The sequence below is a fragment of the Rutidosis leptorrhynchoides genome, chromosome 3, assembly GCF_046630445.1.
Source record: "Rutidosis leptorrhynchoides isolate AG116_Rl617_1_P2 chromosome 3, CSIRO_AGI_Rlap_v1, whole genome shotgun sequence".
NCBI lineage: Eukaryota > Viridiplantae > Streptophyta > Magnoliopsida > Asterales > Asteraceae > Rutidosis > Rutidosis leptorrhynchoides.
The window spans coordinates 685513966-685586054 of NC_092335.1; the positions used below are offsets into that span (position 1 = coordinate 685513966).

The 72089-nt window shown below is 31.2% G+C and overlaps 2 protein-coding genes across 3 annotated transcripts; both read left to right on the forward strand.

Moving 5' to 3' along the window:
• Positions 1-18384: 18384 nt before the first annotated feature.
• LOC139899463 (probable galacturonosyltransferase 7) lies at positions 18385-23823 on the forward strand. 2 transcript variants are annotated; one of them, XM_071882289.1, is made up of 9 exons: positions 18385-18579; positions 19245-19315; positions 19467-19526; positions 20493-20538; positions 20660-20706; positions 20795-21087; positions 21494-21848; positions 22104-22625; positions 23112-23823. In XM_071882289.1, the coding sequence occupies exons 1-9, from the start codon at positions 18420-18422 to the stop codon at positions 23373-23375; spliced, it is 1818 nt and encodes a 605-aa protein (XP_071738390.1). In that variant the 5' UTR covers positions 18385-18419; the 3' UTR covers positions 23376-23823. The 2 variants fall into 2 exon arrangements, with proteins under 2 accessions (XP_071738390.1, XP_071738391.1); XM_071882290.1 differs by lacking the exon at positions 18385-18579 and having other exon boundaries at positions 19294-19315; positions 19467-19549.
• Positions 23824-32379: 8556 nt separating this feature from the next.
• Positions 32380-36952, forward strand: LOC139899465 (ethanolamine-phosphate cytidylyltransferase-like). Its single transcript, XM_071882291.1, has 9 exons — positions 32380-32784; positions 33515-33750; positions 34307-34488; positions 34578-34649; positions 34732-34799; positions 35520-35640; positions 35859-35924; positions 36026-36148; positions 36592-36952. Exons 1-9 carry the CDS (start codon positions 32462-32464, stop codon positions 36661-36663), a joined length of 1263 nt encoding a protein of 420 aa, XP_071738392.1. The 5' UTR covers positions 32380-32461; the 3' UTR covers positions 36664-36952.
• Positions 36953-72089: the final 35137 nt, after the last annotated feature.

Below are 72089 nucleotides of genomic sequence, written 5' to 3' on the forward strand. Positions count from 1 at the left end.
ATCGTATGTGTAAATTGGATTCCCGAGTCAAGAAATGCATTTCATGAACTTGAAACATTGATTTGAACGTTTAACGATCATTCGACGAGGTTTTTGTTGTGAAAAATGATGAACTCGATTGATGATATGTGTTTAGTTGCATTGCTTGTCAAAATACCTTTCCGATGATATAAGATACATGTTTTAATTGTTTACGGATCATAAATTGTGAATGTTTGATGTTTGGTTCGTGCACTTGTGTGTTTTCAGCAGAACAGGGTCTGTGTACCAATCTGGACGCCGTCCAGACCTTCACAGCTGGACGCCGTCCAGACCTTCTGGACGCCGTCCAATTTCCCTGTCAGATTCTGTTTTGCTTGGTCGTTTTACTAAAAATGTTTGCTATGCTATGGACCTCCGATTCACATGTAACTTGTTCTAACATACTTATATATGATTATATAACTTAGAAAAATTGTCGGATACCCGACCCGACTCCGTTGACTTTGACCGAGTTTGACTTTTAGTCAAACTTAACCAAACGTTTATGCAATCGTTCTAACGTGCTTTTATACTTGATTCTTGCATGAAACTTGACAACGTGATTCACATGCTATACTATTCGAGTCATAACGAGCCATAGGACTAATTGAACACATTTCGTCCGACCTTGTATCGTAACCGGTTAATTGATACAACTTACTTGTTTAGGTCAAGGCTAAGAAACTTTCATGCACACGTTTACTTTGTGAATTACATTTATACTCGTGCACTCGAGGTGAGATCATAGTCCCACCTTTTCAACAACTTTATACTTTTAAATCGTGGGCTGAGAAACATATACTTTGTTATATCTTGTACTACTTACTTTTATGTTTTGAACACAAGTCCGATGAGACAAACATTCTACAGCGAGTTTAGAACAAAATCCTCAATTCGATTATCATTAGTTACACTTGCCGGGTGTAAGCGAGAACTTATGTTGTATGGATCCATATGGGTTTGACAAACCCTCATTCAAATGGTTCGCTACCGTTTACGAATAAAATATATTTTCGAGAAACAATGTATGTTCTAACACTATTGTGATGAGGTTCTATGGAAGGAATGTTAAGCATTGATAATTGGGTGCTCGCGAACCTATTTTTGGAATGTAACTTTTGGATGATCAATTTTATAGAAATACTAAATCTTGTGATTCAAAAATAACGATTATTACTACATCTATGATTTCACCAACGTTTTTCGTTGACAGTTTTTTATATGTTTCTCAGGTTCATACTTGGCTACTTGATACATGCTTCCGCACACTTTGATTACTTGCTTAGGGTCAAGCATACATGCATACGCTAGGGATAGCGCTTTTGGATTCAAACTTAAAGCATACATACTTTCGCTATTTATAGCAAACCGTGATTTTTAAACTAATTATGTCGCAAGTTGTTTCATTTACACTTCATAACTTTTGTAAACTTAAACTTGTTGTCGATCCGTTTGGTAAACTAAACTTTGTAAGTCTTTTACTTTTCAAATGAATGCGACATAATTTTGGTCAAACGAGTCTCATATAGGGACTACGACCACGTTACGGGACCTAAGTTAGCGGCGCCGTCAATGACGATTTTGACAGTTCGTTACAGATGGTATCAGAGCGTTGGTTGTAGGGAACTAGGATATGCATTAGTGTATCTGACAGAGTCGTTAGGACGCATTAGTGAATCTAGACTACAACCGGATAGTTAGCCATTGCATTCTGACATACATTTGCTATAGATAGCACTTACTTGACTACTTGTGCAATATACTTGAATCATTCTTAGGCAAACTTCTTAATGGTACCAAGTTTTCATCATACAAACTCGTATTCTGTAACTTTCTGGTAACACACGTAAATTCAAGATTCATACTCGTAAGGATGACGACGAATTCATTACTCACACTTGTTCGGGAACTCTGTCTCCCAGATTGTAATTCGCCACCGTTTCAACTTACTATCGGTGTCACACCGGTGTTCCGTACTATCTACCACTTCTTGTTACTACCATCACTACTCTAGGTTAGTATCGTCATCACTATTTATCACTACGGTTGCGTACTATTCATTATCATGATTCGTTACACTTCTCGTACCGGAATACATTATTGTTTGACTTGAACCGCATTAACGTGAACAATCATTCATACACTTCCCTCGGGAAACGCTTCTTTAGAGTTGCACTAATTCTTTCGATTAAATACGAGTCACGTTGGTGATGTCGCTATGCTTTGTTCATTTTAAAACTTCACGATTACACGAACTTGAAACTATGAAGTGATGTGGGAATGGAGGTAAGAGATTGCGTAATATAATGACACTCGGTCAACGTGGTTATATTACGGTAAGTCATGCCAAAGTTCTAATGACTCGTGATGGTGATTGGGCTCGATCAACCTAATCACCACCATGTGCCATGTACATGACTTCATTTTTCTTGTTTGAACATCCGAAAACTCCGAGAATACTGATAACAACCACACCTGGGACACATCGTCGATTATTGTCGAACCATATTTATGCTTCCGAATGAATGACAAATTCTTTCGACTTCAAACATATGATACACGTGTATACTATCACGTCTTCGCGCAGTTTTATAGACGAACTACAAAATGTTTGGTATTCTCACATCGAGGCGGAAACTTCTCTCGCATTACACTCGTACTTCCGTTTAAGGAAACCTTTTATCTAAATTCTCAATGGAGAGAGAGACTCTTCACATTATACTAGTATTCGCCACGAGGGGGAATATTCCTAACGAACGTTTTCGGAAACCGATAAATCTTTCGCGGCGCGAACTTCTTGAGAAACTTGTTCTAACTAACGTTTTCAAGTCCTAACGAACTTGTTCAATATACCTTAAAGAGATGTACCTCGTTTCGGATCGAGATCCTCGTTTCACTTCTAGATTTTGGAGTGCCTCACAAAAAGTCTCGGGACCACGTTTAGACATGAGTACCGCACATCAACCACAACCCGACGGACCGAGCAAACATATGATTCAAACCTTGGAAACCATAATACGAACTTGCGTTATCAACTTCAAATTTACTTGAGAAAAGTAGTTGCCTTTAGCCGAATTCTCTTACTACAATAATTTTCATTCGAGTATTAACGCCACACTTTTCGAGGACCTGTATAGTCGCAATTATCGTTTTCTTAAATTGTTGAACCGAAGTAGGTGACAAGCAAACCACCGGACCCGAACTCATTCATGAAACAACCGAAAAATTATTCAAATCCAATAAAGGCTCAAGACGGCCCGTAGTCGCCAAAAGTGCTACACCGATGTTAGACGAAAACATTTCAAATTTCAAGTGGGTAACCGCGTAACATTAAAAGTCGCACCTTGGGAAGGCGCAATCCGTTTCGGGAAACGTAGGAAGCTAAATTGGCGATATACAAAACCTTTTAAAATCCTGGGGCGTTTTGGACCCGTTACTAGCCGTTTAGATTTTTCAACTCATTCGAGTCTCCGTTCATCCTACATTCTACGTATCAATCTTAAAGACATGTCTTGCCAAACAAGAACTTGTTATCCTCTTTTAAGAACCTACTATCGATGACAAACTTTCCTTCCTAGGAGAACCGGTTGAAATTTTGAATCATGAAACCAAACTCTGAAACAACGTAAAATCCCGACTGTCAAAGTTCGTTGAAATGCCCGAGGAAATACCTTCACTTATTCGTAGAATTACGCGAGGTTTCGAAGAAGAAACAACGACTACTACTTCCAACTAAACTTCGGGACGAAATTTCTTTTAAGGTGTAGGTAATGTAACATCCCGCATTTTTCCGTTAAATTATTTTAACGCCCTTCTTTTTTTAGATAATATCTTCGGTTATCTAAATTCGTACTTTTCATTGACTAACGTTCTAATATTTTCGTTATTTAATTATGTCACACCCCCCAAAATGGACCAGGGGTAATTGTGACCAATCATATCATAACACAGTTGTATAAACGAGAACGACTCTATATGAGACTTTTTAAATAAAACCTTTGTTAATAAAACAGCGGAAGCAGTAATACATGTTTACATTGTTATTAAAACGTAAAATAAATGTTTATGAACTAAAATATAATATGCGATGTGGACTCCATGCAAGCATCAAATCTATCATCACAAAGTTGCAAACAGCTAGCTCAATCATCACCTGAGACAAAACATGCTTAAAGTGTCAACCAAAAAGGTTGAGTGAAATTCACAGGTTTATAAATAATATCCAAAGTTTTAGACCGCAAGATTTAGTTTAAAGTTGATTGATATAGAAATATCAATCTAAAAGTGTTGCTGCATTTTGTAATATCGCTACTAAACAAGTTTACCCTATGACACCTTGTACTGTCAGTGTCGTGGAATCATTATTATATAACCAAAGACCAACGGTCGAATGGTTAGAGACGTTACTCTCAATAGGCCTACTCACAATAATTAAGTTTGCATTTAAACGTAGCAATTGACAATATTACGGTAGGGATTTAGCATGAATCAAAGTATGACAGCATAGTTAACAATTTAGTACTTGTGTCTAAGTGTAAAACAGTTATAAAGCAAGCATGTGTCTCACCCCAAAAGTTATAAATAGTTAAGTAAACAGTAAAAGTGGGGCTATGAAAATCACCTTAAATAGCAGTTGAAGATAATCCACAAAGAAAAGAAATGACGGAAGTAAGTAACGGAGATCTCAACCTAGAGATAGAACGTATAATCAGACATTGCCTAACAGACAATAGTATATAGTACTATATTGATAGTAATGGTTCACTAAAGAATTTCCATTTTCGGAAGGTTACTATTTATGGAAAGTTTCCACTTATAGTAATTTTCCAATTTTAGAAAGTTCGGGTTAATCTTTAGCAAGACGTTGTATAACTTTACTCAAACTTCATTGCTATCAAATAAGTCAGGAATGACCAGATGTAACCGGGGGCCCAGGACTCTTGACCAGAATCTAAGTCATGGCATTCGAGATCCACAAGCTTACCCATAAATGGCAACCTAGACATCATTCACTTACGACCGTGAGTAGCGATGAAGTTCACATGAATTGTACATTATCTTTGATTAACCTTCACTTTAGGTTTATATGTTATTATATATGTTATATTATATTTATTAATGTATTAACAATTTGATTATCTTATATTATATACTATAAGTTATTATTAATAAATTAGTATAGTTATAAAATAAGTGTTTATTAATAATGTATTGTTATTAACTTACATTATAAGCATTATACTTTTTTATATAGTATACTTAGTTATTAACCGTAAGTTATAATAATAATATTAATTTAGTATATGTAATATATTTATGTTAATCAAAAATCATACTAATATATGTTAATTCGAATATTAATTCATTAAATATTATATTTATAATTTTTATAAACTTAGTTAATTATACAATTCAGTAGGATATTTTATAAAAATAATTTTATCAAGTTTTTGTATTTATTTCCCACTTTTCTTTATATATATACTCGGTTTATATTAATCAAATTTAATTAGGTAATAAATATTAAATCGACCTAAATAAATAATTTTATATATTTTACAGGTTCTATATTATGTAAAAATGTTATAAAAATTATTAAATCAAATTTTATATCAAAATATTATTTATTTAATGTTTTCTAATTATTTAACCATTGTAATCAGCCTAAAATTAAACAAATAGGAAAAATAATTTAAAAATAATTTTGATATTTTTTTTTAAAGTATCTAGTGCTGCTACTAATCATATAAAAATTTTATAAAAATATTTAATACACTTTTGTATTTATTTTATATTTTCTTTATTATTTCTCTCGGTTTAGAATAATAAAAAAGTAAATTCTTTTTAAATACTAATCATCCCATTTATTTAACTTTTATAATTTTTGCTTGTTTATAAAAGTATAATAATCTCAAAAAAAATTATAATTATTTTTATTATTGTTTAATATTTTATTACGAATTTTATATTATTTTTATGTTTAAATACTACATAATTCATATTTAATTATAAATAATATTCCATAAATTATCAAAATTATTTTTATACATCCTAATACTTATAATACTAATTATAACATGTAAAAATAATTTATATATATTAAATTTGAATTTTTAAAGAATATACAAAAAATAAAAGCAATTCGATAAAAAATATAGAAAATGCCTCAAATACTTTCCCAAGTTTGTGAGAGCGTTTTTCCAAAGATTTGATACAAGTTTTTATGAAATGGAAGTGGGTATTTATAGGGAAAAAATGGTTGGTGAAAAGAAAAAATATAAATAAAATAAAGGTGCCAATTTTGACAAAAAATAAAAACATGTTAAAAATGTTTTTAATAAGTTTTTCTTTTTGAAAATATTTAGTCAAAATTCATGGGCTCATTATTTAATTTATAAAAAAAATCTCTTTTTTTATAAGCTAAAAATATATATATAATGATTAAAATAACTTATCATTTAATTAATAATTATGTTTCATATAGTTTTAAATATAATACGCATTAATATTAATATTAACTAAAGTTATTTTATATAATTAGTGTAAACTTTAGTTAACAAAAAGTGTTGACTAAAAATAAATATTTGATCAATGTCAAATTTAATTATATATTACGTATGGATAACAACCCTATAGTCAAATTAGTCAATTCAGGTATAGAAATATGAGGGTTGTTATAGTACCTACCCGTTAAAAGAAATTTCGTCCCGAAATTTAGTTGTTGCCATTAATCGGTGTTGTTCGTACATAGACGAGGATATTTACGTTTTATTTGGTTTTCACGTTCCCAGGTATGCTCGGGGCCTTGCGTGAATTCCAACGGATAGAATATTGTTCTGTTTCAAGAATTAAAATCATACAAACCATAATTTCTACAAGTTCTTCTACGAAGTGCATTTTATTATTAATGCGGAGATCATTCAAAATGATGATGTTATACAAGTCATTTCAGTAAATTGGATATATAAAACGTGTTACGAATAATATCGAGCTCATTTAAACCTTGAGCGTTTATGCCACCACGCTAGGGTAGACAAAATAGAGAGGAGTTCATGAAAATCATAGTCGTGAAATTTGATAGAGATTGTCATTCTTTACAACAAGAATGATGAATATGAGTTGAAAATATTGTTTATCAACATTGGGTAATATGGATAAAACGATTCGATTATAGGAAGAGTATAAATGAAGTTATCTTAAAAGTTTGAAATAAGGAAATATCAGTTTGCCTTAACTTTTGACATAATTAAAGGTGATTTCCGGAATTCAAGGGATTTAAAGGAAATCTTTATAATCTGTATAAGATTTGATTCTCCTGTAATTAAGGAAATTAAAATTGCCTTGATTGTTGTGTCTAGAGTTTTGCTATAAATTAGCTTCTTCTGTTTCATTATCTTCACCACTTCTATACTTTCTTTCTCGATTCATACTTCCAAAGATTGTGAAAATGTTCCATCCAGTTCTTATCCTGAATATTTTTTTGACTATCGTTTCTGTCATTCTTCTTTTTCATTTACCCCCAGAGGAATCTGTTTACTTCTACAATTACCTTGGGGTTATAGTGTTTTTAATTCTCCCGTGTCTTTATGTTGCTATACGCATTGATATACACGGTTTGTAATTTCCGTGTTGTTATCGGGCTTTATATTTTCCCTTATATGTCGGAGCTCTATGCTCTTGTTTTTCCTTCTCGACTTCAAGTCAAGCGAATAATGGTCTAGAATTCGTAGGTATGGAGTTTCGAATGATCATAATATACAAAGCAGAAGGAAATGTAATAGCACGATTTGATTTGTCAAATTACTAGAATTACTAAGGATAGAACTATCAAGAGTATATGTTCTTGATATGTTCAGAGGTTAAGTAGAATGTAAAAGTCATGTAACATGGCAAATGATGATTATAAAATCTATGAATCATCATCTTCCATTAAAAATTTAGCATGACTTACTGTAAAATAATCACGTTGGCCTGACGTCATTATATTATACTAACTCATGCTTCAATTCCCAATACTACCTCAAATCATTCAAAAATTAAACTTGTATGTTATAGAAATATAGAAACTAAAACAGTTTCCTTTATTATGTAACACAGATAGTGCGAAGTGATAAATAATTTCGGACAAGAATAGTTATGAAGGTATCTTCAGAAATATAGAGGATATTTATAACGAAAGATACGATGATATCTTAGAATTTTCTAAGATCCAATGATAATGAGGAAAATTCTTCTGTAAGGATTTAGAATGCGTAAGGAGATCTTTTGTGATTTTCATCAGAATTCGAATCATCTAGATTCTTTGATTACAGGTTTAGTCCTTGTGATTTGTCCATGGTCTCCTTCATGGTTAGCTCAATCCGTTTTTCAGTTCTAAATCTGAGCTTTTTCAATATGTCATTCTTTATCATCAAACTTTTGGCCATTAAGACCACCTATAGCTTTTGCTGCTTCGTCAGCATTCTCAAGGTTAACGAATCTGAATCATTGATTATCAATCTGAGGTGTTTTCAAGAATTTTGAATTTGAAGTGTTTAAGCGTAGGATGTAACCATCAATGGTTCTAATTTTGGTGGTTTGACGTGATAATTCATCACAAAATACGAATGAATATATATATGAATTTAGTAATCTTAGGAAGATAACACCTGCTAAAGCTTTACTTAGATTCTGATATGTCAAAATTAGAATTTGTAATTGAATTTGTACGAAAATGGTTGTTCTTTAGTGAACGGATACATATATCTTGTGAACGTAAGTAGTATAGTTACTGATTATTGAATCAGAATTGAAGAATGTACAATGCAACATATTAATATGAGATATAAATATTTCTCGGGTATTACCTACCCGTTAAAATATTTTCACAATTAACAGTTTGTACAAAAGAACTTTAATTACAATCTTTATGGAGATATACGTTCATATATGTATTCTTCAAATATAATATAGATTCAATGAGTTAATATAATATTAAAATCATTTGATTTGCGGTTGGAACAAGAATAAATAATCTTCAAAACTTGAGAGATTACATAATCGTTGCGGAATATTTCTTTAATGGAGTTATGAATCAATACTTCATCATTCATTGTTATTGATATACCTCGGTATATGATGTTGGTGCTCGTGGAATTCTTGTGAAATTCACAAGACACGAATAATGTTTTCTAAAAAGTTTCGAGTACATCGAAAATGGAAGTGTAAAATCAGACATGTATTTGAATAATACACTTGATTTATTATGAAATGGAGTTTATTGTGCTGAAGCAGTGATTAACGATCATTAAGTCATTAACGAAGGATGTACATTATAGCATATTAGTGATATGAATTAACCAAGTAGTACATACTAGTTAAGATTTACACGTAATAGCTTAGTACGAAAAGATTTATTATTGTTTCAAACCATATATATATAAAGTATACATATATAATTCTTCATGAAGAATGAGTCAATACATCTTAACTCATTATTACTAATATTCCTTGGTATCTATGTGGCGTATGATGTTGATGTTCGAGGTACTGAGTGTGATGTTGAGGCGTGGGATGCAGATGTTGTTGTTGGTGAAACTGATGCTGTTGGTGGTAATGCTGATGGTACTGGTTATGCTGCTGGTGCTGCTGCTGGTGTTCGTAGGTTTCGCACCATATTCTCCAGAGCCACCACTCGAGCGCGAAGCTCATTGACTTCTTCTATTATTCCGGGATGATTAGCGGTTCGGACAAGTGGATGAATAAGATTTAGAATTTTAGATATTATATATTCGTGACTGGATATCCTAGAAATGAGGGTGAAAATAGTGTTCCGAACGGGTTCGCCGGTAAGTGCTTCAGGTTCTTCACCAAGAGGTGAATTCAGTTGGTGGAAGGGATTACGTTCTTCCTGTCTCCATTGATTAAGTTTACTACGAACCCATCCCCAATTCATCCAAAATAGATGAAGACTGATTGGTTCGTTTGTTCCGGTTACGCTGCCATTAGAGCTCGAGGAATCGGTTGAGAAATCCATATTATGTGATTTGAATTAGGGTTTGATATGAGATTAGTGTTGAATACTGGATGATATATTCATCTCCTTGAATGTGTATATGTAGCAAAAAGATTTTCGTAATTTACGGAGGAAATTTAGGAAAAGTGTTAGACAAATATTATTGGGATAGATACGATAAGATATAATAAGATATGATGTGTCTATACTCTAATAATGGTAGTATGACGTGTCTAGATGATAAGTATGTAATCTGATAATCTTTTGATTAAAGATTTTCAATTTGTAATGTCCTATTCAGGTCCAGGGGCTTGAGCTATAGGATCCTTTAAATCAGTAATCCAAACTCTTTCTATTCTATAGTTTCGTAGACGTCATCCCTCAGGAAAATTCAATGATCAAAACAACAAGAAAGTAAAGAAAGTAATGAATATGAATAGTGATGACATTATAATGTCTTTGAGATTCTCGATAACTCAATAACATTTTCTGGTTCGCAAACTGATGCATAAAGGCATAAGGCATATAGGTACGTGATATAACAGGGAGTTATATACGTTTGAGTATGAATAGTAACAAATATAGGAGTTTCAAAATTCATGGATAATATTTTATGTAATACATATATAATACACAAACCATGATAGATGACTTAGGAATGTCAAGAATTTCAGAAATCGTAGTGTCGCATTTAAACGCGGTGGCGTAATTGGATAGTACTTAGAAAAGTGAACAGAGTTCTTAGATTGACTTGGCATTCTAAGATAAGTAAAGTTTCTAAAGTATAGTGTAGCATTTAACAATTAAAGGCACTATAGTCAAGGAAAGTTGTAGTCCTACATTGCTAAGGTACCTAATTGTATAAGGCACACTTAAAATGCAATCCTGGTTCTCTACAACAGCACTGCTCTGATACCAATCTGTCACACCCCCCAAAATGGACCAGGGGTAATTGTGACCAATCATATCATAACACAGTTGTATAAACGAGAACGACTCTATATGAGACTTTTTAAATAAAACCTTTGTTAATAAAACAGCGGAAACAGTAATACATGTTTACATTATTATTAAAACGTAAAATAAATGTTTATGAACTAAAATATAATATGCGATGTGGACTCCATGCAAGCATCAAATCTATCATCACAAAGTTGTAAACAGCTAGCTCAATCATCACCTGAGACAAAACATGCTTAAAGTGTCAACCAAAAAGGTTGAGTAAAATTCACAGGTTTATAAATAATATCCAAAGTTTTAGACCGCAAGATTTAGTTTAAAGTTGATTGATATAGAAATATCAATCTAAAAGTGTTGCTGCATTTTGTAATATCGCTACTAAACAAGTTTACCCTATGACACTTTGTACTGTCAGTGTCGTGGAATCATTATTATGTAACCAAAGACCAACGGTCGAATGGTTAGAGACGTTACTCTCAATAGGCCTACTCACAATAATTAAGTTTGCATTTAAATGTAGCAATTGACGATATTACGGTAGGGATTTAGCATGAATCAAAGCATGACATCATAGTTAACAATTTAGTACTTGTGTCTAAGTGTAAAACAGTTATAAAGCAAGCATGTGTCTCACCCCAAAAGTTATAAATAGTTAAGTAAACAGTAAAAGTGGGGCTATGAAAATCACCTTAAATAGCAGTTGAAGATAATCTACAAAGAAAAGAAATGACGGAAGTAAGTAACGGAGATCTCAACCTAGAGATAGAACGTATGATCAGACATTGCCTAACAGACAATAGTATATAGTACTATATTGATAGTAATGGTTCACTAAAGAATTTCCATTTTCGGAAGGTTACTATTTATGGAAAGTTTCCACTTATAGTAATTTTCCAATTTTAGAAAGTTCGGGTTAATCTTTAGCAAGACGTTGTATAACTTTACTCAAACTTCATTGCTATCAAATAAGTCAGGAATGACCAGATGTAACCGGGGCCCAGGACACTTGACCAGAATCTAAGTCATGGCATTCGAGATCCACAAGCTTACCCATAAATGGCAACCTAGACATCATTCACTTACGACCTTGAGTAGCGATGAAGTTCACATGAATTATACATTATCTTTGATTAACCTTCACTTTAGGTTTATATGTTATTATATATGTTATATTATATTTATTAATGTATTAACAATTTGATTATCTTATATTATATACTATAAGTTATTATTATTAAATTAGTATAGTTATAAAATAAGTGTTTATTAATAATGTATTGTTATTAACTTACATTATAAGCATTATACTTTATTATATAGTATACTTAGTTATTAACCGTAAGTTATAATAATAATATTAATTTAGTATATGTAATATACTTATGTTAATCGAAAATTATACTAATATATGTTAATTCGAATATTAATTCATTAAATATTATATTTATTATTTTTATAAACTTAGTTAATTATACAATTCAGTAGGATATTTTATAAAAATAATTTTATCAAGTTTTTGTATTTATTTCCCACTTTTCTTTATATATACTCGGTTTATATTAATCAAATTTAATTAGGTAATAAATATTAAATTGACCTAAATAAATAATTATATATTTTTTACAGGTTCTGTGTTATGTAAAAATGTTATAAAAATTATTAAATCAAATTTTATTTCAAAATATTATTTATTTAATGTTTTCTAATTATTTAACCATTGTAATCAGCCTAAAATTAAATAAATAGGAAAAATAATTTAAAATTAAGTTTTATATTTTTTTTAAAGTATCTAGTGATGCTACTAATCATATAAAAATTTTATAAAAATATTTAATACACTTTTGTATTTATTTTGTATTTTATTTATTATTTCTCTCGGTTTAGAATAATGCAAAAGTAAATTCTTTTTAAATACTAATTGTCCCATTTATTTAATTTTTATAATTTTTGCTTATTTATAAAAGTATAATAATCTCAAAAAAAAAATTATAATTATTTTTATTATTGTTTAATATTTTATTACGAATTTTATATTGTTTTTATGTTTAAATACTACATAATTCGTATTTAATTATAAATAATATTCCATAAATTATCAAAATTATTTTTATACATCATAATACTTATAATACTAATTATAACATGTAAAAATAATTTATATATATTAAATTCGAATTTTTAAAGAATATACAAAAAAATAAAAGCAATTCGATAAAAATATAGAAAATGCCTCAAATACTTTCCCAAGTTTGTGAGAGCGTTTTTCCAAAGATTTGATACAAGTTTTTATGAAATGGAAGTGGGTATTTATAGGGAAAAAATGGTTGGTGAAAAGAAAAAATATAAATAAAATAAAGGTGTCAATTTTGACAAAAAATAAAAATATGTTAAAAATGTTTTTAATAAGTTTTTATTTTTGAAAATATTTAGTCAAAATTCATGGGCTCATTATTTAATTTATAAAAAAAAATCTCTTTTTTATAAGCTAAAAATATATATATAATGATTAAAATAACTTATCATTTAATTAATAATTATGTTTCATATAGTTTTAAATATAATACGCATTAATATTAATATTAACTAAAGTTATTTTATATAATTAGTGTAAACTTTAGTTAACAAAAAGTGTTGACTAAAAATAAATATTTGATCAATGTCAAATTTAATTATATATTACGTATGGATGACAACCCTATAGTCAAATTAGTCAATTTAGGTATGGAAATATGAGGGTTGTTATAAATTATAACACCACTCGTTTACTCGAGCGTTTTTAAAATATTCGTTTGGTAAAATCCCACACCCGCTTTTAAACTCGAAGGACCGAAGTTGCCAAGTGGGCAAACTAGTTGACTAGGTCAACTAGTCAACCCACTTTCTACCATTCATTCATTTTCATCATCTCCCTCATCTCTTTTTCTCTCCATCTCAAGAACACACAGAAACACCCAATTCAATCATTCATCATCTAAATTCGATCTAGGAGGCCAACATCAAAACAAATTACATATTTGGAATCCTCTCTTCATCCTCTACAATTTGATACCAACTTCATCTCGTTTGGGTAACATTTTTAAAACTCCAGATTTTCTCAAATTCGTGTTTTTGACTTGAAATGGTGTTAGTTAGTGTCTATGGCTCGTGTGTAACATGAATATATGTTTTGTTTGCTCGATTTGTTGTTTTGAGTAACTAACATGAACACTTGAAATGGGTGTGCTTAATCCTTGATTTTGGTTGATTAAATTTTGTTAAATGCTAAAGTTCATGTATTAAAAGTGTTACTAGCATCGTTAGCTTCAATTTGATGTGTAGGTTGATTTGGAAAACATCACTAACATGATTATTGATTTTGTGAGTTTTGGTTAGGGTTTGATAGCTTTTAAAATAAACTTTTGATACTTTGAATGCCATGAAATATTATTAGTAAGTGTTTATTTGTAATGTATGTTTCATTACCTTCAAAACGGCGTATCATATGTGTAAATTAGATTCCCGAGTCAAGAAATGCATTTCATGAACTTGAAACATTGATTTGAACGTTTAACGATCATTCGACGAGGTTTTTGTTGTGGTAAATGATGAACTCGATTGATGATATGTGTTTAGTTGCATTCCTTGTCAAAATACCTTTCCGATGATATAAGATACATGTTTTAATTGTTTGCGGATCATAAATTGTGAATGTTTGATGTTTGGTTCGTGCACTTGTGTGTTTTCAGCAGAACAGGGTCTGTGTACCAATCTGGACACCGTCCAGACTCTTGGATGCCGTCCAGACCTTCACAGCTGGATGCCGTCCAGACCTTCTGGCCGCCGTCCAATTTTCCTGTCAGATTTTGTTTTGCTTGGTCATTTTACTAAAAATGTTTGCTATGCTATGGACCTCCGATTCACATGTAACTTGTTCTAACATGCTTATATATGATTATATAACTTAGAAAAATTGTCGGATACCCGATCCGACCCCGTTGACTTTGACCGAGTTTGACTTTTAGTCAAACTTAACCAAACGTTTATGCAATCGTTCTAACGTGCTTTTATACTTGATTCTTGCATAAAACTTGACAACGTGATTCACATGCTATACTATTCGAGTCATAACGAGCCATAGGACTAATTGAACACATTTCGCCTGACCTTGTGTCGTAACCGGTTAATTGATACAACTTACTTGTTTAGGTCAAGGCTAAGCAACTTTCATGCACACGTTTACTTTGTGAAGTACATTTATACTCGTGCACTCGAGGTGAGATCATAGTCCCACCTTTTCAACAACTTTATACTTTTAAATCATGGGCTGAGAAACATATACTTTGTTATATCTTGTACTACTTACTTTTATGTTTTGAACACAAGTCCAATGAAACAAACATTCTACAGCGAGTTTAGAACAAAATCCTCAATTCGATTATCATTAGTTACACTTGCCTGGTGTAAGCGAGAACTTATGTTGTATGGATCCATATGGGTTTGACAAACCCTCATTCAAACGGTTCGCTACCGTTTACGAATAAAATATATTTTCGAGAAACAGTGTATGTTCTAACACTATTGTGATGGGGTTCTATGGAAGGAATATTAAGCATTGATAATTGGGTGCTCGCGAACCTATTTTTGGAATGTAACTTTTGGATGATCAATTTTATGGAAATACTAAATCTTGTGATTCAAAAATAACGTTTATTACTACATCTATGATTTCACCAACGTTTTTCGTTGACAGTTTTCTATATGTTTCTCAGGTTCATACTTGGCTACTTGATACATGCTTCCGCACACTTTGATTACTTGCTTGGGGTCAAGCATATATGCATACGCTAGGGATAGCGCTTTTGGATTCAAACTTAAAGCATACATACTTTCGCTATTTATAGCAAACCGTGATTTTTAAACTAATTATGTCGCAAGTTGTTTCATTTACACTTCATAACTTTTGTAAACTTAAACTTGTTTTCGATCCGTTTGGTAAACTAAACTTTGTAAGTCTTGTACTTTTTAAATGAATGCGACATAATTTTGGTCAGACGAGTCTCATATAGGGACTACGACCATGTTACGGGACCTAAGTTAGCGGCGCCGTCAATGACGATTTTGACGGGTCGTTACAAGCGGTTTTTTTTATATCAAACTCTTGAAACCAAATTAAAATTAACGGACTTTCAAACTCTCGAAGCCAATTAAATTTGTTATTGTACGAATGTTTTTTTACGTTTATTCATTTTTATTTCTAGTAATTATTTGAAAGAAAAAAAAAACTCAACTTCGTTGTATTTTTATTAAACGATATCATTCTCATAAATTTAATGGTAGTTAAGACTATCATTAATTAAAATAAGGGAAAATTGTTTGAAAATATATTGAACTTTCACTATATATTCCTATTGTATTCATTCAACTTTCAGATCTCATATTATATGCATTCAACTTTCTAAATTGTTCTATTGTATGTACTAAGCAACTTGCTGAAAAGGTAACATGTTAATATGTATTAAAAATTATGTGATTGGTCCTTCATGTTTCTCAATATTGCACAACCACTAATGTTTATTTTGACACGGAGAGTCTTAACATTCACCATCAATCTCTTTCACTCAAATCTTCATCTTCATCACAAAAAAAATCACCAAAAAAATAAGAAACCTAATTGTAAAAACCCAAACAAACACTATAACGCAATTATTGTTTCTTGACTACAAAAATCAATAATTAAAAGTTGAAAAAAGTATATTACGCAAGAACGAATCACAAAGATTATTGCATAAATATACTAGTTACATTTAAATCATTTCAATTTTCATATCTAATGTAGAATAAATGATGAACATCCAATTTTTTAGCCACGAAATTCAACAATCCAAAGCTCCAAAATTCAGCAATCCAATTCTTAGATATTATACTTATCTTAAATCTAATTCAAAAACAACCCGTTTAACTGAATCAATTTCTTTGTTCATGTTATAAATCGTTTCAGTGGTGACCAGATCTAACCGGTTGTTGCCGGATTCGAATCGATCTGACTGGTTGTTGCCGGAATCGATCATATTCGACTACTTATTCTGACACCCGCCACCACCTGCAAATCCGGCGCCACCCACCACCGCATGCTTATCCGACCAGATCTGACTGGTTAGGCTCTGTATGAGATTTAATGTAAATATGTTTGGGTGTTATTCAATTTGTAGAGAACTTATTCTTTTGATAATGAAGATGTATTGTTTTGTGGTTTAACGTGATGCATAACCAAAAATATGGAGTCGAAGTTTGATTAATCACCATATAAATTAGAATTTGAAAATAATATAAAAATTATTTCTTAGGATTTGAAAAATAAGCAGCAGCCATCCACATCTCATTGTTTGTAAATTTTGTTTTGTGGCATAATAATCTCTTCTTTGTAAACGGGCAGTGTGTTCGATTCATATGTTTTTAAGGGGGCTTGCTATAGAAGATATCTACTGATGACTTCATCACCCTCTCATATTTTGAAAGGAGAACAGTTGTAGCACAGGGAATGTTAATATAATTTACTTCAAATATGAATGATTAATACGCAATATCTTACAAACATGAGGGACTGATGATGTAATTTTGTTATTAAGGTGACCTGAAGTTTACCTGTTATAACAGGTTAAATGCATACAATAGAATAATTTTGAAAGTTGAATACATACAATTAAAGATTTGAAAGTTAGATGCATACAATTAGAATATGGTGAAAGTTTAATGCATTTTCAACCAATTTTTTCTTAAAATAAAACTTAAAAATGTTAATACTCGGTTCTTTATCATTCTTATTATTTTTAATTTGCTAATGAAAATTTTTAAGACTATGGTTACAGTACATTCTTGTAACCGCCACCACTAACTTAATAAATAACTGTTACGTACAACTGTTTAAGCTCGTTAACAACAGCCTTAACGTTAGCAAAATTCTTATTACTTATTACATAATTAGTTATTACTGTAATTAATTATCACAATTCAAATAGTAGGAGTAACTGATATTCTTTAAAACAATTGAACACCAATAATGGTGGTATATATTGACCCTATAGGGAGGTTTTACCGGATTCGTTCACGGACCTCTACCTAGGAACACTGCCCGAATGGATGTGTTTCTGGGTACCGTCAAACGGGTTCGGTTTTCCGTCCAAACTTATATTATACGTGCAAATAAAGAGAGTCGTTGAAATAAATGATGTACTGATGCTAAAAAATCGCCGTTAAAAAAAATATTTTGTAAGAGAAATTCTCATAGTTAAATAACAGGAGTTCCGAGTAATTTCACAAAGAAGAGCGGGTGAAAATGCAATTAAACATTTTTATATGTCCATATTTGTAACTTCTGCTTGATAGTACTCCGTATCATCTACGGAGTAAAAAAAAAAAACACAATAAATAAACTGAAGTATAGGTTTAAGATGTGTGATGATAGGGGATGAAGAAGACCGGTACAATTTCATCACACAATAACAACACCACCACTATGCAGTCAGGCAAAAAACGATGGAGTTGGCTTGTAATTGCAGTTTTAGGTCTCGTATTACTTTCGATGCTCGTTCCTCTTGCATTCTTACTCGGTCTCCATCGCTCCGTCGGTAACTAGTTCAATTCATCATTCTAACATAGATTAGTTGTATAGTTCGTTAGATCTGTTTTGACCTAATGTTCGTTTTACTTAATTTGTAATGCTGTTTGTTTAATTGATCTGAATTCGTTTGTTTTTGTCTCGTAATTACTGTTAATTAGGTTATAGTTTTAGTGATTTAGTGCTAGGTGATATAGATCAAGTGTTGTGATTGATTTATTTTGATGATGTAACTTATGTAAGTATTGTATATTGATATATACTGCGCATTTGTTACTTAGATCTAAACTGTTATTGCTTGCACATATATGTACAGTGATAGATTTAAGTTGATGCAGTAAACACTGTGTGTAGATTTTTAACTTATATAAAGTGCTATTGTTCACACACACAATAATTATTATACTGTGATCAATATGAATTGATGCTGTGAATACTCTGTATCACCATACAGGGTGTGTTATAGGCTATCTGTTACTTAGATCTAAAACTGGTATGCATTATTATGTATATCAGTATATGTATATGTATGAATGTATGTGCTGGTTAAATGAGATTTTAGAATCCAGATCTGTGATGTAATTAGTGTGGGCATCACATTTGATGTTTATTGTAAAGTTATATTGGACAGTGAGTATGAAGTTATGGAGTTAAGTTTGGATGCGGTTTTTGCAGGGTATCCTACTGAGCAAAGGAGTTCTGCTTCGAAAAGAAAGGAGGCAACTTTTGATACAGCTTTAAATGAAGTAATGTTTTTGTTCTTGCATCCGTTATCCTGTTATAGCAACATTAGAATCATTTTTTGATTATGTATGCATATTTACATGTTGTTGATTAAACGAAGCACCACTCATGTGATCATCTTTCTATATTTACCTAATATATATGATTATGCAGGGAGGGCTATCATCACGTGTAGATGGACTTTTGAAAAATCTCGGACCAACTCTTCCAAAGGTTCATTGCATACTGCTTTGATGGTTAAGACTCAACTTTTGTACTATTAGTATTATTCTGTTGGCAGTACACGACTGCCTGTCTCGTAGATAGTAAAGTATTAGCTTTGTTGAAGTTTAGTTATTTTGGAACCCATCTAGGAAAGAACAACGATGTTTTACATTGCAAATAAAAAAAATATATAAAATGAGTTATTTATAAAAGTTCTTTGATTAAGGGGTTGTATGCCTGTATGTCTTGCTAGCCGTGATTTATGTAAGATTTGATACCCAATAGCAAGACTATGTAGTTTAGCATATGAACTCTAAAATATGATTTCTCATTCTATCCTATACTTAATAACTGAAAAATATTTACATTGGAGAAAGTTTAGAATTACTGTTTTTCATAGGGTTGTTTTAGATGCTTGCGGGTTAATATGTCTAAGGAAAGAGTGACCAAAAATGATTCTTATGCAACTAGAACAATTTACTTGTGTTGTTCATTAGCTCTCAAGTTTACTTCTGCCTCTTACTAATCTGCATACTAACTACCTCTGATCATGTTTTCTTATTCTCCATGTGAAGTGATGTTTACATCAATTAGGATAACAATGAATAGCAAAAGTTGTGAATAGCTTTAAGAACGTTGGAGATTAAGTCAGTAATTAGCATATATATCACCTTACATCTTGAAGATATTTTAATACTCCTATTGTGTGACTTTAGAATACATACTTTTAGGGGTTGTAGTCTATCTCATTGCTCTCACAATGAAGAATTCTCAACCCTTTTGTTACTTGTATATTTGTATGTTTACATTCTAACCTTTTGTAAAATTGACCTTTAAACCTAAACTATCTAAATACTTATTCCAGTTTGCTTACTTTCAATGCCATTGTAGAAGCTTAGCTTTTCAGACACATATATACTTGTGCCACGTTTGCCCATTGTGTGTTTATCTCACTGTCATGCATGTTATGAACAGGATTTTGTAAGGAACTCTGTCAAGAAATCTGGGAACAAAACCACTGGTAGGCAGTTGTTATTAAAATGTTTTTTTCTAATCAAAAAAGACACTTAATTAATTAATTACAATTCTTGAAGGATTTGCAGTCACCGTAGACAGTTTTTTATACATCTTATTATTTACAGGTTTTGCTGCGCCTAAACAAGTGATAAAGCCACCTCAAAAAACACATGTAAGCATACCTTTGTAACGATTCTTTAATGCTATCTAAATATAGACTGTGTGTAAAGGGTTTAACCATCAAGTGTTCCTATTGATAGAATGGAGGTTCATCACTTGAAGAAACTAATACAGTTCAAGCTATTGGTGAGAATGAAAAAACATGTGAATTAAAATTTGGGAGCTATTGCTTATGGCGTCAGAAACACAGGGAAAAAATGAAAGATTTTATAGTTAAGAAAATGAAGGACCAACTTTATGTGGCCCGAGCTTATTATCCCAGTATTGCAAAGATTCCAGCCCTTGACCAATTCTCACAAGAAATGAAGCAAAATATTCAAGAATTCGAACGCATTCTCAGTGAAAGTTCCTATGATACAGATCTTCCACCACAGTAAGTTTTTAAGACTAATTATTATTTTCTTTTTAGCCTACTCTTTCTTTTGTTCCCACTATTGTATATATATATGTGTGTGTGTATATATTTATGGGGATTGGTTCAAATAAGAAGACAATGCCAATTTTTTTTAAAAAAAAATGAAAATTGTATCAACTTTTTTCTCAAAAAATGTGATCTGTATCAACTTTTCTCATGAAGGTGAGAATCTTATCAAGTTAGTATTATTATTATTATTTATATGTTTTATGAGTTAAAATTGTATGAATAAATGGTTATATCTCATTTTTAGTCTTCTAACAATAATTGTTTTTACAATAACGACCTAACTTTATATATAGATACACATATATCCATATTAGAATTTCATAGACATTACATAAGATTTCTTTTGTGTTGGTAGGGTTGAGATTAAGTTGCAGAAGATGGAAACGGTAATTACGAAAGCTAAATCAGCTACTGTGGACTGTAACAACGTTGACAAAAAGTTAAGACAATTAGTAGATTTAACAGAAGATGAAGCCAATTTTCATATGAAGCAGAGTGCTTTTCTTTACCAAGTAGCTGTCCAAACAACACCAAAAAGTCTCCATTGTTTGTCAATGCGATTAACTGTGGAATATTTCAAAACTTCTCCTGTTGATGCTAATAATCAGTCTGAAGATTTATTGAACCCGGAGCTGCATCACTTTGTTATGTTTTCTAACAATGTGCTTGCATCATCTGTTGTAATTAATTCAACTGTTATGAACTCAAAAGTATGTTCTCGCATCTACTTTATTTTTTTTTACTTTTATATGCTTATTAGAGGTAGCTATTGGCTGGCTGGATGGTTTAGTAACTGCTCTAACTGGTATTTTATTGGCCCAAAAATCTGAGTTTTCTACCAACTGTAAGTGTCAAATATGATTACATTACCCGAATCAACATGTTCATAGGTAATGGGTCGAAAGAACCACCCTTAGATGTATGATCATCATTCTTTATCAGGGGACTCATCAATATATTTTCAGGCCAGTGGGAAGCAGGTGTTTCATGTGTTGACAGATAAACAGAGTTACTTTTCAATGAAAATGTGGTTTTTTGTTAATACATACAAGGATGCTACAGTTCAAGTGTTAAACATTGAAGATCTCAACCCACAAAGTCCTCTGTTTTCTCATTTCTTAATGCCACAAGAATTACGTCTCTCATTCTCTTCTGCTTCCGAAAGTAAAACCGAATATATTTCAGTGTTTTCACATATGCACTATGCCCTTCCAAAGATTTTTCCAACTTTGAAGAAAATAATAGTTCTCGATGATGATATCGTTGTCCAGCGTGATTTATCAGCCTTGTGGAATCTTGAAATGGATGGGAAAGTTATTGGTGCATCTCGGTTTTGCTCAGTGAAATTGGGTGCACTTAAAGGGTATTTAGGGAAGGGAAATTATGATGCTAACTCTTGTACATGGATGTCGGGGTTAAACGTAATTGATTTGGTGCAGTGGAGAAAACGAGACGTTACTAAAATGTATCAAAGTTTTGTGCAACAGGTGTGCTTCTCTTCTTATTTGTTTTTACATTTACTCTTGCCACTTTATATAAGTTAGCCTATTTGTCACTGTTGTAAAAGACCCGATTACTCCTTCCTTTTAAGAAAAGACCGGTCTGATCCTTCAAAATTTATTTGATTAATTGGTCAACGTCGGTTAATGGGTCAATCGTAGTCAACGTCAAAATTGGTCTAACATTTTAATATGAATTCTATACAAATGAACGATTATATTTATGTTTTTAACCAATTATGTTAGAGTTTGTGTTTATAATTTCTTCTATATGTACACATATAATATAATTTTGATATTTAGTGTTTAAATGTATAAAATTGCCAATCCGATTAATCCCCGAGTTGCTGATTACTCCCTTTAAAGTTGACCGAGTACTCCTCGAGCAGCAAGTTTTGCAACCTTGCTATTTGTAGTAATATATTATGTGCCAAAGACGTTGACCGACAAACTTTTTTTTTTCTTTGTGAACAGCGATTGAGTGAAGCAACTACACTAGGAGCAACAATGTTGACTTTTCAAGGGTTACTTGTTGCACTTGATGACACATGGGTATTATCTGGACTAGGTCATAACTATGGTATTGCTAATGAATCTATTAAAAAAGCAGCTGTGTTACATTTCAACGGTAACATGAAACCTTGGCTTGAACTCGGCATTTCAACCTATAAAGTCCACTGGAGAAAATTCTTAAACAAGGATAATCATTTCTTGACTGACTGCAATGTGAACCCATAATTTTGATTTATTGTGGTTCCAAATGTCATGTAATTCTTTATTCAGAAGAAAAAAGCGGTTAAATCTGGATTATCGATAATCGAGGGATGAAGATCAGCAAGTGATGATCTCTGTGTATTTTTAGTAATTTGGACTACAATTTGTCCAGTTTTTTTTCTTCTGTCCATAATCAAGAGGAGATTGCAGTTGGGATTAATGGGAATATGAAGAACTGCTTTCTGGTTTTTCGTTTCGTTTTAATGCAGGTAGGCAAGTGATTACCCTGATTTTTTTCATTGTATCGTTTATGTTATTTTACGATTGTTACAGTATAATATATTTACTTGGGTAGACTCTGTGTATTCATGACATTAGGAGTGTTTGATAATCAAGGATAGCAAATAATTTAATTATTATAGAAGAGACCCCTTTTAGGTATTAAGACCTCTACTTGTAATAGTACACTAAAGCGTAAGTCACTGTAATTCTACTTGGATCTTAATGTTTTTTCTTCTTATTTTTGAAGTGCAAAAACAGTTGCATTGCAATCTGCAAACAAGATGATTTTTTCGAGTCTTTTCAGAGGAGTATCTTAGTAAATGGATTTTCTATAATTGGATCATGCAAGAAACCTTAAGATGTGAAAAAATGAAACCTTTGAAGGGTGAATAGGCTTGTTATTGAACCCTAAATTTGAAAGAATGGATTGATTATAGCTAAACCGGTTTGGGACCTATTAACCCTGCAATGGGTTGAAGACTATAGGATGATTGATAAAAACTAAATCGGTTTGTGCTAGTATAGTATAACTGAGTTACTCCTATGTAATCAAACTCGAGCATGACTTCAAATGTCAGAAGCTTCAAATTTGACTTTTTTGGAAAGATCTACTTTGAAACTCAGAAACTTGAAATTTGACTAAAAGCTCTGATTTTCAATCTTCAAGCTTGATTTAATTGTTTGTATCAAAGATTTAAAAAAAAATATAGATATATATTTTTCAAATTTTCAATCATCACAAACTATCTATAGTGGTTGACGCCATAAAAGTCTCGTAAAATGTCTCATATTTAAATCTCATTAGCAACACATCTTAAATTAGGAAGAGAGTTAGAAATAGTCACATAATAATTCGGTCACACTAAACAATCCAAGTAAACACACTCAATCTTATATCTATTGTTCCCTAACATATTTATATGTTGTAACTGTTCAATCTCATCCCAATCTTACTTTATATTTACCGAAACAAATATAGTTCTTAAGAAAGCAGATGATTTCATCTAAAGAATTGCACATCTGATGTACTCAAATGACTTCTATCTACAGGTTGTTAATAAGATGAACATCATTTTTCCAGCCTTCAATGTCAATCAGTCATGATAATATAGACTACCAGATAATTTGATGGAACACTTTTACTTGTTATGATAATCCTTGAAAACTTTCTTCGTACTTACATTCTTCTACACTAACTCATTCGTCAAAAATCAATGTCGCGGTTCATTCATTGAAAGTGAGTTGATTGTAACCAGTGGCGAAAGTGTTAAGGGGCAGGGGGCGGCCGCCCCCAGTGGATTTTTTTTTTCAGGGTAAAATTTTTGGGTTTTTCGACTTTGACCCCGGTGGATTTTTTTTTTTTGCCCCAAAACCTTCAAATTTTGCCCCAAATTCTCCAAATTTTGCTCCAAAATTTTCAACTTTTGCCCCAAAATCTCCAACTTTTGTCCCAAAATCTTCAAATTTTGTCCAAAAAAATTGCTACGGTTTAATTTTTTTTTTTTTTGCCCCCGGTGAAAAAAATCATAGTTTCGCCACTGATTGTAACAATATCTCTTACGTTAATATGTTATCGAACTAGGCATAATAATCCCAACTTTTCACCCTCATCACCTCATGAACAAACAATTTTTTTTAGCGAATGAATACGAACAAGAACACACAAATTGGATAACAAAACATGTTCATCTGTTTATTTAGATTCATATGTTTGTTCAATAAATGTCTAATTTTTTATTTTTTTTTGAACGACGATTTTTTGGCTTTAGTAAATCATTTATTTCAACGACCCTCATCATTTGCACGTAACACACACGTTCAGGTGGAAACCCGAACCCGATCGACGGTACCCGGGAACACATTCATTCGGGCAATGTTCCAGATAGAGGTCATTGAATTGAATATATACGAAAACACAAATTTTATTTCATTTGTTGGCGTGGTTGATCATTTACATATATTACAATTTACAAATGTGATGGTGTGGAGAACTCTACACTGTGGAGATAACCGTCTTTTTACACACCAAAAATTCAGATGTTTTTGTTATTAAATGATTGTTTTGCCATTTATTGAACAAACAAAAACAATGGTAGGGTACATCAACTGGTATCTGTGTATGTGCATCCCTTTCCCACCGGGTTCAAAACTAGCCTATCACTATGCACATATAGAGACGAAATAATGCACTTTAAATTTAAACACATTTATTGCTGTGACCGAACCATACAACAAACATTTTTGTTTTGGCTCGTGGAGTGTTCTTGGCTCGTGTGGCTCTGTGTTCGACTGACATAATCTCGTTTCTGTTTTGATGTTCGTTAGATTTTAGTGTGTAGTGTCGTGTATGCTTTTCGGTTTTAATTTCGTGTTTTTGTGCTTGGTCGTGGTTTTTTTTTTTTGTAAGTGTCTGGTTTTTTTGTTTCGTTTTGTTCTCGGGCGTTGATTGCCTTCGTGTTGTATGTTGTTGCGAGGTTTTATCTTTCCGATGAACGCCTCGAGTTATCAATATAGTTTCAATTTTTTTGTCAAAAAAAAAAAAAACATTTCGTCAAAACATCTTACTGCAAATAAACAGGATATTAAGCAACACGTGACGGACATTCACCTCGTTAAATTCTAAATTTTTGCTAATTTTAATTTGTACAAATAAGGGGAAAAAATAAAATTGTTATATATCTATCAATAATTCAAGCATGTGGACAATAATTAAGGTAGACAAAAGTCTATGAATGTACAGGATGGATGTCAATTTTTTCTAATTGAGAATAGTAAATATTTGTAGTATATATATGCAAGCAAATGTAATCAGTTAGAGTACCCATTCATATACATATGTGAAATATATCTTTCTATCTCCATCCATTATTACTCTTTCATATTCAAGTATTGTGTAGTAAGTATAATAAAAGTAATTATAAACTATTGAATCTTAACACGTTATCAGCACGAAGTGCTCCGTATAATCAATGTTTATCTAAGCAAGCACAAGTCACTAATCAAGGTAAGAAATTCTTTAACGATATCTTCTATTATTTATTAGTAAGGTAAATATTATTATCATCATAAGTAAAATTATATTTCTGTAATCTAACTTTTATTAACTTCACTAACATTTATATTTATGTTATTTAAGTTATATATGGTCGGTTATACCGCCTGAATTATATTTCTGTAATCTAACTTTTATTAACTTCACTAACATTTATATTTATGTTATTTAATTTATATATGGTCGGTTATACCGCCTGAATTATATTTCTGTAATCTAACTCTTATTAACTTTACTAACATTAATATTTATATTATCTAACATTTATGATTACTTATGCAATTAATCATTATTTATTTCATGCATACTAATGTTTATTCTTAAGTTTATTATTTATGCATAATATGTTTATTCTCTTAATCTTCGTATTTATACTAAACGTATTTATACTAAATGTATTTATAGTAATCGTATTTATACTAATAAAATTCTTTTATTAAAATTATTATTAATACAACGAGTACATAACAGTCGTTAACGTCAACTAACGACGTTACAAAGGCCATGTATACATAACGATTGTTAACGTCAACTGACGACGTTACAATGACTATATTTTCCAAATATAAAATAAACATCTTCGTTTTCACATTTTCACAAATCAATCTTCATTTTCTCAGATTACCACTCTCAAAAAGTTTTTGTAAAGATGATTCACACAAGGATGATTTTTCCTATTGTATTGGTCATACTAACTATCATCATTGTTGCTAATATACCACCGGGTGAACCTAAATTCTATCCTGCCCTTGTGATTTTATTATTTGTAATCATACCATTATTCTGTTGTTTGCTACTTATGAATTTAAAATGATTCTAATTTCATGTTGTTAGAAATTAATTATGATTATGATTTATGTTGTTCATCTTTTTTATAATAGAAAATGTCAAATTTGAAAAGGCTTAAATTTGCTCCTTTAGAATCAAGTGGGAACAACTACTTAACATGAGTTATGAATGTAGAAAAATATCTCAAATCAATCGGTATTTTAGAAACCCTGAATGAAAATAACAATTGTTCCGAACAAGAGAAAGCAATAGCAAGTATTTTTCTTAGCAAACATATTGACGAGTCCTTAGAATCTACATATTATATGATCGAATATCCAAGTATATTATGGAAAATACTCAAAGATAGATACGATATTAATTATCAAGAAATAACGGTGATCCATGAAAGAATAAAATTGAAGATGTTAGTAGACGCTCTTATAAGAATCTCGGAGATTCTTATTAATGATCTGGTAACATGGATCATCAGTCTAGTATTTCTTGAATACATGAACATCTTGTTTATCTCTACAAATAAGTCCCAAAAGAAAAGAAAACGAGAGTGAATCTGTTGAAAAATCTTGATTAAATAAACCCCGAGCTACCTTGAGACTTGAATGGTTTGAATTTTCTAAGATGCCTAGTTTGTTATGTATCACTCATAAATAAATGGTTTTAGACCATAACACATATGTTTATTAAGTGTTATCTTTTATGTACTTCAGATTGTAACTTGTTTGCAGGTAATATAATTTGATTATCTTGCTGAAATATAACTCATTATTTGCTTATCTTATTTGAAGTTTTAGTATGAATCCTGCTGAAATACAACATCAATTAAATGGTAAAGATCTATGTATTGCAGATAGTGGTAACATACACACTATGATATCTAAGAAATATTTCATTGATTTAAATCAAATGAAGGAATTATAAATACTATATCAGGTCTTGCAAACTTGATATAAGGAACGGAAAAGGCAAAAATTTATATTAACAAATGATACGAATTTTCTGATAAACAATGCTTTGTTTTCTCCCAAATCAAAGATAAATTTGTTAAGTTTCTCTGATATATATCATAATGGATATGATTAAAAGCGCATATGATAAAAAGCGCAACGCATATGATTAAAAGCGCATATGATAAAAAGCGCATATGATTAAAAGCGCATATGATAAAAAGCGCATATGATGAAAAGCGCAGCGCATATGATTAAAAGCGCAGCACATATGATTAAAAGCGTATATGGTGAAAATGATATATGATGAAAAGCGCATATGGTGATTGATGAAAAAGCACATATGGTGATTAATGAAAAGCACATATAGTGATTAATGAAAAGAATATTGAGAAAGAATCACCAATATTTTTTGAAAGAATTCAAGGTTATATATATGGACCAATTCATCCATCATGTGGACCATTTTGATATTTTCATGGTTCTAATAGACGCATCTAGCGGATGGTCTCATGTTTGTGTGTTATCAAGCCGTAATATGGCATTTGCAAAGTTTCTTGCACAAATTATTAAATTGAGAAGACATTATTCTGATTACACCATTAAAAGGATGAGACTTGATAATGCTAGTGAGTTAACATCTCAAGCATTTAATGATTATTATATGTCTACAGGGATTGTTGTTGAACATCCCATTTGCTCATGTGTATACACAATATTAGTTTAGCTGAATCAATAGATAAACGCTTACAGCTAATAACTAGACAATTGGAAATGAGTACAAAACTCTCAATATTTATATAGGAATATGTAAATTTACATGATGCGACATTAATTCGCATTAAACCAAGTGCAAGTCATAAATATTCTCCATTACCAACTTAATTTTGGTCGAGAGCCAAATATTTTCCATCTTAGAACATTTGGTTGTGCAGTGTATTTTTTTATTGCACCACCACAACAAATGGTTCCTCAAAGAAGGATGGAAATATATGTTGGATATGAAACATCTTCAATCATAAGATATATTGAATCCATGACGGGTGATGTTTTTACAGCACATTTTGCTGATTGTCATTCTAATGAAAAATTGTTCCCTATATTAGGGGGAAAAATAAAAAATAAAAAAAAAAAGATCTTTCATGGTGTGAACATAAATTAATGTATCTTGATCATCGCACAAAAGAATGCGAAATAAAAGTTCAAAAATAATGCATATGCAAGAACTTGCAAATAAATTATCCGATGCATTTACAGATACAAAAAGGAGTGACTAAATCATATATACCATCAGTAAATGCTTAAGCTAGAATTGAAATTCCAAAAGCTGGCAATAATGTCACTCTTGAGTCTTTGCCACGCCAGAAACGTGGGAGACCAATTGGTTCCAAAGATAAAAATCTTCGAAAAAGAAAATCAGCTAATAATGAGGTAAAAGAAAGTGTTCAAGAAGAACCACAAATCAATACTCCTTCTACAGAGGAGATTGATGATGTCAATACGGAATTTTCAATCAATTATGCACATTCAAAAATATTATGGAACCGAAATGAAATGAAAAATCTTGATGAGATATTTTTATATAATGTTGCATATGACATCATGAATGATAATGATGATCCAGAACCAAAATCTGTCATGGAATGTCAAAATAGACATGATTGGGATCATTGGAAAGGAGCAATACGAACTGAATTATAATCGCTCCATAAAAGAAAAAATTTCAGATCAATCATGATCACTTTTAAAGATGTGAAACCTATGTGATACAAATGAATTTTTTTTATTCGAAAAAGAAATGAGAAATAAAGTTACAAGGTATAAAGCTAGACTTGTAGCTCAAGGTTTTTCTCAAAGACCAGTAATTGATTATGAGGAAACTTATTCTCCTGTTATGGATGCAATTATTTTTAGATACTTAATCAGCCTAACAGTTTCTAAAAAATTTAGAAATGCATCTCATGGATGTTATTACTACTTATTTAAATGAATCACTTGATAGTGATATATACATGAATATCCATGAAGGGTTTAAGGTATCAGAAACATCTAATGCAAAACCCAAAGAAATGTATTCCATTGAATCAAAAAGATTTTTATATGGGTTGAAACAATCGGGTCGCATGTGGTATACCCGATTAAGTGATTACTTGATAAGTAAAGGGTATACAAATAATCTTATTTGCCCATGTGTTTTCATTAAGAAAACAATGTCCGGATATGTGATTGTAAGTTGTTTATCTCAATGATCATAACATCATATGAACAAATAAAGAGATCTATGAAATCATTCAACTTCTAAAAAAAAAAAATTAAATGAAAGATATTGAAAAAAAAAAAAAAAAACCAAGTTTTGCCTTGGATTGCAAAATGAGCATATGCCTAATGGTTTACTTGTACATCAAACAAACTATACCGAAAAGATTTGAAAACTTTTTTAAAGACAAAACCATATGTTGATATATCACTCAATAATGACACTGATCCATTTCATCCCCGTGAAGATCATGAAGATCTTTACGGATCAGAAGTTCCATATCTTAGTGCAATTGGGGTTATTATGTATTTTACAAATTGTACAAGACCTGACATTTCTTTTGCAGTTAATTTGTTGACAAGGTTCAGCTCAACCCCTACAAAAAGACATTGAAATGGGATCAAGCAGATTTTTGATACCCTTGAGGAACTGCTGATTTAAAATTATTTTATTCTAACGCTTCATAACAAGATTTGGTTGATTATGTATATGCAGGTCATTCATCGAATCCTCATAAAGATAAATCTCAAACTCGATATGTATTCCTAAATGGAGGCACCACAAAATCATGGCGTTCTTAAAACAAACACTTGTTGCAACATCATTAAATCATGACGAAGTGATTGCATTATATGAAACTACTCGAAAATGTGTTTGGTTGAGATCAATGACACAAATCATTATTGATTCTTGTGGACTAGAACGCTATAAAAGACCAACAACTATCTTCACCAACAACTATATATGAAGATAATGCAGCTTGCATAATACAAATGAAAGAAGAGTATAAAAAGTGATAGAACAAAATATAAATGCTGACGAGGCGCCAAAGTCATAGACGGTCTTAACGGTCATAAGTTTGATGAAAAAGAATGGTATGTTGGTAAGGCTCTATAAAAGACTAAAAGGGAATAGGAATTGAAACAAGAGTTTGAGCAAATCATGAAGGAGACTGTAGACAAATTACAGGGGCTAAACTTGTACATAAAAGATTTAGATGATACAGTTTCAGATGAAAACCTCAGATTCTTTTCATATACTCAAGATCTCGTAAAAGACAACCAGATTAAAATGAGATACGTTCAATCAACAACTCTGCTGATATTTATACCAAAGCACTGTCAACCGCTGTTTTCAGAACACACGTTCACAATATTGGCATGAGGCAAGTTCAAAAGATGTGACGACTCCGCGATGTCTACTTGAGGGGGAGTCAACTCTATACTGCACTCTTTTTCCCTTGACTAAAGTTTTTATCCCACTGGGTTTTTCTTTAGCAAGGTTTTTAACGAGGCAGTATTAGTTGCTCTATAATAAAATTGTCATCCAAGGGGGAGTGTTATATATCTATCAATAATTCAAGCATGTGGACAATAATTAAGGTAGACAAAAGCCTGAATGTACAGGATGGATGTTAATTTTTTCTAATTGAGAATAGTAAATATTTGTAGTATATATATGCAAGCAAATGTAATCAATTAGAGTACCCATTCATATACATATGTGAAATATATCTTTCTATGTCCATCCATTATTACTCTTTCATATTCAAGTATTGTGTAGTAAGTATAATAAAAGTAATTATAAACTATTGAATCTTAACAAAAATAACTACACAAGGTTGCAAAGTAAAAAACATTTTGAGCATATATATATATATATATCCTAAAGTAAAAAAGAAAAAGAATTAAAAGAAAAGCGTAACCACTAGAAATGAGAATAAACATAAACATATAGATACACAGTTTCTTCAAAAATAATAATTTTAAATCGTTAATTAAAGAATATGGTTTCAGATGCAGGTCTAGAGAACTCGAAGCGGTTTCTAGCGACATGGTTAATCGGAGGTCTGGTAGCAGGTCTATCGGTGGTGGCGTTGCACACCGTTTTACCGGAACTTTCACCGATAAATATAATTTCAAATAATAGAAAGAAAAAAAAGAAACCTATACGTGTATATATGGACGGTTGTTTTGATATGATGCATTACGGTCACTGTAATGCACTCCGTCAAGCACGTGCACTCGGAGATCAATTAATCGTTGGCGTTGTTAGTGATGCTGAAATTACTCTCAATAAAGGACCTCCTGTTACACCTCTTCATGAACGGTATCTTACGTCATCCTCAATTTCAGTTTTGATTTGATTTTATGAATTTAGGTTACGTGTGAGATCGATGTGTGTGTGTGATTCGGTGTAATGCTGTGTTTAATTTTGAGATTGATGTGAAGGTTGATTTTGATTTGTAGATTAGGCTAAATGACGTGTTTGAAGTGTGGTTCTAGTTTCTTGTATTAAAATGATTATAAATTTGTTAAATTACATATAGGTTATATATGAGATCAGTGTCTCTATAATTACTGTGTAATGCTCTGTTGATTTCTGCTTAGTTTGAAGATTGATGTAGATGTGGATGTTGATTTTCATACTTACATTAGGTTAAATTACATGTTTGAACTGTGGATGTGTATGCTATATGCCTATATTGTAACCACATGTTTAAAGTGTGAAAATGTGTATGTTATATTGTTGTTGATGCACTTGTTTTGATTGATATTAGTTGAGTGGAAAACAGCAGATTAAACTTTGAAGTACTTAGGTGAGTACTGTTGGTGCTTTTGCAATGCTAGGTGGTTCTTATGCTTAGATTAGGTTAGGTATGACGTTAGCATTTGTATAATATGAAAAAAGGTTGTGTGTGTTTTTTTATAGAAAAGTTCCTTTTTTGTAATTAATGTGGCATATAGGAGTAGGTTACACTTCAAATCAAATGGTTATAGATGGTTATAGCATCAAGAACATTATAAATAAGGTTTTAACTTTGTTTTTCATATGTTAGGATGCTTATGGTGAGTGCTGTTAAGTGGGTTGATGAAGTAATACCTGATGCACCTTATGCTATAACTGAAGAATTTATGAGGAAATTGTTTGACGAGTACAATATAGATTATATCATTCATGGAGATGATCCATGCATTCTCCCTGATGGAACTGATGCGTATGCCCTTGCAAAGAAAGCTGGTCGCTATAAGCAGATTAAACGAACCGAAGGTGTATCAAGCACAGACATTGTTGGTATGCATTATTCCTTGTTTTAAACTTAGGTTTAGAAATTAGAATCTACTCTTAACTAATAAAGAATGTTGTGTACACAACTTGCCCCATATTTCATGCAAAAGTGAGAGAAAATAGTACCAATAGCATGCAAATGAGGATCGTGCTTGAGTATTTTTTTTCTCCATCTCTTTTCTTTGTTACACTATGGAGGGTCCCACTTAAAATAGGCTAAACCAGTCGACCAAAATATATTCATCCCTGTTCTGGTTTAATGAATTAAAATATCATCTCTATTCAAAGTAATAGTTTCCTAAATTTGTTGTTCTTTTGTTTAAGTCTGAGTTATATTCTGAGATGTAGTTGACCATCACTGTTGGAATAAGTCAATAAGGCATTTTTGTTTGTGCATTTATAGGAATTGAATTTTTTTTTTTCTGGTAAATATATTTTAGTAGAGATGGCAAATCTTGATGTATAAACTTTTTTTGTTTGATCTCTAAAGTGTATTCAGATTTATAAATTTATATAAGCTGCTTTATTATGAAAACATACGATTATTATTGTAATGATACAGGACGGATGCTTCTATGTGTAAGAGAGAGGACGAGTAGTGAGAGCCCTAGTCATGCTTCCTTGCAAAGGCAATTTAGCTCTGGTCACAGCCAGAAATATGACGATAGTGGCTCTGGCAGTGGGACCCGTGTGTCTCATTTTCTTCCCACATCTCGAAGGATTGTTCAGTTTTCTAATGAAAAGGTGCTAAATTTGTTTAAGCATATTCAATAATTGATTTGCTCTTTTGCTTAGTTATCACATATTTATGCTTATACTGTTTATTTTTGCAGGCAGCTGGACCTAACTCTCGCATAGTTTATATAGATGGTGCATTTGATCTGTTTCATGCTGGACATGTGGAGGTGGGTCGTAACTTTAGTTCTTATTGGCTTATTTTAATCGGTGATTATAAGCTGTGAAACCTAAGATCTTGTGCTACTGTAGATCTTGAGACTTGCGCGTGGGCTTGGAGATTTTTTACTTGTTGGGATTCACACAGATCAAACTGTGAGGTAATAATCTATAATGTTATGAATTATTACGTGCCATATCAAATATCTTGTGTAATGGCTGTTATGCTTGATACTTTGATACTCTTTTTCTTGCTACCTTATAACATGAATTATGATTATGATGCTATAAACAAGTCTCGGAACCTTTAAGAGAAGATTATGCAGATGCGAATTACTTTAAGTTTCTACAAGAATTACTAATTGCTTCGATTTCTTGAACTTTCCTTTTCTTTAACTAAATATTCTTGTAAATGAAAAGTTCAGCTGATTTTTTTTAACTGTGTAATAACTAGAAGCAAACTTACTTGTATCTAGACATAGTATGTAATAATACATGGTTGAACCTGATATATTAGAAGAGAACAATGGATACGGATTTAATGATAGTTACAATTACGAATTCGTTTTTTGTTATTAATTATTAATATTAATATTATTATTATACTGTAATTATAAAAATTTAATGTCACCCGGAAGAAACATTAAAGTTTTGAACAAATGTATACATGAAAGGACAATAGTACGTTTTCGTATTTGTTTGCCAATTTTGGTATCTGTTTGACCGAGAATATAATAGCACACAGTACATTACATTGCTTAGTGTTTCTAGAATTGTGATACAAACAGCATCTCAACTGTTTGTCTTTAGGCAGTTACTAACTTGATTACTTTTGTAACGTATTGATATTTTATTCATAACCCTTTACTCCATTTCATCAGTGCCAATAGGGGAGTGCATCGTCCGATCATGAATCTCCATGAACGAAGCCTAAGCGTTTTGGCTTGTCGGTATGTGGATGAGGTCATTATTGGTGCTCCATGGGAGGTTTCAAAGGATATGGTGAGTTACATCACAATTCAAGTTTTTTATCTTCTTCATATACACGATATACATATAACATTTGTTCCCTTTGCTTCGTAAGCAAAGGGAATTAATTTTACTTATATTTTGATCGTTAAGTTCAAATATGCTCTTTATAATTTGATACTGATATGAATTTCTGTTAAGTTATTGTAACTCCTAAAGTATCTTAATGTGTACTGCTACTAATGATGCAGATCACAACCTTTAATATCTCCTTGGTTGTCCATGGGACAGTTGCTGAAGATGATGACTTTGAAAAGGTATGTTAAGTTCTAATTGGTGTTCTTGTTATTTATTTATTTATTTTTTTTTTTAATTATTTGCTTATTTAATGAATAACATAATGTGTGGTTCAATGCAGGATAATCGTGATCCGTATGATGTTCCAAGAAGTATGGAGATATTTAAAGTGTTAGAAAGTCCTCTGGACATAACTACTAGCACAATAATTAAGAGGATTGTGTCAAATCATGAAGCATATCAGGTTCCATTACTTTACCTTGAGATACATCTCTTTATAACCACAAAAATTAATTAACAAATCATGACTTAAAACATCATTAGGTATTTTCTAACCAAATTTATTGTAGTAATTATTAAACCCTGAAGGTTCACCACCCTTATCTATTGTTTGGATCAAAACTGATTGGATTATGATATCTGGTCATTTAGGGATCACTTTAAAAAAAAAAAAATTCTGGATTCGAATAAAAATTTTTGCAAAACATTCAAAAATTCGCAAAAAGATAAGATTGCCTATAAAATTGTCATTTTGGGTCATTCCAAACACACTGCCCCAAACGGCTGCAACACCATTTATAACAGTTAATCATTTACTTTCAGCTCAAAACATACAATCATTATAATAGCTTAGGTTGGTTAATGCTAACCTGATGTTTTATGTATGCTTTTGTTTTTCTTATTTAGAAACGTAACGAAAGGAAGGGAGAAAGTGAGAGGAGGTATTACGAGGGTAAGAGTTTCGTAGCGGGTGATTAATATAAATTCATACATACAAATGAATCCAGATATTAAAAGGTTTGTATGTAGCTGAGTAGTGACAAGCTCATCTCGCCGATACATTTTTGTTTTCATGGTGTTGGGAGATTTGTAGTTGAATCTTTCACTTGATTGCATGTAGGTTTTATGTAGATTTTTTATGCAGTGTAACGGACTTACGGGACTAAAATTTGTTTCTTGATCCTAGAGTATGTGTCATCATTGTAATAATGTTAATCGAATAAACCCATTTACATGTTTATGTATTCCTGTAATGGTTTAAGATTGTGGCGAATTCTTGTAATGCCTTTTTTTTTCTTCCTGAAAGCTTACATTTTATTAATCAAACGAACACCTCTAGTCCAAACGGAGTGAATAAAAAAATATTATTAATGAATATTAGAATATTAGGTACGTATATATTTGTAGTAGTATTATTAATATGTTCAAAACAAAAAATTGCAAAACTAGTTAACCGGAATTTCACAAATCAGGATTTGTCTACGTGGCATGAAACCGGACTTTCCAAATAGCGATTAGGAAATTGCGATTATTTATATTGTCAGACTGAGTTCTACGAATCCATTTTGCCACTTCCAATGCCCTTTTTTCTTTAATGAATCCTTATCGTGACATTATAATTAAAAAGAGTTATTCTTAAGTATCCCAAGTGTGAGGCAATTCTAGTAACAAATCATGACCAAATTATAATAATTGTATCGTAATTGTATATGCTGATTAACTTAAAAGCCAGAGTTCTTGGTCCCTAGTTACAACCCATTTGTCAACACCATTCTTTTCAGAACATTAGTAAGAAAAGGAGAAGATGGAAAACATAAAAGAATTGAAAACAATTGTATTCTTTTTCGCTTTAATCAGCATCTTTTATCTTAAAACTATTCCACAAAACACTACTCCTTGCTACCTTTTTTGTTCGATTAGCAGATTCCATTAAACTAATGTAGCCAAACGACGTTACTTAAAACCAACAACAACCATAACCATCACTACAAAGTCAAACCCGTTTTTATCGACTACAAATTAATACTTCATATATCATATATAAGTGTGTTCATATGAACATCAACCAGAGTTCAAGATTACCACTGGCTATAGTGTAGGATTGCCCTTGATTTGATGTATATGCATATAAATATAAATTCAAGTATATATGGTTTTTTTTCCTTCTGAAAGACAAGCAGGGATATAAATCACTCACCCGATCATTTTTCACTCACACATTATAAGATAATTAATTAATAACCGATGTTAATCTGTTAACATAACATGCCGGTCCATACTCAAGGAGTCAAGGATATTGATTCTACACATGTTATGATGAAATATGTTTACATTTTGATGCAATCCTACAGCTAGCTTATTGAGAATACTATTCTAGATAAAACGTCAAACGTGAAAGGGAGAGGATTCTCATAAGTTAAAAGGATCCATTTGTAAAACGTATACATCATTTGTTTAAACTTTTTTTTTTTTAAACGACGGTTAGGAATCACTGACGAGGTCCGAACGCGATGCCGGAACTCACCGATCATTTCCTTGGACGAACCATTACAATCCTACCGTCCCTCGGGAGGAAAACCCCACGACGAATTCATACTGGCATCGTGTGTGGTAAACCTCCTCTGGTGAGGCACGAATGCATAGACATCCTCCGAGGCCCATGAAATGAGCGGGTACCCAAAATGGAAATATATTTCAGCTCGTGGGAGTCAAACTGAAGCACGCATATATACTTTATAATTAATTCAAAATTGAAGCACTTGTTTTTCATATATGCGACGATATTTCAAATTTTGATACATCATGAATTTAAGCACTTGTTCAAGCATATTTTTTCCAAGGGAAAACCTACACACGAACAACAATGCGAAAGGGTTTTTTTTAAGCGTCAACGTCGTTGATCTCCGGTCCGGTTTACCATGAATAACCCGTACCCGAGATGATGATCTAGGGAGGGTGGCCAACGAATTGCCCGCCGGTCGATAGTCGGAACCTATCGACGGCAAAGGGAGAAAAACCCTACAAGACCCGTAGGAAAAAACCCTAGTGTTAGAGGTGGTGCTCCGAACGTAAAGACGATCGTATAGAGATCCGGCAGTGGAAGCCGTATGCGTTGTGGTGGGCGAAAGATGAGGTGTAATGACTTTATGAGGTGTTTTTTGTGTAGGGAAAGAACCCTATATTTATAGGGAAAAGACTAGGGTTAAGGGAGAATTAGGGTTTATAGCTTGTGGGCCAAGCGTAAATATAACCCTAATGGACCATACCCGCTCATCAGGATACTAGCTTGTTCACTATGGGCAAAACATAAAATCCGCACGATTCATTTTTGGGTGATAGGTGTTGTCCGGGAAATACACAGAAAACGACAAAAATGTCACTTAGGTCAGTTTTTCTAAAAAGTTTGACCGGATATTTTCCTCATGTCGTCCGCGAAGGTAATTCCATTTTTATTTTTCCTTTCGTGGAAAAAAATTTAGCTCCAAAAAGTAAAATATTTCGCATGTAATTTTTCTGGACGACATCTCCAAAAGACAAAAAAATGTCGTCCCGAAAAGTACTGCACGCTTATCATCAAAAAGAACATGTTTTCATGATAGCGCTTTCTACCTAATTATTAAATTGTATGAAATGTTGTTGCCGTTTTATTTTCTTTAGTATTTAGTATGAGTCATAAATCATGATCACAAATTCTAAGTTGTTGATATAATGATCATAACTAACTTAGAAGAGCGGATCAACATAAGCAATAACTTTCTATATATGGTTATGAAATCACCATTTTAATTTGGTCATAGTGCAAGTTGACACAACCACCATCACAACTTGTTACTACGTACTTGATAATAAAATTTTTAAGGTTTAAACCTCACTACATATTAAAGTGATTAAGAAAATAATATATTAAAGTGATTAACAAAGTAATAGAAAATGATAATAATCTGATTAAAATGCGTGCATTCATGCATCTGAGCTTGTTCTCCAGAAAGTTTGAACAGAAAAATAATTTCTTTTACCGGTTAAAAGTTGACTGAACCATTGTTTTAACAAATACAATTAAAGGACTAAGTTGACATTTTTTTTTTTTCAGTTTTATATTAAGTTTATTACTAAGGTGCACCGAATATCACTCTAGTAGACTTTTTTTATGGGTCAAGCATACAACTTATTTTATAATGTTATTGTAAACCTAGTCCGTTATTGGTGGGTGGTAAAATAAAAATTAAGTCATTATATTTGACATATAAATTGTAAGTACAATTTTTAATCGGATTTTACCACATCACCTCACAAATATTTAACATAAAATTTAACTTTTTAAGTTAATGAAGGTCAAATACAGTCACAGTCAAAATTCAATTTTTCATCAAATGTGCATCATTTGTCTCTGACATCACAGTCAGGGATAGAAATAGTCTAATAGTCATCACTGACGGATTAGGTTAGATTTAAAGGTTTGCGTCTGTTAAAGTTTAATTAAATGTTTAGGGTTTCATTTATTTTCTATTTATAGTCAGTTACGGAGTATTAAACAAAATCACCTCACGAAATTTTCATTGTTCAATGTAATATTAGAACGAGTCCGATCTTAAGACCTAATCGGTCATCACGTACCAGTCCATCCACCCAAACCACTAAAAACGCCACGCTCTACTACCGTAACCTATCTCTTGCATATCGGCCGACAAAAACCTCTTGTAAAACCACACACTTGTATAAAGCACAACTCCAGTATCTTGTACTCCGTATAACCGAAACTATAACCATTTTCCTCTTTGCTAACCCTATTATCGAAGAAAATAAAAAAGAAAAGTTTGTGCGAACTTCAGAATAATTTACTTGACTCTATTCTATTTTTAATTTATAGTTTATCCATCTCAAAGCATAATAATAATAATAATAATAATAATAATAATAATAATAATAACTAGATTTGTGGTCCGCGCTTCGCGGCGGATTAATGTCATTTTAACGCTACTATATCGTTAGACAGTTTTTGGCCTGAAAGTCATCAAAATGTTGTCCACTCTTCCCATAGCATTTACGCAATGGTCGGCAACTGTTATGGTAATATTCTACTATATTTTTAGACTTATATTTGTTGCTAGAAAACCCATTAAATAAACACCTACGATAGGATTGTATTAGAATATTGCAATTAGATTTTTATATATTTGAAAAAAAAAAAATATGTATTTACAAAAAAAATAAAAAATAAAAAAAAAATGCTACACTGCTACAGTAGCTTCTACAGTATAATATATATATATATATATATATATATATATATATATATATATATATATATATATAATGAACGTTAAAAAAATAATGAAGAAGGAAAAAGGAAATAAAAAAATAACGAAAAAAGTTGTGCAAATCCTTATTTAATGTCTTTCTTTAATTAAATTTATATAAGTATATTTATATAATTAATTTAAGTCGTAGTTTCTACTAAAAGAAGGTTTTATATAAGAAATTGACGAAAATTTAGTTTATTTTCATGTTTTAATTTCAATATAAATTGATTTCAATTAAAAAACAATTTAAATTAAATTATATGATTAACTTCTTCCATTATTAGTGGGCTTTTTGTTGTTTTAGTTTTTGAAGTTAAACCCACTTAAATGGGTTTATGGAACCCTCCAGGCTCAAAACAAAGAAGATATTTATTTTTACAAAAACCGATATTTTGACTACATATGTGAAACGCCCCGTCCTAATCCATTCGGACTAAGTCCATATCGATTATAAACGATTCATAATAGTTGATTACATCGCGAGGTACTTGACCTCTATATGATACATTTTACAAACATTGCATTCGTTTTTGAAAAGATAATCTTTCATTACATCGAAAGTTGACAGGTATGCATACCATTTCATAATATCCAACTATAAATGACCTAATCCGTCATTTACTTAATAATCTCTAATGAACTTCAATGATTCGAATGCAACGTCTTTTGAAATATGTCATGAATGACTCCAAGTAATATCTTTAAAATGAGCTAATGCACAGCGTAAGATTTCTTTCAAACCTGAGAATAAACATGCTTTCAAGTGTCAACCAAAAGGTTGGTGAGTTCATTAGTTTATAGTAATCATTTCATTTTCATCATTTTAATAGACCACAAGATTTTAAATATTATAAAACGTGCAGAAGTCCCATTCCAACTGCACAAAAAAATATCTTTCATATGAAGAACACCTGGTGAGGATTCAAAATATAATAGTAACCATCTGTGCCGGTCTTTCACCCCACGACTGAATACATGTGCCTTCAAAATATAGAACCTCTGTGCCGGTCTTTACACCCCACGGCTGAACACATGTTTATAAAATATAGGACAACCGGTGCCAAAATGTCATAAATAATAAACCATCCACCCGGCTCGGGAGCTTATACGCTCTAACGGAAACCGGGGGCTAATGCGTGTCATAATAATCAACCCCAATCCCAGATAATTCTTTCATAGAATACAGTTAAGGTACTTGTGTCTATTGCGTCAAACATTTATAAAAACGCATGTATTCTCAGTCCCAAAAATGTAAAGAGTAAAAAGGGAATCAAATGAGACTCACCATACTGTATTTTGTAGTAAAAATACATATGACTAAATTGAACAATGCAGGGTTGGCCTCGGATTCACGAACCTATATAATTTGTATGTTTATTAATATACATAATTGTAATCGAACAAATATATATATGTATTTATTATTAGTGATATAATTTTTATGTTAATAACCTATATGTGTCATTATATATATATATATATATATATATATATATATATATATATATATATATATATATATATATATATATATATATATATATATATATATATATATATATGTATATCTATATTTATTTTAGAAATATCTTTTGTTTGTTAACTTAATGATAATAATAATAACAATAATACTAATAATTATAATGATATTATTGATAATAATTATAATAATAATACTGATAGTTTTATTGATAGCTTTAGTAAAAATTTATAGTAATGATAATAAATTTTAAATAATAACAGTATAGATAATGATAATCGTAATAATAATAGTAAATATTAATGATGATACTTTTAACAATAATAATGATAAATATGTTATTAATAATTATAATTATATTGATAAAACTAATATTTATAAAAGGATAACAATCCTAATGTTAATGATAATAATAATATATTTTTAGTACTATCTTAATAATAATAATAATGATAATCATAATCATAATGATACTACTAACTCTAAAATGATAAGGTTACTAATAATAATATTATTATTGTTAATACTTATAATAATAATAATGATAATGATTATATGGTAATAAGTATGATACTAGTAATAACAATAACAATAATAATAATAACAATCATAATAATAACTATATTAGTAATTAATACAAATAATAATAATTATTTATAATATAATAATAATAATAATAATAATAATAATAATAATAATAATAATAATAATAATAATAATAATAATAATAATAATAATAATAATAATAATAATAATATTAGAAAGGAAAACTACCTCACATGTAAAGAGTTCCAAAAAATAAACAGCCATTCCCTGGATTCGAACCCGTGACCACAAGCTACCATACAAACACTCATGACCACTCTTCTGTTTCCATATTTCATGATTAATACACCCTCTAAAAATATATATATCCCGTTTACCTATCTGTCTCTCATTCTCCTTCTTCACCATAATAAAATCGAACAGAGATCGATTCTGACTCTTATCAATTTTCTTAGCTAGTATTCTAGGATTTAATTCAGTTAATGAAATGTTTAGGAATTAACTGCAGTTAATTTAAAACAGAAAGAGAATAAGAAAATTTCTGAAACAGACCTTTAAGGTCGTTTAAGAACTCAACATCAATCTCAAACTTAGAAGCTGTATTAGACCCCGACTCCTTCATGAAAAACATTTTAAATCTTCCATATAAACTGTATGAATCATTAATTTAACTCAAATCACTAAAACAAGATCGAATTTTAACATGAACAATTCGTTGACTTTTTATTTTCAAAAGTTTGACTCGATAATTCGAACTCGATATGAAGAATTAACATTTGAAACTTTACATAGAGTTTAAGTAAAATATTTATAACATCTTTGCATTTATAGAATTTAAAATAAGATACAAATTCGAGGTTTTTGGAAAAAAGTAGGAAGAACAGGGTCGACGTGTGTTTATCTGTTTATTTTGCGAATTATTGTGAGAAATGGATTACTTTGAATCAGTTAGTGGATTGTACTAATTATAATTGTTCCTAATTTGTTTGCATTAGCTGGATTTAGGTTGTTTAATCACAGCAGACAGTTTGTACAATTTGAAACAGAAGATGAAGAAAAAACACGCGAACAGATATAGTTTTCTATTTATTTCGTACGATTTACAGATTCTAAAATCAGATGAATAATTTGAGTGTGATTGTGATATCTAACATAATACGTACCATCTGTATATATGTATATAACCGTAAATATATATAGCTATATATATAATTGCATTCTATTTATGTATATTTGATTTTATATATCTATTTATATATTTGTTTAAAGATATATATATATATTTGTATTTATATAAATCCGTATTAGTATCACTGTATTTATTAATTTATCTGTTATATATTATTAGTAATTATAAAGTATATGATCAATTTTAATAACTATTATATATATAAGTAATAATTCTAATAATACCCCTAATTCAATAATTTTATTGATAATACTAATATTAATATCATTAATAATAATAATAATAATAATAATAATAATAATAATAATAATAATAATAATAATAATAATAATAATAATAATAATAATAATAATAATAATAATAACGATAATATCATTAATGATAATAATAAAAATAATGATTTTTAATGATAATAATATCTAATGATAATACAAATAATGATTATGATATAACAAGTTACCAGTTTCAACTTTTATATTTACATATAACACATATATTAATATTAGTATTAACATTAGTAATAATAATGAAAGTTATACTAATAATATTGATATAACAGCTTATGCTTATCAAATCTTATATATATATATATATTATATATACTAAACTAATAATTTTAATAATACTAATATCATTATTAATAATGTAAGTGATATTTATTAATATAATAACTATATTTTAACTTGTAATGAAGTTTAATATATATGTTACACATCATTAATTATGTAATACTTATATTATATAATAACTTATTTAATATTTATATAATTTATGTATATTACAATATAATATTTATTGTATACAGGAATCATATATATATAGACTCATTATTATAACATCTTGATTATTTTGTATATTATTTTACCTATTTAATTCTAATGATAAATTTGTATTTTACTATTTCAAAACATTACATATATACTTTTATTTATATTTAATTATATATATATATATATATATATATATATATATATATATATATATATATATATATATATATATATATATATATATATATATATATATATATATATATATATATATATATATATATTACACATAATTGTTCGTGAATCGTCGAGCATAGTCAAAGGGTAATCGATTACATGAATATAGATTTCAAAACTTTCGAGACTCAATATTACAGATTTTGCTTATCGTGTCGAAAACATATAAAGATTAAAGTTTAAATTTGATCGGAAATTTCCAGGTCACTACAATATGCACATCATAAATTATTAAAAAAGTTAATGGTTTTTTCAATATTCATGTGGTTAACATCAGTTATTGTATATTGTACCCTTTCTTTTTCTTTCATCCCAACCTAAAGCTAAAAACCCTTACTCTCCTACATTCTTTTCCTTTGCCGTCCTCACATATCCCTCAAAAAAATGTCTATCAAGCTAGGTCAGGTCATAGTGTATCACAATCCTAATGCTCGAGATCGACATACAATAGTTATCCAAAGTCGTTTCAAAAAGTCAATTTTGACAATAGTTCAACAAAACGAGACGTGCCTTATATAAGGATTCATTTACTCGGTTGGTAATATTCAAAAATCCATTTTATCAATCTCGTAAACAAGTTGTTTAAATCTTAATTGCAGATTCAAAAGCAATTTCAATTAACGTCAATCATAATTCAGTTGATCATATCTTTTAATCCGTACATCGAAACTATTCGGTGTCTAAATGAAAAGTTATTGATTTTTCGCCAGCTTTTCGAAAACATGTATATCATATACCTTTTACCAGTAATATATGTATTTAATTCGTGATTTATTATAAACTGTTTAACGACGAAATTTAGCATACAAACATGTATAAATATATATACTCGAGCACTAGACATGTATACACTATTAATTTACAAAAGATAAAATATAAATGCTTACATATCAATATTGTGATTCAATATTTCAGAAAAGTACGTAGAACCAACAGAGATGATAAACACTAGGTTTGACTTGCGAATATTACCCATGAACATTACCCATAACCTCCATAGTTGTAACCCATAATTTCCTTAGCTTTATCCCGCTCGAAAACCCATTTTAAAAGTGACACGCTCATAACCTCGTCGTAGTATTTTATGTATAATACTAAGTAATAATAATAATAATAAGATTAATAATAATATTAATCTTAATAATAATAATAATAATAATAATAATAATAATAATAATAATAATAATAATAATAATAATAATAATAATAATAATAATAAAATAATTTAAATGATACGAGTAAAAAAAAATGAAGAAACAAGCTGAACCAGTTCAAGCTTTTATAGTATCTGGCCTGCTACAGTACCCCATGCGATCGCAAGGGGTTTGCACTGGTTTGCCATGCGATCGTATTGCTGAAAAATCCAGCTCACTTCTGTTTTGTCCTACGCTTGTCGACATATTTATTAATTATATTTATAGTATATAATTTATATAATTAATTATATATTATATTAAATTCACGTGCATAGTTGACTTGTAATTTTTGTTCCGATAAGTCGTACGTCATCACGCGACTTATGTCCCGGTTCCAGTTTTTCGAGTGTCCCTTCGTACGCTGAGAAAACTTGTAATTTACATTTTGGGAGAGGTACATTTGTCAAAATATAGTCTTAAATTATCAATAATCTATATCACTCAAAGTGTATCTTAAACTTTCGAGTGTTTTGGTCATTTACTTCTATAAATCATCGTCTCGTAGAATTTACATATACATTTTCATTTACTGTAGCAAATAGTGATTTTCGAAAACACTGTAGCTTTTCGGGTACTGTAGCAATTCGAAAATACCGTAGCAAATTAGTGTTTTACTGGTTCATCTTAAAAGTTTTAGTTAACTTATCTAAATATCAATCGAATCAATAATCAAATGTTACTATCGTTTACTAAATAACTTGAAATCATATATATATATATATATATATATATATATATATATATATATATATATATATATATATATATATATATATATATATGCACATTAAGTTATATATATTGTTCGTGAATCTTCGAGAACAGTCAAAGAATAATTGATTACATGAATATAGTTCCAAAACTTTGAGACTCAACATTACAGACTTTGCTTATCGTGTCGAAAACATTAAATCATTTAAAGATAAAGTTTAAATTTGGTCAAAAAATTTTGGGTCATCACATAGTGTAATTATTTTTTTTGCAATTTAGAAATTGTTAATTTTTGGTGTATGTTCTTGGTTTTCAAGTATTTTTTTTTGTTGTGGTAGGCGGAAAATACCAAGGGTCCAGAGTCTTCTTATCCAAAAAAAAAAAAAAGGTTACCGCTACAGTTGAACAGTGCTTTTTAGGCTAGAAAAATTTACGCTAATTAGTATATAGTATAATAATAATAATAATAATAATAATAATAATAATAATAATAATAATACATCATCTTGCATTGTTTCTTTTGGCTTTTACAGATTCCGTATTCCATTTTCCTTTTATAGTTATTTTCTTGTAACAATAATCATCGTCGGGATGAACTGCCTAGTTTGACTAAGTTACAAACTCCGAAAAAAAAACCGTCTTTTAGCGGCGTTGATGATATTGTTTCGTCAAAAAAAGTTGTCTGCCCAAGTTATAATCACTCCTTAGACGAAGCAAGCCACGACGTATAAAAGAAAAAAAAAAGCACTACGAAAAAGGAGGATGCAATCAAATAATATGCAACCATATTGGCGAATATATGTTTGCTCTGTCCATGAAACAAAAGAGAGAAAAGCAGTTTTTAATTAATTTTTCTAGTATTAAATGTTCTCTTTCCAGTCTCGAACTTTCGCAATTTCGCCATTCGAACTGTGAGAGAGTATTAGACGGAAGAGGTTATGCCCAAGTCTGATTGTCGGTTTGAGTCCGTTAGGGTCTAACTAGATGTTTAGGTTTCATGTATTTTCTCTAATTACAGTCGATGAATAAACTAAATCACCTGACGGGGGTTTCTATTGTCTAACATTGTTAAATACAATGATATATACCAAACAACCACCCTCAAGATAAATAAATCACCACACGACATTACGAAATACGAACTCAAAAAATACACCCTAATAATTAACTAATGTCACACCTCCAAATAGGGCCTGGGGTATTTGTGACTAATTATATCAAATCACAGTTGTATAAACGAGAATGACTCTATATGAGACGTTTTATTGAGTTTTACAGCAGAAGATAAATAGATTACATTGTATTTTATAAACAACGCATTAAATGTCTTTAATTGTTTGATATGTAATGAAGACTCCAAGCATAGCAAGCAATCATCATCAAATTAGCAAATGCAAGTCCTTCAAATTATCCATGAATGACTCGTTGAAATGTTGCTTTCAATTAGCAAATACACAGCGGAAGCATTATGTAGGACCTGAGAATAAACATGCTAAAAAGTGTCAACCAAAAGGTTGGTGAGCTCATAGGTTTATCATAAATATGATTTCAATAATAGTGTTAGACCACAAGATTTAATAAAGTTGATATAGAAATATCAATATAAAGTGTTGATTGATATAGAAATACCAATCTAAAAGTAATGCTGGGTTTATAATATCGCGACTAAACAAAAGTTACCCCGTGACACTTGTTATTTGTGTCGTTAAATCATTATTATGTAGTCAAAGACCAACGGTCAACTGACTAGAGACATCACTCTCAGTAGCGCTACTCACAATAACTAAGCTTGCATCTTATAACTCAGCAATTAACGATATTACGGCAGGGATTTAGCATGACAAAGCACGTATATAGAATAAAAGTTTGAGTACTTGTGTCTAAACGTAAAACAGTTATAAAAGTTGCGCATGTATTCTCAGCCCAAAAATATATATAAAAAGGGAGCTATGAAAACTCACGATACTGTATTTCGTATTTCATAGTAATTAAGCTTATGAGCGGCACTGAACAAGTGCAGAGTTGTCCTCGGATTTACGAACCTATATCAAGTATATATATTAACACATATACTCGTAATTTGAATAAGTTTATACATATAAATGTATTTAGTTATGTCATTTTTATATTAATAACATGTAAGTTATTTATTTTATATATTCTAAATATAAATTTTATTATGTTATGTGTAAATATATTTATATATATATCATTTGTTTGTTAAAATAGTAATTTTAATAATACTAAAATAATATTAGTAATGAGAATAATAATAATAATAATATTAATATCAATAAAAATGATAATAATATTAATGATTCTATTGATGATAATTAAAATGATAGTTTTTAATAGTAATGGTAATCTTTATTAAAAATGATAATTTAATACAATGACAATTTTAATACCTTTAATAATAAGAATTATAATAATGATAGTAATAATAATAATTTCAATAAAGATGGTAATTTTGATAAAAATGATAAGTTAAAATGGTACTTTTAATTATAACCATGTTTTTAATATTAATGTTTAATAATAACTTTAATATTAGTAATAATAATAATAATATCAATAATTAATAATATTAATAATAATAATATTAGTAATGATAATACTAATAAGCTTTAAATGATAATACTTGTAATAATAATGATAGTAACAATAATATTACTAATTCTTAATAATAATAATAATAATAATAATAATAATAATAATAATAATAATAATAATAATAATAATAATAATAATAAAAGAGATGAAAACTACCTTAGGAAGCTTTTCTAAAAAAAATGCCCAAGACAGGACTCGAACCCGCGACCCCTCGTTAACCCGCAGAACACTTAACCATTTGATCCGTCCAGTTTTTCTATTTTAAACTACAACTTAAATATATTTAACCCAATATCTATTTCCTATTTTCTTCTTCATCTTCTTCAATCAACCAGGGACTTCAATCCAATTAACGAATCAATTATCTAAACAAATTTAGATTATTCAATAAGCATAATAATAATCGTTGATGGTTGTTTGTATTAACAGCAAACAAAAAAAAATAAGAAATAAAACAACTGCTGTTATTCGCGAAAGAAAAAAAATAAATAACTCAAATTCAAATCTTGGATTCTTTAATGATTTAGCTATAAATTCTAACATGAAATAAGTTCTAATTCCTTTCTAGAAACTTTCTGTATTCTCAATTTAACTTAAAACTTAAAAACGAATTCGAATTTTCACAAGAACAATCGGTTGACTTTTTTTAATATTAAACTTTGACTCAAAAATTAGAGCTTGATAAAAAGAATTGGAAATTGAGATTTTGCAGGTAGTTTCGTTATGTGAATCCACACAACTCTGCATTTTTACATTTTCAAAAACAATTCGAATTCGAGTTATTGCATTATGAGTTTAATAACAGAGGTACGAGTTTATATAAAAAAAAATTGTGTTTGATTCTTTGAATTGCATCCATGTTATATAATGTGATTTGTTTATAATGGATACAAAACCAGTAGAATTAAAAATTAAAAGCAGAAATCACGATGGAAATTATAATTAAAAAGCAGTTTAAAAGCTCGATCATGAATTGATAAAAAAATTAAAAGCAGAAAAAAATATATTAAAAAGCAGATATGAATCATGATCAATTAAAAATTTGATATTCCTAATCTTCTTTTTATAAAATAACAGATCACGATAATAATACAGATATAAAGCAGATCGTGGTTAAAAAAATAAAAAGAATTAAAAGTTGAAAACCTAATTTAGGTATTTGTTGTCTTTTTCTTTTATCTTTAATTAATATTAGTATTTAATAAATATATTACTAATAACAATAATAATAATTATATTAATAATAATAATATTATTATTAATGATAAAAAAATATGACAATATTAATAATAAGAATGATAATTTTAATTATAATTAATAATAATGATAATAATCATTATAAATGTTAATAATACTAATAATAATAATAATAATAATAATAATAATAATAATAATAATAATAATAATAATAATATTAATAATAATAAGTTGTATTAATAATAATGATATTTATAATAATCTTATCACTTTTAGTAAAAGTGATACTACTAATAATATTAATGTTATTAATAATTATTAATAATAATAACATTAGTAATAGTTGTAATAATAATACTTGTAAATGATAATGACGAGTGATAATAATAATATTAATATAACAAAGTAATATTAATACTTAATTATTTACAAATATAAAAAAATGGTTCGTGAATCGTCGGAGTTAGTCGAGGTTAAATAAAATCATGTAAAGAATTTGTTTAAATTTTATCAGAAATTTCCGGATTGTCACAGTATCCCCCTGTTAATTGAAATTTCGTCCCGAAATTTAGTTGTTGCCATCAATCGGCGTTGTTCGTACATATACGAGGATATTTACGTTTTATTTGGTCTTCACGTTCCCAGGTATGCTCGCGGCCTTTCATGAATTCCAATGGATAGAATATTGTTTTGTTTTAAGAGTTTAAACCTTACGATCCATAAATTCTACGATGTGCATTTTATTATTAATGCGGAGGTTATCTAAAGGATTAACAAGAGTATCATTTGACTAGGTTATCCTCAAAAGGGATGATCATGCTAAACAAGCATTTCAGTACATATGAAATGTGTTATGAATATTATTGAGCTTATATAAAACCTTGAGCGTTTATGCCACAATATTAAGGCAGACAAATAGAGAGGAGTTCGTGAAAATCACAGTCATGAAATTTGATATAGATCTTCATTGTTTACAACAAGAATATTTTAATGATGAATATAAGTTGAAAAATAAAGTTTTATCACTATTGAATAATATGGATAAAATGATTCGATATTATAGGAAGAGTATAAGCGAAGCTATCGTAAAAGAGTGAATGAGAAAATTAAATGTTCGCCTTAACTTTTGACGTAGTCACGATTGATTTCCGGAATTTAAGGGATTTAAAGAAATATTCGAAATCTTTATAAGATTGGATTCTCTGGTAATTAAGGAATTTTGAGATTTCTTTGATTAAATGCGGTGAATTGCCTCGATTGCTGTGTTTAGAATTTTGCTATAAATTAGCTTCTTCCGTTTCGTTATTTTCACCACTCCAATACTTTCTTCCTTAATTCATATTTTCAAAGATTGTGAAAATGCTCCATCCAGTTCTTATCCTGGATATTTTTCTGATTATCATTTCAGTCATTCTTCTTTTTCATTTACCCCCAGAGGAATCTGTTTACTTCTACAATTACCTTGGGGTTATAGTGTTTTTAATTCTCCCGTGTCTTTATGTTGCTATACGCATTGATATACACGGTTTGTAATTTCGGAGTTGTTATCGGGCTTTGTATTTTCCCTTATATGTCGGAGCTCTTTGCCTTTTTATTCTCCTCTCGACTCTAAGTAAAGCGAGTAATGGTCCAGAATTTGTAGGTATGAAGTTTCGAATGGACCTACTGTTCTAAGCGTAATATCACGATTTGATTTGGTAAATTACCAGAATTACTGAGGATTGAACTATCAAGAATATATTTTCTTGATATTTTCAGAGGTTAAGTAGAATGTAAGAGTCGTGTAACATGGCAAATGATAATTATAAAGTCTATGAATCATCATCTTCCATTAAAATTTAGCATGACTTACTGTAATATAATCACGTTGGCCTGACGTCATTATATTATACTAACTCATGCTTCAATTTCCAACACTACTTCAAATCATTCATAATTTATACTTAGGTTTTACAGAAGTTTCCAATATAATGTAATACAGATAGCACGAAGAGGTATATAATTTCGGACGAGAATATTTATGAAAATATCTTCAGAAATATCGAAGATATTTATGATGATATTTTGGAATTTCTAAGTTCAAAAGTTGATGAAGAAAAATTTTCCGCAAGCTTCTAACGTGACTCGGAGCAAGATATTCTCTACAGATTTCATCGGATCCAGAATTTCCTGGATTCTTTGAATATAGGGTTTGGTCCTTGTATTTGTCCTTGGTCTCCTTCATGGTTAGCTCAATCCGTTTTTCAGTTCCAAATTTTCTTTTGAGCTTTTCCAACGTACCATTCTTTATTATCAAACTTTTGGCCATTAAGACCATCTACAATTTTGCTGTTTCCTCTACATTTAATGCAGCCATATTTGAATCATCGGTTATCAATCCGAGATGGTTTCAAGAAATTTTGTTTTTAGATGATTAAACACTGGTTGTAATTGTCAACGGATCTAATGGTTGATGAATAGGCGTTGTTGATGATAATTTCGGAGGTTTGATGTGATAATTCATCATAGAATACGAATGAATATAATTCATGAATGTAGTGATCTTTAGGAAGATAACATCTTGCTAAAGCTTTACTTGAATTCTGATATGTCAAAATCAGAATATGTAATTGAATTTGTATGAAAATGAGTGTTCTTTAGTGAACGGATACATATATCTTGTGGATGTATAGTTACTGATAATTGAATCAGAATTTGTAGAATGTACGGTGTAACAAATTAATGTGAAATCTAAATATTTCTCGGGTATTACCTACCCGTTAAAATATTTTCACAATTAACAGTTTGTACAAAAGAATATTTAATTACAATCTTTATGAAAATATACGTTCATATATGTATTCTTCAGATATAATATAGGTTTAATGAGTTAATATAATATTAAACTCATTTGATTTGCAGTTGAAACGAGAATAAATAATCTCCAAAACCTTAGAGATTTCATAATTGCCGCGAAATATTTCGCTAATGAAGTTATGAATCAATGCTTAATTGTTCATTGTTATTGATATACCTTGGTATATGATGTTGGTGCTCGTGAAATCCTTGTGAAATTCACAAGACACGAATAATGTTTTCTAGAAAGCTTCGAGTATGTCGAAAATGAAAGTATACAATCAATCATGTATTTGAGTAATACACTTGGTTTATTATGAAATAGAGTTTATTGTGTTGAAGCATTGATTAACGATTGTTAAGTCATTAACAACGGATGTACATCATAGCATATTGTGATATGAATTAACCAAGTAGTACATACTAGTTAAGATTCACACGTAATAGCTTAGTACGAAAAGATTTATTATTGTTTCAATCTATAAAGTATACATATATAATTCTTTAGGAAGGATGAGTCAATACATCTTAACTCATTATTACTAATATTCCTTGGTATCTATGGGGCGTATGATATTGATATCCGAGGTACCGAGTGCGATGTTGAGGTGTGGGATGCGGATGTTGTTGTTGGTGAAGCTGGTGATGTTGGTGGTGATACTGATGGTACTGGTGGTACTGGTGGTGATACTGGTTATGCTGCTGGTGCTGCTGATGCTTGTAAAATTTGTACCATATTCTCCAGAGCCACCACAATAGCGCGAAGCTCGTTGACTTCTTCTCTTACTCCGGAATGATTGGCGGTTCGGACGAGTGGATAAATAAGATCTGAGATTCTAGATATTATATATTTGTGACGGGATATCCTGGAAATGAGGGTGAAAATAGTGTTCCGGATGGGTTCGCCGGTAAGTGCTTCAGGTTCTTCGCCAATAGGGCAATTTGGTGGGTGAAAAGAATCACCTTCTTCACTTCTCCATTGATTAAGTAGACTACGAACCCACCCCCAATTCATCCAGAAAAGGTGATGACTAATTGGTTGGTTCATTCCGGTTACGCTGCCATTGGAGCTCGAGGAATCAGTTGAGAAGTCCATATTATGTGATCGGATAAGGGTTTCGATATGAGATTAGTTGTTGAATACTGAATGATATATTTGTCTCCTTGAATATGTATATATAGCAAAAGATTTCCGTAATTTACGGAGGAAATTTAGGAAAAGTGTCAGACAAAGTTTATTGGGATAGATATGATAAGATATGATAAGATATTATTTGTCTATACTCCAATAATGGCAGTATGACGTGTCGAGATCATAAAATGATAAGTATGTAATCTAATAATCTTTCGATTAAAGACTTTCAATTCGTATACTGTGATAACCCAATGACATTTTTCGGTTCGCAAACCGATGCATAAAGGCATAAGGCATATAGGTACGTGATATATAACAGGGAGTTATATACGTTTGAGTATGAATAGTAACAATTATAGGAGTTTCAAAAATCATGGATAATGTTTCATGTAATACATAGGTAATACACAAACCATGATAGATGACTTAGGAATGTCAAAAATTTTAGAAATTATAGTGTCGCATTTAGATGCGGTGGCATAATTGGATAATACTTAGGGGAATTAGCAGAGTTCTTAGATTGGCTCGGCATTCTAAGATAAGTAAAGTTCCTAAAGTATAGTGTAGCATTTAACAATTAAAGGCAACAATTAAAGGCACTACGGTCAAGAAAAGTTGTAGTCCTACATTGCTAAGGTACCTAATTGTATAAGGTACACTTAAAATGCAATCCTAGTTCTCTACAACAGTACTGCTCTGATACCAATCTGTCACACCCCAAATAGGGCCAGTGGTATTTGTGACTAATTATATCAAATCACAATTGTATAAACGAGAACGACTCTATATGAGACGTTTTATTGAGTTTTGCAGCGGAAGATAAATAGATTACATTGTATTTTATAAACAACGCATTAAATGTCTTTAATTGTTATGATATGTAATGAAGACTCCAAGCATAGCAAGCAATCATCATCAAATTAGCAAATGCAAGTCCTTCAAATTATTCATGAATGACTCGTTGAAATGTTGCTTTCAATTAGCAAATACACAGCGGAAGCATTATGTAGGACCTGAGAATAAACATGCTAAAAAGTGTCAACCAAAAGGTTGGTGAGTTCATAGGTTTATCATAAATATGATTTCAATAATAGTGTTAGACCACAAGATTTAATAAAGTTGATATAGAAATATCAATATAAAGTGTTGATTGATATAGAAATACCAATCTAAAAGTTATGCTGAGTTTGTAATATCGCGACTAAACAAAAGTTACCACGTGACACTTGTTATTCATGTCGTTAAATCATTATTATGTAGTCAAAGACCAACGGTCAACTGACTAGAGACGTCACTCTCAGTAGCACTACTCACAATAACTAAGCTTGCATCTTATACCTCAGCAATTAACGATATTACGGCATGAATTTAGCATGACAAAGCACGTATATAGCATAAAAGTTTGAGTACTTGTGTCTAAACGTAAAACTGTTATAAAAGTTGCGCATGTATTCTCAGCCCAAAAATATATATAAAAAGGGAGCTATGAAAACTCACGATACTGTATTTCGTATTTCGTAGTAATTATGTAAGACCCTAATCTTCATTGTACAGCAGAGTAAATAGGGCACATGAAGTGTGGGTGACCTTGTATATTAAAACAGAGGTCAGAGGGTGAACTGAGCAGGGTGCGCTCAGCGCACACTTAGGGGTGCGCCTGGCGCACTCCTCACTGTAGCCGGGTTTTGTTTGTTTTATTCAGATATTTTGATAGGCATTTTGGTAATTTCACTTGTGGATGAGTTGGATGCCAGTAGGTCAGATCTTGGGGTATCATTCACTCCATTTTCAACAACCTTATCTTCTTCACTTTAATTTTGGAGAGAGAGTGTGATTTCTTGAGTGAGAAAGCTTAAATCCAAGAGGAAAAAGTTGTTCTCGGGCCAAAGTGCGGGTATTAAAGTCGTTTATCTACTCACTAGCTACGTTGGGGTTGTAGTGGTAAGCTCTAATCTTGATTTCCTTACTTTGATTTTGTGTAGGGTTAGGGTTTGGGTAAATGAAGAACATAAAACCCATATTTGTTGATTTTGGGTGTTCTTGGGTAAGATGGAGTCATGAAGACTCAATGGTAACTAACTTAGGGCTTCAAAGTGTTAATTGATGTTATGAGTCCTAATTGGTTAGTTAATTACTAGCAAACCTAGCTAATTGGTAAATGGGTGTTAGTTGGGTTAGTGGATGACCCAAAATGGGTGTGTTGACTTTAAATGAGTCAAAGGGGTTAATGATTTACATAGTTTGAGATTATGGGTATGAATTACCCTAATTGTGTTATAGTTAGTGTTGATAGACCTTAATCACTAGCTTTTAGGTGATTGACGATGGTCTTGACCCTTAAGGGGCGGTTTTGGTGAAAATGGGGCATTTAATGCATTTAAGTCATTAAATGCGCTTGAGTGAATTGTTGGTGTTTAGCCCAACAAGTTTGTTTGTTGATTGAGTACTTATTGTATTAGGTACTCGGCTTTGAAGCATTCGGAAGTATAAAATCATCACCAAAACGTTGAGGTGAATGGAATAATTATATATGTATGTATATGATTTATTTGCTTGTGGGGTATGGGTTAAAGTTCGATGTTGACGATACCATATCCTAGAGTATATTGTTGGTATGTTTTGATGAGGGTTTAAGTTCGATGTTGACGATACCTCATGTATGGATTTAAAGTTCGATGTTGATGAAGCCATACCGCTATTGTAGTGAAATTCGATGAGGGTTTTAAGTTCGATGTTGACGATACCTCATATGTGGGTTTAAGTTCGATGTTGACGATACCCCATTTATTGGGACGAATGGGAATTAAGTTCGATGTTGACGATACCATTCGTTGAGCTAGCCTTGGGATTCGAATACTAATGGATGTTGTGAACATCAATGCTTATGTATTGTGTTGTAACGTATTGTGTTGTTGCACTATATGATATTGTTATACTAGCTTATGTTATCGAGGATTTAGTGTTATACATTATAAAGGTATGCTAATTATGTTGCTAGTATGTATGCGGATATGTTGTAAGTGTTTGCAAGTAAGTAAGTTATATATGTATATGTATAATTATTGCATTCACTAAGCTTTGCTTACCCTCTCGTTGTTTATCTTTTTATAGGCTCGGGCGTTGATAAGGGTAAGGGCGTACGGTTGGATTAGAGATTTTCCGCTTGTTGTTTGATAGGGGACGCTTTTGGATGTGATAGCTTTTGGAGTTTGACCGAGATGTGGGTAGTTTAACCCCAAACACCATGCTCTTAGTGTCGTTTGGAATTTAAACTAGTGTGGTCGAAACTCGAACTTTTGTATGAAACTCGTAAAATGGCCGATGTGGGCCCCGTTTTGTAAAACTCATTTTATTATTGAATCGTGTGAGTTTTAACCATTATAACAGGTTGTGAAAAGCGTTTCGTCTAAATATGTCGGAAAGTAGGAGATCTTTAATTAAAAATTGACAAAACCGGACAGAACTGAATGTGGGCCTGTGCGCGCCGCACACCCCAAGGGGTGCACGTGGCGCACTCTACTGATAAAAATAAAAAAAATTTGTTTCGCGTATTCGGTTGGTTATTGGTTTGGGTTGTTACAAGTGGTATCAGAGCATGGTCTAAGGGATTTAGGCGACTTGAGATAGGTGCCTAGACTTAGACTTATTGTGTACGCGCTTTATGCGGGACTTGTAGGAGACGGGTCAGACTGGGAGTTGATTAGTGTTTAGGTTTATGTGAACTAACCTTGCGCTATTTGTTTTGTGTTGTGTTAGCAAACATCAAGCGAGATAGACGTTGTACTAGCAAGTTAATGCGACGTGCTCGCGTAACAATGATTAGCTACCATTGTTACGGGTTCAAATCATGTCAAACAAGCAATGTACGACGATTGTTGAGCAAGATGGGATAGTGCGGTATATATGTATATACGTATGTGTTAAGTCCTTTTCGTTTCGTTGCTTAATGTACTTTGTTTTATAGAATGAAGATGAGAAATGGACACGACACCAATGATGGAAGTACGAGTGAGGACGTTGAACTCACGACCAAGGTCAAGGCCATCTTTAAAAGGCTAAAGAAGGATTTTCTTGACGATGTTCGAAAGGTTTTCCAAGAGTCGGTTGATGGACAAGTGACCGAAATGATAAATGAACGAATGAAAGCCGCAATAGAGGAGGCTTTGGAAGTTAGAAATATTTATCCTCGAGGCGAGGGGGGTGAAGGTAATGGTGGGGGTGGAAGGCGGGACTTCCACTACAAAAATTTCAAGGATACTCAACCTCCGATGTTTAATGGGGTGAGGGATCCATTGAAAAGCACTTGTTGGATTTCCGATATCGAGGGAGCTTTCCGTACCGCGGAATGTCCTCCCGAGAAGAAGACGAGGTATGGGTCTAGCATGTTGCGCGAAGAAGGCAAGTTGTGGTGGGACGATAAAATCAAATTATATGGTGAAGAGCAATGCATGAGCTTGACATGGGAGGAGTTTAAGAAGGAATTTTTCCAAGAATACCGAACTTCTTCCAATCTTGATAGAATCCGGGACGAGTTGCACAATTTGCAACAAGGTTCAATGGACTTGGTCACTCTCAAGTCTACCTTCTTGGCAAAGACTCGTTTTTGTCCGGAATATGTTGTTGACGATCACAAGCTGATGAAAGATTTCTACCGTACCATGAATGATGAGTATAAGGGTAAGATTAGTCGTGGAGCTGCTAAGTCTTTTGAAGAGTTATCTGAATTGGCTCAGGGTTTTGAGCCGGAGGTTCCAAGAAAAAGCAATTTCACTTTTTCTAAAAGAAAGTTTGAAGGTTCTAGTCATTCTAACTTTTCCAACAAGAAGAACAAGAACAAGAAGGGTTCTGAAAGTGTAAATAGTGTGAAGAAGGGAGGTTTCGGGAACTTTATCCCTACTTGTTACAATTGTGGAGTGCGAGGTCATTTGGCTCGGGATTGTACAAAGCCTCCTTCAACAAACAAGCTCACTTGTTTTAATTGCAACAAAGAAGGACACCGAAGGTCGGAGTGCCCCGACTTGAACACTGATCATGTTAAACGGTTAGAGAAAGCGGCGGGCACGGCTAGGGGTCGCAACTATTTGATGACGAATGAGGAGGCCAAGCAATCCAACGAAGTCGTTTCAGGTACTTTCATGGTTAACTCTAATCCGGCACGAATCCTATTTGATAGTGGTGCCAATTTATCGTTTGTTTCTCCAAGATTCGTGCCTAAGTTAAATAAACCGCTAGTTAAGTTAAGTCGTCCGGTAGAAGTTGAAATAGCGGATGGCAAGACGGTGCTAGTGGTTGATGTGTGTAAAAATTGTAATGTTGTGTTTGGTGCCGAAAATTTTAAAATCGATCTCATTCCGATGACTTTGGGTGATTTTGATATCGTCATTGGTATGGATTGGCTCGATCATAATAGAGCCGATATTGCATTCCATGATAAGTTTATTCGGGTAAAAACCCCAAGTGGGGGAGAGTTAATTATTCACGGTGATAAACGAAGAAGACTTGTGCCGATATGCACTTTTGCACGGGCGCGTCGTTTCCTTGTTAGTGGTGGCATGGCTTTTCTAGCCCATGTTGTTGATACTCGAGATGAGCCACCATCCATTCGTGAAATTCCGGTGGTAAGTGAATTTGAAGACATTTTTCCGGATGAGTTACCGGGTGTTCCGGCGAAAAGACAAGTTGAATTTTGCATCGAGTTGGTTCCGGGGGCTACCCCCATTGCTAAAACTCCTTATCGTTTAGCGCCGACGGAAATGCAAGAGTTGTTAAATCAAACCCAAGAGTTGCTTGAGAAGGGTTTTATTCGACCGAGTGCTTCACCATGGGGCGGTCCGGTTTTATTCGTAAAGAAGAAATATGGTAGCATGCGGATGTGCATCGATTATCGGGAGTTGAACAAAGTGACAATCAAGAATCGTTATCCTTTGCCTAGGATTGACGATTTATTTGACCAACTCCAAGGTGCAACGTATTTCTCCAAAATCGACCTACGGTCCGGCTATCACCAAATGCGGGTCTGTGAGGAAGACATCGAGAAAACGGCTTTTCGAACGCGTTATGGGCATTTTGAATTCGTAGTTATGCCTTTTGGTCTTACGAATGCACCGGCGGCATTCATGGATCTTATGAACCGAGTGTGCCAACCTATGTTGGACAAGTCGGTAATTGTGTTCACTGACGACATACTTGTCTATTCGAAGAGTATGAAGGAACATGAACATCATTTGCGGAGTGTGTTAAAGACGTTGCAGAAGGAGAAGTTGTATGCAAAATTCTCCAAATGTGAATTTTGGCTAAGGGAAGTTCAGTTCCTTGGCCACATTGTGAACGAAAATGGTATTCAAGTAGATCCGGGGAAGATAGAGACGGTAAAGAGTTGGGGACGACCAACTACGCCTACGGAAATCCGAAGTTTTCTCGGATTGGCCGGTTATTATCGTCGTTTTATCCAAGACTTTTCTAAGATCGCTTCTCCATTGACGAATTTAACGAGAAAGAATGCGAGTTTTAATTGGGAGAACGAGCAAGAAATTGCTTTTCTATTGTTAAAAGAGAAGTTATGTCAAGCTCCGGTGTTAGTGTTGCCGGAAGGTGTGGAAGACATGACGGTTTATTGTGATGCTTCTTTAAATGGGCTCGGGTGTGTTCTAATGCAAAGAGGTAAAGTCATCGCTTATGCCTCTCGACAATTAAAGGAACACGAGACGAGATATCCGACTCATGATCTTGAGTTGGCGGCGGTTGTTCATGCGTTGAAAATTTGGCGCCATTACTTGTATGGTGTCAAGTGTACAATTTATTCGGATCACAAGAGTTTGAAACATCTTTTTGATCAAAGAGATTTGAATTATCGTCAACGTAGATGGATGGATGTGGTGAAAGACTACGATTGTGAGATACTTTATCATCCGGGCAAGGCGAATGTTGTCGCGGATGCGTTAAGTCGAAAGAGTCATCACCCGACATTACGATTGGGATTGTTACGTATGATTATTACTAACGATTTTCTTGAAAAACTTGGTGTGATTCAAATTGAAGCTTACGTTCACAACAAGCCTGCGGAATGAATTGTGGGACAATCGGAATTTATTACTATGGGTTCGCGTGGTTTGTTGTCTTTTCAAGGAAGAGTGTGGGTGCCTAAGATGGAGGATTATCGACGAGTGCTACTTGATGAAGCACATAAGTCAAAGTATTCCATTCATCCGGGCGCGACGAAAATGTATCTTGATTTGAGAAAAGATTATTGGTGGCCGGGCATGAAACGTGATGTTGTAAAGTATGTTGAGCAATGCGTCACGTGTTTGCAAGTTAAGGCCGAGCACCAAAAGTCGTATGGTAATTTACAACCGTTAGAAATCTCGAAATGGAAATGGGAGCACATTACCATGGATTTCATCACAAAGTTACCTAAAACGGCGAGAACCCAATTTGATTCGATTTGGGTGATAGTTGATCGATTGACGAAAAGTGCCTTGTTTCTTCCCATTCGGGAAGCAATATCATCAGAGACTTTGGCTAAATTGTTTATCAAAGAGGTAGTCGCTCGACATGGGGTTCCTATATCGATTATTTCGGATCGAGATACTCGTTTTACATCTCGATTTTGGGAAAAGTTTCATGAGGATATGGGTACACAATTGAAATTGAGCACGGCGTATCATCCTCAGACGGACGGTCAAACCAAACGTACGAATCAAACTTTGGAGGATATGTTACGGGCATGTATTATTGATTTCGGTGGTAGTTGGGATGAGCACTTACCTTTGGTGGAATTCTCGTACAATAATAGTTATCATACTAGTATCGGGATGCCACCTTATGAGATGCTTTATGGGCGAAGGTGTCGAACTCCGATTTGTTGGGGTGAGATTGGTCAAAAAGAAATCGGGAGTACCGATTTGGTCTTAGAAACGAATAGCAAGATTGATATGATTCAGGATCATTTGAAAAAGGCTCAAGATAGACAAAAGTCGTATGCCGACAAGCGTAGACGAATGATCGAATTTCAAGAAGATGACATAGTGATGCTTAAGGTTTCGCCATGGAAAGGTGTTATTCAGTTTCGAAAACGGGGAAAGTTAGCTCCTCGGTTTATTGGGCCATTTAAGGTTTTAGCTCGTGTTGGTGAAGTCGTGTATCGGTTGGAATTACCCTAAGAACTTGCGGGGATCCATAATACATTTCATGTTTCCCATCTCCGCAAGTGTCTTGCAGATGATTCATCTTGGGTACCGTTAGACGAGATTGAGCTAAACAATAAGTTAGAATATATTGAGGAGCCGATTGCCATACTCGATGAGAAGGTCAAAAGGTTGAGAAATAAAGAAGTGAGAACTTTTAAAGTTCAATGGCGTCGTAGTAAAGGTTATGAATTTACTTGGGAGCCCGAAGAGTTTGTGTTAGTGTATCTTGCCTCTTGTCATGCGGCTTGGATCGCGAGGACGCGCTCCGATTCAAGTGGGGGAGAGTTGTAAGACCCTAATCTTCATTGTACAGCAGAGTAAATAGGGCACATGAAGTGTGGGTGACCTTGTATATTAAAACAGAGGTCAGAGGGCGAACTGAGCAGGGTGCGCTCAGCGCACACTTAGGGGTGCGCCTGGCGCACTCCTCACTGTAGCCGGGTTCTGTTTGTTTTATTCAGATATTTTGATGGGCATTTTGGTAATTTCACTTGTGGATGAGTTGGAGGCCAGTAGGTCAGATCTTGGGGTATCATTCTGTAATGACCCGGAAATTTCTGACCAAATTCAAACTTTAAACTTTATATGTTTCCGACACGATAAGCAAAATATGTAATGTGGAGTCTAGAAAGTTTGAAATCAATGTTCATGTAATCAATTATCCATTGACTATTTTCGATGATTCACGAACCTTTAAATCGTAAATAGAAATGTTTATATATAAATAACTATACATGTAAATAATTATAATATAAATTAAAAATAGATTAATAATCTATTATGTGATTAGATATTATGAAAGAAAACTTAAGACACAATTTAATTTGTAGTAGTTGAAATATATATATATATATATATATATATATATATATATATATATATATATATATATATATATATATATATATATATATATATATATATATATATATATATATATACAATTGATACATAATTGGTGATTTTATAAATAACATGTATAAATATAAAACATTCAATATGTATATAAATATATAAATATTATTATGAGTCTATATAAGATTACTATCAATAGATTATTATATTTTAATTAAAATGATATCATGTAACATGCTGACAATTATTAAATAATACATAATTAATAAAATTGTAACATTAATACATTAAATGTAATTACCAGTTTAATTATGGTTATTATATTATTACTACATTCATATTTATTAGTAATATTTATTAATATTGTTAATATCATCATTATTACAACTAGTAGTAAAGTTATAATGTTAATATTCTATTATTGTTAATATATATACCAGTATTTTATTAATAACATTATCAATGTTATTATTAATATTAGTATGAACATTATTGTTAATAATTATTACTATCAGTAATATTATTATTCGTTAGTAATTTTATTAATAAAATCATTATTAATATTATTTTTTATTATTATTAATAATTATATAATTATTAATACATATATAATTATTAATTAATAAAATCAAAATAAAAAGATAGATAATACGCGTAAATATGTTTCTTTATCAGTTCTATTATTTTTTTTATATTTGTATCTGTCAAACTGTTAAACCCGTGATATTACAGTCGACCTCTTCCTCAATATAAATCCTTCGATTCCTCAAACATACTGAGAAATTAAATTCGTTTTCTTCAATCCCATTCATTACCAATAATAATCACAACAACTGATAATCGATTTTATCAAAGAAAACCCATTAAAACCCGTCGGTACCTCTGCTATTGTATCAGTTTTTAAAAAGCTTGAAATCGATCGAATTAGAAAAATATGGAAATGCAGTTTTGTTAAGAATATATTAAATGACCTTTCTGCAAAATTTCGATTTCCAATTCTTCATATTAAGAATGAATTTTAGAGTCAAATGTTTGGGTTTCAAAAGTCAACCATCCGGTTCATCAAGAAATTCGATTTCTGTTGATTGTTTCTAAACAAATTAAGGATTCAGAAAGTTTCTAGAAGAGAATCTCAACCTTTTTCATTCAGGAGTTGTGATTTAAAAACGGCTAGATTCCTTGATCAATGTTTGAGTTTATTTACAGTGTTCTTCGGCCCATTTTTTATTTTCTCTTTCTGTTAATTCGAATAAAACACAACCGGTTGTTTTGGTTCGATTTCGCAACTTAAACTAAACCTTAAATTAGCTATTGCAATCGTTATTCGAACCCTGGTCAACTTAAGGAGGAAGAAGAGGAACAATTTAAATTACTGGTTATATTCAAACTATTTGGGATGATTTCCAGAAAACTGAAACGGTTCAGATGGTTAAATGTGTTTTGGGTTAAGGGGAGGTGTCGGGTTCGAATCCTGGCAGGGTCACCATATATATTTTTGGGCCGATTTTTGAGGTAGTTTTCTTATATTATTATTATTATTATTATTATATTAATTATTATTATTATTATTATTATTATTATTATTATTATTATTATTATTATTATTATTATTATTATTATTATAAGTGATATTGTTATAATTATTATTGTTATTATTATGATTTTTATCACTAATAAAAGTATTAGTTACAATTTATTATTACTATCATGTTTATAATTAGGATTATTATTATTAATATTACTAATTTTACTATCACTGACACGTATTATTATTTAGGATTATTGTTATTATTATCATTTTAGTTATTATTATGTAATACCATTAAGTATTAATAGTATTATTATTTTATTCTTGAAATAGGTATGATTATTATGAATATGATTATTTTTATTATAAAAGTAAAATAAAATATTATTATTATCATTAATATTAGTATTAGTATCAAGTTATTGTTATTATTATTATTAATAATCATATTTTTTTAAAACTTTTCTAATTATTATTATCATCAAATCTAATAATATTATTACATTTATTTAATATTTTCATAGAGTTAACTAGTAAACGATAATTATATAACAATATACTTAATACACATTATAAAACTATAATAATATCTTATTTATTAAAATATATAAAATGAGTATACTTAATAAGATAAATAGTTAATTAAAATAAAAATTATATCACTAATAATAATACATACAATTGTTCAATTACGATTATATGTATTAATATTTATACGAATGATATAGGTTCGTGAATCCAAGGCCAACCTTTAACTTGATCAATGATGTTATATGTATTTTTACTACAAAATACAGTATGGTGAGTATATAGTCCCACTTTTAAACTCTAAATATTTCGGGATGAGAATACATGCATTTTATGATTTACGTTATGGACACAAGTGATTAAAAATATATATTCTACGTTGAGTTGTACCACTGGCATACTTCCCTGTAACTTGGTAACTACTATTTACATGAGGTATTGTAAACGCAAATCCTATTGATAGATCTATCGGGCCTGACAACCCCAACCGGACTGGACGACCAGTATTCAACGGTTGCACAGTACTTCGTTTCGGTGACTACACTTGGTACGGTGTAGTAAGATTTCATAATAAAGGGAATATGCGACGTTGATTAAATGTTAAGTATGGTTATCAAGTGCTCAACAACTTAGAATATTTTTATTAGAACATTTATATATGAAATCTTGTTGTCTATATTTATAACGCTGCTAGCATCAAACCTATATCTCACCAACTTTATGTTGACGTTTTAAAGCATGTTATTCTCAGGTCTTGAAAGAAATCTTCCGCTGTACATTAACTCATATTAAAGATATCATTTGGAGTCGATCATCGCAATGGGACCAACTGTTGAAGACTTCGTCCGGGAGGATTAGGACCGGTCCTTTTAGTTGGTATCAGAGCGGTGGTCTTAGTGAACCAGGTCTTGCATTAGTGTGTCTGACTAGTAGTTGTTAGGATACATTAATGAGTCTGGACTTCGACCATGTCTACATATCAAAAGGTTTGCTTATCATATCTAGTCGGAAATCATCTGTTTATTATCCTTAGAAAATTACCTGCTTATCATTCTTAAGTCTAGACACGTCTTGCTGCATTTAGTGCATCGATAGTGTATAGACAAAATTCATATCTTAGCACATCTGTAGACTTGCCTGACATATGCCGTAGGTTCCTCTGTAGTCTACGAAATCTTTAGCATTATATATATAGATATTCTATATAGCTAGAATATCATCCGATATCCGAAAATCATTTCACATCGAAGATCCCTTCCATCCACTAAATTTCTCACTTGGCGATGAACCTGAAGCACTTACCGGTGAACCTGTTCAAGAAACCATTTTCTATCTCATCTCTAGAGTATCTCGTCACGATTATATACTATCCCATATTCCGAATCTTATTCATCCGCTCGCTCCAACCACCAATCATCCCGGTATAATAGAAGAAGTTAACGAACTTCGCGCTCGGGTAGTGGCTTTAGAGGATATGGTACGAAGGTTACAAACACCAGCAGCAGCACCAGCAGCATAATCAGTACCACCATCATCAACCGCCGACAGTACCCTTATCACTCCTAACCACAACCGCATCGTAAACCTCAACATCGCAATCTGTACCTCGGATATCAACATCACATGCCTCAATATCACCATCTGTACTTCGAGTATGATCTTCGTTCTACATATCTTTCTACATCGATTATCTTCGCTTTACATATCGTTCTACCTCATTTATCTTCGTTTGACATGACGATTATGTAATCTCTAATGTTTTAGAGATCATGTAATCAAGTACTAACAATAAATCAAATGAGTTTAATATCTTATTGACTCATTAGATCCATGATTACATCTGAAGAAAATATATATGCAAGTATATTTTCATAAAGATTGTAATTAAAAATTCTTTCGTACAAACTATTAATGATGAAAATATTTTAACGGGTAGGTAGTACCCGAGGAATATTTAGATTTCACATTAATAAGTTACAATGTACATTCTTCGAATTTGATTCAACAGTCATTTACTATCCTACTTACAACCACCGATATACGTATTCGTTCACCACAGAACAATCATTTCCATTCAAATTACATATTTAGATTTTGACCTATCAGAATCCAACAAGTGGCATAACGAAGAAAACATTGGACAAAATAAAAAGTGTTAGAAACAAACAAATTAACTATGATGAATTTGTTAAGATTCCACGCTAACTGTTCCTAGCTAACTGTTCCTAGCTAACTGGTTACATTTTATTTATCGCAATTTACATTCTCGCAATTTTATTTATCGTCATTTAATTTCTGTTATTTACTTTTACGCACTTTAAATTGGGACACATGTACACAATACGTCGGATTAATTCTGAGACAATACGTTGTATACGGGTCATGATATATATTTATTTATTTTACGCACTTTAAATAACGGGACACGTATACAAGGTTTCGACCTATCATATCGACCCATCTATATATATATTTCGGAACAACCATAGACACTCTATATGTGAATGTTGGAGTTGACTATACAGGGTTGAGGTTGATTTCAAAATATATATATGGTTTGAGTTGTGATCAAAACTGAGACCGGTACACGGGTCACGATACGTATTAATTAATTCGAATATTATATATTAAATTATATACGAATTTATTGGACTATTGGACAATTGGACAATTGGACTGCTAACTTTGGACAATTAAAATGAATTAAAATATTGATTATAACATATGAAACTAAACAATTCTTCAAGTTTGCCACTTGAAACCATCTTAAACCCCATTTGTACCTCGACAGTTACAATCTGCGTTCAAATCTTTTCATAATTCTTGAAAACACCTCAACCGAGAAGTTGGACCAACCGCATTTCATCTACGGAAGAAAAGATTGTTGCATATAGTTATGCACCTGAAAAACTCTCTAACCCAAAGTCATGGTTTAACACGTACCGCGACGAATTCTTTAGCATTTAATAGTAAAAACAACCTTACAAATTCTTTTCAAAGTAGCCAATTTTGTCACAGCTCCAGCAAGCCAACTTCGATTTTTCGTTCGAATCAACCTTATTATAACTTTGATATATATGATTAGCTTTCCTCATCGTTACCGTAGAATCTTTTATATTCCACCATATTACCATCAGCGTTTAATCATCTAAAAACACAATTCTCCCGAAACCACCTCGGTTTGATAACCGATGACCCAGATCCGTTAACTTTGAAAATGCTGACGAAGTAGCATATTGTAGATGGTCTTAATGGCCAAAAGTGATGACAAAGAAGGAAGTGTTAGAAGCACTCAATAAAAAAATTTAGCACCGAAAAGTGGATTATGCGAAACTATGAAGGAAACCGTGAACAAATCACAAAGAATAAGTTTGACTTCAAAGAATCTAAATGATTCAGTGCTTGCTGAAATCCTTAGTACGTACCTTGCTCCTTACTCTAAAACCTTTGCGGATAATATTCTTCATCATCATCATCATTATCTTAAATATTCTAAGATATCATCATATCTTTCATTATAAATATCCTCAATATTTCTGAAGATATTTTTATAACTATTCTTATCTGAAATCATTCATCTCTTCGCGCTATCTGTGTCACATCATAAAAGAAACTATTTTAGTTTCTAAATTTTGAAACCTTCGAGTTTAAAATAGGAATGTTTTGAAGCAGTGTTGGGAACTGATGCATGAATTAGTATAATATAATGACACTTGATCAACGTCATTATATTACAGTAAGTCATGATGAGTTTCTAATAGAATGTGATAATTCACAGTACCCTCATCATGTGCCATGTTACACGGCTCTTACACTCTATTCAAATTCTAAAAATATCAAGAAAATATTTCTTGATAATTCGGTATGTTCCAAGATAATCTGGTAATTTGACAAATCAAAATCATGCCATTATCATTTCTTTCTGAAAGTATTAGCTATGTTCATTTCAAATTTTATACCTACGAATTCCGTACCATTACTCGCTTGACTCGAAGTCGGGAAAAGAAAACAAAAGCGTGAAGCTCCGAAACAAAAATAGTGAAGAATATAAAGCTCGATAATAACCCTGAAATTACAAACCGTGTATATCAATGCGTATAGCAATATAAAGACACGGGAGAATGAAAAACGCTATAGCCCCAAGATAGTAGTAGAAGTAAATAGATTCCTTCGGGGGTAGATGAAAAAGGAGAATGATTGATATGAAAATCAGAATTTTATCCAGAATTAAAACTGGATGAAGCATATTGACTGATGAGTTGGAAGTATGAATGGAGGAAGAAAAGTATAAGAATGGTGGGAATAATGGAATGGAGGAGCTTAATTTATAATGGAAATATCCGACAGGGTAATTGAGGCAGATCACCGTATCTAATTATAGAGATCTTGATTTTCTTATCCGCCGAAGAATCGAATCTTTTAGATTTCGAAGATTTTCTTTAAATTCCGTGAATTCCGAAAATCAATCATATCTACGTCATAGGTTAAAACGATTTCATATTTACTCATTTCACTCTTTTGTGATAGCTTCACTTGTACACTTCACATGATCGAATCGTTTTATCTATATCTCCCAATAATGATAAAACTCCAATATTGCCTCATATTCGTCATGAAAACATTCCTATTGTTATCCAGGACAACCTCTATCAAATTTCGGGGACGAAATTTCTTTAACGGGTAGGTACTGTAATGACCCGAAAATTTCCGACCAAATTCAAACTTTAAACTTTATATGTTTCCGACACGATAAGCAAAATATGTAATGTGGAGTCTAGAAAGTTTGAAATCAATGTTCATGTAATCAATTATCCATTGACTATTTTCGATGATTCACGAACCTTTAAATCGTAAATAGAAATGTTTATATATAAATAACTATACATGTAAATAATTATAATATAAATTAAAAATAGATTAATAATCTATTATGTGATTAGATATTATGAAAGAAAACTTAAGACACAATTTAATTTGTAGTAGTTGAAATATATATATATATATATATATATATATATATATATATATATATATATATATATATATATATATATATATATACAATTGATACATAATTGGTGATTTTATAAATAACATGTATAAATATAAAACATTCAATATGTATATAAATATATAAATGTTATTATGAGTCTATATAAGATTACTATCAATAGATTATTATATTTTAATTAAAATGATATCATGTAACATGCTGACAATTATTAAATAATACATAATTAATAAAATTGTAACATTAATACATTAAATGTAATTACCAGTTTAATTATGGTTATTATATTATTACTACATTCATATTTATTAGTAATATTTATTAATATTGTTAATATCATCATTATTACAACTAGTAGTAAAGTTATAATGTTAATATTCTATTATTGTTAATATATATACCAGTATTTTATTAATAACATTATCAATGTTATTATTAATATTAGTATGAACATTATTGTTAATAATTATTACTATCAGCAATATTATTATTCGTTAGTAATTTTATTAATAAAATCATTATTAATATTATTTTTTTTTATTATTAATAATTATATTATTATTAATACATATATAATTATTAATTAATAAAATCAAAATAAAAAGATAGATAATACGCGTAAATATGTTTCTTTATCAGTTCTATTATTTTTTTTATATTTGTATCTGTCAAACTGTTAAACCTGTGATATTACAGTCGACCTCTTCCTCAATATAAATCCTTCGATTCCTCAAACATACTGAGAAATTAAATTCGTTTTCTTCAATCCCATTCATTACCAATAATAATCACAACAACTGATAATCGATTTTATCAAAGAAAACCCATTAAAACCCGTCGGTACCTCTGCTATTGTATCAGTTTTTAAAAAGCTTGAAATCGATCGAATTAGAAAAATATGGAAATGCAGTTTTGTTAAGAATATATTAAATGACCTTTCTGCAAAATTTTGATTTCCAATTCTTCATATTAAGAATGAATTTTAGAGTCAAATGTTTGGGTTTCAAAAGTCAACCATCCGGTTCATCAAGAAATTCGATTTCTGTTGATTGTTTCTAAACAAATTAAGGATTCAGAAAGTTTCTAG

Bases quoted from the DNA above. Each gene is read 5' to 3' on its own strand.
- LOC139899463 (XM_071882289.1), top strand. From the start codon at position 18,420: ATGAAGAAGACCGGTACAATTTCATCACACAATAACAACACCACCACT. The intron at 20,707-20,794 runs GTAAGCATACCT...TCCTATTGATAG, and splicing joins AGCCACCTCAAAAAACACAT to AATGGAGGTTCATCACTTGA. The intron at 21,088-21,493 runs GTAAGTTTTTAA...TTGTGTTGGTAG, and splicing joins GATACAGATCTTCCACCACA to GGTTGAGATTAAGTTGCAGA.
- LOC139899465 (XM_071882291.1), top strand. From the start codon at position 32,462: ATGGTTTCAGATGCAGGTCTAGAGAACTCGAAGCGGTTTCTAGCGACA. The intron at 32,785-33,514 runs GTATCTTACGTC...TTCATATGTTAG, and splicing joins GTTACACCTCTTCATGAACG to GATGCTTATGGTGAGTGCTG. The intron at 35,925-36,025 runs GTATGTTAAGTT...GGTTCAATGCAG, and splicing joins AAGATGATGACTTTGAAAAG to GATAATCGTGATCCGTATGA.